Raw genomic sequence first — 72,089 nt, 5'->3', positions numbered from 1 at the left:
TTTTAAATCAAATATATGTGAAGCTATATGGCATGTAGATCAAGAATATCAAGTCAGAATTCAAATGGAGTGAATAGTGCACTCGGGACAAATTAATTAATCAAATTAATTAATAATTACTAATTTTCAAAACACCTCCAATTACTTTCAAATTCAACTATGTTGAAGAGCATGATAAGGCCTAATATAATATGCTAACACATATTAATTTCAAGCTAGTTAAGGCCATGTGAATTAATCTTTCACCTAAGATAAATATTAAATAAAATCTTTAATACTTATTCAAATGTTCCAATTTTAATACACGACAATGAGCATATCAAGGGGCAATATAAAATCATGCTTCATGTTTAAACCAAGTCATGAGCAACTGGGAAAATTAGATCCCGTACAAGAAAAATAAATAATAAAATCTCTAGATTTTATATTTAATCATGCAAACAAGTAGTATAAGCATCACAAGCATGCTATATAACAAGAATTTAAACCTAGAACATCCCCTACCTCAATTTGAGATGAAAATCCCAAAGGCCCACCAAAATAAAAGTGCTCCGAATTCGACGATACCGAGAGGTTTTGTCGGGGACAACACCGTGAACAAGAATCCGCAAGAAGCCCCATGAAAATCATAACTTGACCTCAAAACCAAACTCAAGAAATGGTCAAAACTAAATTCTAATAAGGGGGAAAGGTAGAGCACGGCAAGGGGAATAACAAACGCTAAGGCCGAAGACTTTCCATCAAGGAAAAGTGAACCGAAGGAAGAGAGAGAAGATGGCAGCACCCCTTGGGCTGCCATGGGAGCTCCAGGTCGTGCATGAAGAGGGGAGAAGATGAAAAATTAAATATCTCACCCCTTTTTATAGAAATCTCAAAAAGTGCCCCGAACGGGCCCCGAAAAAGTAAAATTTGAGCAAACGCTCTCAAATGGCAAAACTTTGTGAACGAAAAAGATTTAAAATGATAAAATATGATCAACGGAAGAAACAGCGTTGAAAACCGAGTCCCGAGCAGAAAGTTATTCCCAAAACAAGTTTGGCACAAAATGGGGCCAGAAACCCTGAAACTGGAAAGCATCGACCAGGAGGAAATTCCAAGAGTACACAACTCGATGAAATGTGAAAATGAATCCTGTACGAGGATTCAGGCTCAAAACAAGACATTTTGCAATAACTTTTATTAATTGCATAATGGCCCCTCCAAAAAGTGAAAACTGCACTTATGGCTTAGAATAAAAATATCTTCCAAAAATATTTTCTTAAAAACCCCTGAAATAAAATATCTTCAAAATATATTTACGAAAAACACCCCAAGAAAAGAAAATAATTTCAAAGAACTTTGCATCCATGCCCCTATGGACACCGGGAGCAACCAGAGTACTTTCTTGCAAAAGTAAAGATACTTATTTCGAGGAAACCACTCTAGTTGAAGGCACGTGAAGTCAAAAACCAACTCCGAGCATGAGAAGTGAGGTTGTGCCAACAATGTGACAAATGCGGAAAAGACATAATAGGGAAAAAGACGAAACAAGAAAAAGGACGAAAGGCGCATAGTGTCCAAAAACGAAAAATGCGAAAATGACTCGGTCCTCAAAGGAAGTTGTCAATTCACATGAAAGAGTCTCAGAAACCAATTTTGAGCACTCGAGATGACACTAAGCGACACGAAACAGAGCTCAGAAAAGAAAATTAAACGAAAAAAATTCATTCGTAAAATTTCAGGAAAAATGAAGGAAAGCAAATGACCGGGTCATTACAACCTATCCTCCTTAAAGGAATTTCGTCCCTGAAATTAGGAACATACCAGAGAAAACAGAATAATGACCGAACAAAAGGTCAAATCAAAGGACAGCTCACAATGCACTGAAGGAGAAATCCTGAAGTCTAAAGATCAACAGAAGGAATGCGAAACCATGAACTGAGATAACACCTCATACGAACCGGCACGTTAACTCAACGTCAACCGCCGAGAGAATCCCAAGACAAGGGAACGTTGAATCACGATGAAAGGAGAGAGTGACAAGGCAGTACGAACAGCAACCAGAACCCACCGACACTTACTCGTCAGCAAGGTAGCATGACTGTATAAGGCACTAGTCCGTAACATGCCCCAAAAGGGAACTTTTCGATACCAATGACATCAATGTCGAAAATGATCATTACTAGAAGCACCGCGAGAACCAGACATCTGCGAGAGTTAGGGTAGCTAATCCCAAACTCTGACAACAATGACACTGGCACCATTGTGCTTAAGGCCTTAGATCTAAAAGCCACGATGGAAAAGGAAATAAAACGGTGCCTCCCTGGCCCACGTCTCACTCCACCAGACAAGGAAAAGGAAATGAATCGCAGTCGTCTATGCTCACATGAGCCTCACTCGCATCAACCAACAGAACAGACAAGAAGGTTCCCTACATGGGTCCTCACAGAATGAATTTCTCTTATCCAAGGAAGAAACTCGTGAAACAAGAACGCATCCAAGGGACACGATAGGTCCTAAGAGACAATGCAAAAACCTGACATAAAGTAAACAGCTAGCATGCATCATAGCAATGGACTATCTACTTAAGGTGCCACATAAGCAAACATGTCAAACGAAGATGCTTTTAAACACACAAGCATATAAGTACAGAAAACATGTTATCACACCGAGCATGTTATTCAACAAAGCACGTAAACATGTTATAACACCAAAACATGTTATCATTGGCATATAAATAAATCAAGGTATACCAATAAAAGCATGATATGCACCCAAAACCCGTCGTCCTAAGGTTTTCGAACCCGAACGCTCTGATACCACCTGTGACGACCCTAGTTTTTAAGCCAGCGTGTCCTGTGATGAACCGTAAGGATGATCCAATAACGAATCCGAATGCGGAAGCAAAAACAGAAAACAAGACTCTAAAAAGTCAAAGTGACCTTCCATGAGGTAGTGGAACTCAATAATAACTGATGCGGAAGTAAAAGATTGAAAATATGACAAATAAGCCCCCAGGGGCAAAATAGTCATTTCTAAAAATTGTAGATTCGGGTGCCACCGAGTACACCACTGGAAAGACGATGAAAAATTAGTTAAGTTCAAAAAAAAATTCACTTGAATCGGAGTTCGGACGAAGGAGAAAAGCCCAAAAGAAGAATTGACGTCGCGGCGGCCCGACGAGGGGCCATGACTGCCCCATGCGCACGCCCATGCGCTCGTCCATGCACGCCGCGCAAGTGCTGAGTGTGCCATGGCTGGCAGAAGCAGCCCAAAAGCTGCGATTTGTTTATTTTTCAGAAAAGTTCGGAACAGAGGCTGAATTTAGAGGCCTAGATGAACTTTTTTGCAAAAACACAAAGAAGAAACCCCCCTCAAAATTGAGTTTTTTACATGACTTGCAAGAGAATTAAAAAAAAAAATGCAATGTAGAATGGCCGAAATGCCCCTCCATGAAATCTGGTCATTGAGGTCCAAAAAGCTGCAATTTTGAAAACTGAGAACTGAACTTCGTAAGTGATTTCCGATATCAAGACGACATTTTCTAGAAAAACACGGAAAAGAAACCCCCCCAAAAATCATGTTTTCTATTCAAGGACGTTGAAAGAAGGAAATAAAACCACCGTGAAAAGTTTATAATGCCCCTAAATCAGAATATGCAAAAAAAATGCGAAATGAATTCATAAAAGGCTCAAAACACAAACGATAAGGTTTTGCTTGGAAACGACCATGCACGCAAACGTAACTTACCTATTAGGACGTGCTACAGTGGTCCACGACTTAAAAATAACACAGATGCAAAATCCGACCCCCCAACGGGCAAAAAGGCAAAAATGGAACTTGGAATGAAAACTCAGAATCCAAAAATATAAAACGGGGTCAAATGACAGTTTGGCCCTTGGCCACACTTCAAACATGATTTATAAGACCCTATGAAAGAACGAAAATGGAATTCCCACACCGGATGCAACTATGGTGAACCAATGACTTGCGATTTTTCAAGGTTTTCATAGCTTTTCGAGAAATCAAAAGATACATAAGATACAATATAATGGTTATTGGCCTCAGGCCTCGTCTCATACATATCAAATACATTGAAAGGAGTGTACTTAAGTACACATTACATACATGGAATTAAATATACATATTTTGACATATAAGTCTACAAAATGACATTTCATGATAACATTTGCATAAAATGGAAACTTGAAAGCTACACGACATCCAAGGAATGCTAGGCTTCACGAACCACGTCTTCGTACCTGAAATATGCTCTAGTATCGTAGGTGTGAGTAACATAAAGCTACTCGTAGGAAATGAGCATGCATCGACCTAAAGTTTTACAAGTTGCATGATTTAATTATTGTGGTTCATTCCACTTAACGTCTATGTCAAGAGTGAGACTCAGGGAGCATCCAAGCTACCTAAGATCATTTCTAGCATAAAACACATCCTTTATGCAATTTCAACGACACAAGAGCATGCTACATAGAGCAACAAGATATAACATGCTTACATAAAGCAACTAGTTAGAAACATGCTTACACAAAGCAACCAAATAGAAACATGCTTACACAAAGCAACTAGATGCAGATTCTCAAAGTTATCAACTTGAAATCTAAATGCTAAATCAACTAAATATAGCAATTTAGTATGGATATACTTAACAACATCAAATCGCCAATAGCCAAAACCACAGTCACAATATAAACATGATTTATAACTTGGAATTGAATGCGAAAAATAAATAGTGGAAGACTTCGACATCACGTCTCGGACTAAACCAAGAACAAATTGGTTATTCCGGGCATTAACCCGCTGGGAAGACCACCCTAGTGCGCACTATCTCAATTGGGGAGAACTCATACCTCCCGCACTAAAGCCAAACTTTAGCCATATCACAGTAACAATGTCCCAAGACTCCAAAATAATTAAGTTAACAACTTATATACGTATTAAACAGTACACGAAACTACCTTCATGCACAAGTAGGTTGTAACCACACAACACATGCTCTAAAGCCACAACTACTATAGGATGACAATGTCGAATCTTCAGAGCGCGATTCGTTACGCACTATAATAACATCACATGTCGAATCTTCAGTGTGCGATTCGTTACATGCTATGCATGAATGATGTTAAAAACGAAATGCGCAAATCATTACACAAGGCAACAATATATTCAATAAGGAAAACATATTTTCATGCGTATAAACATAGCAACTATGTTATCCAATTCTCAAAGCATAACCAAATGAATATACAATAAGTCTAAGTCCATGATTTGAATATAGAAACCACTTCTAAAACACAACTAGATCATGGAACAAATTGATAGAATTTAAATAGATAAACACAACTAAATTCTATAGATTCCGATTCAATTCCAATTAACCTCAATTTAACACATGTTAAAGGACATGGCAAGGTCATCACCTATATCCATTCTAAAACTCAATTAGGTTGTTAGAACAACAAAGTAGAACTTTAATTAAATCATGCTACTTTAAATCTCAAGGTTCTAAAACAACTTCAAATAGTCTCAAATTAATATATAGTAGTAAACAAGTCATGGCGAATACAAACATCAAGTTAAAACCTTAATTAAGCTAATGCGACCACAAAATAGATTTTAATTAATTCTTTTAATTAAAATCTCTAGATTTTCAAGCTTCACCAAATACTCTCAATTTAACATATCTTAGAGAACATGCCAAGGACTAATTTAATATCACATTACAAGCTTATTTCATGCAAGTTACATCTATGTAAATTAAACTTTCACTAAAGTTAAATATAAAATGAAGGTTGCAATTCTCATGCAATTAATCCCAATTTAATATATGTGAACAACCACTCCAAAGCTTAATTTTCTAGCATACCACAATTCAATTCCAAGTTGTATATCACCATGAGGATTAAATCTTAAACAAGGAAATTAATTAAATGAAAGGTTTCAAAACCTCTCCGAATATTCTAAATCAAATATATGTGAAGCTATATGGCATGTAGATCAAGAATATCAAGTCAGAATTCAAATGGAGTGAATAGTGCACTCGGGACAAATTAATTAATCAAATTAATTAATAATTACTAATTTTCAAAACACCTCCAATTACTTTCAAATTCAACTATGTTGAAGAGGATGATAAGGCCTAATATAATTTGCTAACACATATTAATTTCAAGCTAGTTAAGGCCATGTGAATTAATCTTTCACCTAAGATAAATATTAAATATCTTTAATACTTATTCAAATGTTCCAATTTTAATACACGACAATGAGCATATGAAGGGGCAATATAAAATCATGCTTCATGTTTAAACCAAGTCATGAGCAACCGGGAAAATTAGATCCCGTACAAGAAAAATAAATAATAAAATCTCTAGATTTTATATTTAATCATGCAAACAAGTAGTATAAACATCACAAGCATGATATATAACAAGAATTTAAACCTAGAACATCCCCTACCTCAATTTGAGATGAAAATCCCAAAGGCCCACCAAAATAAAAGTGCTCCAAATTCGACGATACCGAGAGGTTTTGTCGAGGACAACACCGTGAATAAGAATCCGCAAGAAGCCCCATGAAAATCATAACTTGAGCTCAAAACCAAACTCAAGAAATGGTCAAAACTGAATTCTAATAAGGGGGAAAGGTAGAGCACGGCGATAGAAACAACAAACGTTAAGGCCGAAGACTTTCCATCAAGGAAAAGTGAACCAAAAGAGGAGAGAGAAGATGGCAGCACCCCTTGGGCTGCCATGGGAGCTCCAGGTCGTGCATGAAGAGGGGAGAAGATGCAAAATAAAATATCTCACCCCCCTTTTATAGAAATCTCAAAAAGTGCCCCAAACGGGCCCCGCCGGGTCCCAAAAAGTAAAATTTGAGCAGACGCACTTAAATGGCAAAACTTTGTGAACAAAAAAGATTTAAAATGATAAAATATGAACAACGGAAGAAACAGCATTGAAAACCGAGTCCCGAGCAGAAAGTTATTCCCAAAATAAGTTTGGCGCAAACCGGGGCCAAAAACCTTGAAACTGGAAAACATCGACTAGGAGGAAATTCCAAGAGTACACAACTCAACGAAATATGAAAATGGATCCTGTATGAGGATCCAGGCTCAAAACAAGACATTTTGCAATAACTTTCATTAATTGCACAATGGCCCCTCCAAAAAGTGAAAACTACACTTATGGCCCAAAATGAAAATATCTTCCAAAAATATTTTCTTAAAAACCCACTGAAATAAAATATCTTCAAAATATATTTACGAAAAACACCCCAAGAAAATAAAGAACTTTGCATCCATGCCCCTATGGACACTGGGAGCAACCAGAGTACTTTCTTGCAAAAGTAAAGATACGTATTTCGAGGAAACCACTCAAGATGAAGGCACGTGAAGTCAAAAACCAACTCCAAGCATGAGAAGTGAGGTTGTGCCAACAATGTGACAAATGCGAAAAAGACAGAATAGGGAAAAAGACGAAACAGGGAAAAGGACGAAAGACGCATAGTGTCCAAAAACGAAAAATGCGAAAATGACTCGGTCCTCAAAGGAAGTTGTCAATTCACATGAAAGAGTCTCAGAAACCAATTCTGAGCAATCGAGATGACACAAAGCGATATGAAACAGAGCTCAGAAAAGAAAATTAAACGAAAAAAATTCATTCGTAAAATTTCAGGAAAAAATGAAGGAAGGCAAATGACCGGGTCATTACAACCTATCCTCCTTAAAGGAATTTCGTCCTCGAAATTAGGAACATACCAGAGAGAACAGAATAATGACCGAATAAAAGGTCAAATCAAAGGACAGCTCACAATGCACTGAAGGAGAAATCCTGAAGTCTAAGGATCAACTGAAGGAACACGAAACCATGAACTGAGACAACACCTCATACGAACCGGCACGTTAACTTAACGTCAACTACCGAGAGAATCCCAAGACAAGGGAACGTTGAATCACGATGAAAGGAGAGAGTGACAAGGCAGTACGAACAGTGACCAGAACCCGCCCACACTTACTCGTTAGCAAGGTAGCATGACGGTATAAGGCACTAGTCCGTAACATGCCCCAAAAGGGAACTTTTCGATACCAATGACATCAATGTCGAAAATGATCATTTCCAGAAGCACCACGGGAACCAGGCATCTGCGAGAGTTGGGGTAGCTAATCCCAAACTCTGACAACAATGACACTGGCACCATTATGCTTAAGGCTTTAGATTTAAAAGCCACGATGGAAAAGGAAATGAAACGGTGCCTCCCTGGCCCACGTCTCACTCCACCAGACAAGGAAAGGAAATGAATCGCAGTCGTCTACGCTCACATGAGCCTCACTCGCATCAACCAACAGAACAGACAAGAAGGTTCCCTACATGGGTCCTCACAGAATGAATTTCTCCTATCCAAGGAAGAAACTCGTGAAACAAGAACACATCCAAGGGACACGACAGGTCCTAAGAGACAATGCAAAAACCTGACATAAAGTAAACAGCTAGCATGCATCATAGCAATGGACTATCTACTTAAGGTGCCACATAAGCAAACATGTCAAACAAAGATGCTTTTAAACACACAAGCATATAAGTACAGAAAACATGTCATCACACCAAGCATGTTATCAAACAAAGCACGTAAACATGTTATAACACCAAAACATGTTATCATAGGCATATAAATAAATCAAGGTACACCAACAAAAGCATGATATACACCCAAAACCCGTCGTCCTAAGGTTTTTGAACCCGGACGCTATGATACCACTCGTGATGACCCTGGTTTTTAGGCCAGCATGTCCTGTGATGAACCGTAAGGATGATCCGATAACGGATCCGAATGCGGAAGCAAAAACAGAAAACAAGACTCTAAGAAGTCAAAGTGACCTTCCACGAGGTCGTGGAACTTAACAAGAACTGATGCGGAAGCAAAAGATCGAAAATATGACAAATAAGCCCCCAGGGGCAAAATAGTCATTTCCAAAAATTGTAGATTCGGGTGCCACCGAGTACACCGCTGGAAGGACAATGAAAATTTAGTTAAGTTCAAAAAAAAATTTACTTGAATCAGAGTTCGGACGAAGGAGAAAAGGCCCAAAAGAATAATTGACGTCGCGGTGGCCCGACGAGGGGCCATGGCAGCCCCATGCGCACGCACGCCACGTGCGCGCTGAGTGCGCCATGGCTGGCAGCAGCAGCCTAATAACTACTATGTGTTTATTTTTCAGAAAAGTCCAGAACAGAGGCTGAATTTGGAGGCCTAGATGAACTTTTTTGCAAAAACACAAAGAAGAAACCCTCTCAAAATTGAGTTTTTTACATGACTCGCGAGAGAATTAAAAAAAACAACGCAATGTAGAATGCCCGAAATGCCCCTCCATGAAATCTGGTCATGGAGGTCCAAAAAGCTGGAATTTTGAAAACTGAGAACTGAACTTCGTAAGTGATTTCCGATATCAAGACGACATTTTCTGGAAAAACACGAAAAAGAAACCCCCCCTAAAATCATGTTTTCTATTCAACCATGTTAAAAGAAGGAAATAAAACCACCATAAAAAGTCTATAATGCCCCTAGATCAGAATATGCAAAAAAAAATGTGAAATGAATTCACAAGAGGCTCAAAACACAAACGATATGGTTTTGCCCAGAAACAACCATTCACGCAAACGTAACTTACTTATTAGGACGTGCTACAGTGGTCCACGACTTAAAAATACCACCGATGCAAAATCCGACCCCCCAACGGGCAAAAAGGCAAAAATGGAACTTGGAATCAAAACTCGGAATCCAAAAATATAAAACGGGGTCAAATGACCGTTTGGCCCTTAGCCACACTTCAAACATGATTTATAAGACCCTATGAAAGAACGAAAATGGAATTCCCACACCCGATGCAACTATAGTGAACCAATGACTTGCGATTTTTCAAGGTTTTCATAGCTTTTCGAGAAATCAAAAGATACATAGGATACAATATAATGGTCATTGGCCTCAGGCCTCGTCTCATACATATCAAATACATTGAAAGGAGTGTACTTAAGTACACATTACATACATGGAATCAAATATACATATTTTGACATATAAGTCTACAAAATGACATTTCATGCTAACATTTGCGTGACATGGAAACTTGAAAGCTACACGACATCTAAGGAATGCTAGGCTTCACGAACCAAGTCTTCGTACCTGAAATATGCCCCAGTATCGGTGTGAGTAACATAAAGCTACTCGTAGGAAATAAGCATGCATCGACCTAAAGTTTTACAAGTTGCATGATTTAATTATTGTGGTTCATTCCACTTAACGTCTATGTCAAGAGTGAGACTCAGGGAGCATCCTAGCTACCTAAGATCATTTCTAGCATAAAACACATCCTTTATGCAATTTCAACAACACAAGAGCATGCTACACATAGCAACAAGATATAACATGCTTACACAAAGCAACTAGTTAGAAACATGCTTACACAAAGCAACTAGTTAGAAACATGCTTACACAAAGCAACCAGATAGAAACATGCTTACACAAAGTAACTAGATACAGATTCTCAAAGCTATCAACTTGAAATCTAAATGCTAAATCAACTAAATATAGCAATTTAGTATGGATGTACTTAACAACATCAAATCGCCAATAGCCAAAACCACAGTCATAATATAAACATGATTTATAACTTGGAATTGAATGCGAAAAATAAATAGTGGAAGACTTGGACATCACGTCTCGGACTAAACCAAGAACAAATTGGTTATTCCGGGCATTAACCTGCTGGGAAGACCACCCTAGTGCGCACTATCTCAATTGGGGAGAACTCATACCTCCCGCACTAAAGCCGAACTTTAGCCATATCACAGTAACAATGTCCCAAAACTCCAAAATAATTAAGTTAACAACTTATATACGTATTAAACAGTACACGAAACTACCTTCATGCACAAGTAGGTTATAACCACACAACACATGCTCTAAAGCCACAACTACTATAGGATGACAATGTCGAATCTTCAGAGCGTGATTCGTTACGCACTATAATAACATCACATGTCATATCTTCAGTGTGCGATTCGTTACATGCTATGCATGAATGATGTTAAATACGAAATATGCAAATCATTACACAAGGTAACAATATATTCAATAAGGAAAACATATTCTCATGAGTATAAACATAAGAACTATGTTATCCAATGCTCAAAACATAACCAAATGAATATACAACAAGTTTAAGTCCATGATTTGAATATAGAAACCACTTCAAAAACACAACTAGATCATGGAGCAAATTGATAGAATTTAAATAGATAAACCTCAATTTAACACATGTTAAAGGACATGGGAAGGTCATCACCTATTTCCATTCTAAAACTCAATTAGGTTGTTAGAACAACAAAATAGAACTTTAATTAAATCATGCTAATTTAAATCTCAAGGTTCTAAAACAACTTCAAATAGTCCCAAATTAATATATACTAGTAAACAAGTCATGGCCAATACAAACATCAAGTTAAAACTTTAATTAAGCTAATGGGATCGCAAAATAGATTTTAATTAATTCTTTTAATTAAAATCTCTAAATTTTCAAGCTTAACCAAATGCTCTCAATTTAACATATCTTAGAGAACATGCCAAGGACTAATGTAATATCACATTACAAGCTTATTTCATGCAAGTTACACCTATATAAATTAAACTTTTACTAAAGTTAAATATAAAATGAAGGTTGCAATTCTCATGCAATTAATCCCAATTTAATATATGTGAACAACCATTCCAAAGCTTAATTTTCTAGCATGCCACAATTCAATTCCAAGTTGTATATCACCATGAGGATTAAATCTTAAACAAGGAAATTAATTAAATGAAAGGATTCAAAACCTCTCCGAATATTCTAAATCAAATATATGTAAAGCTATATGGCATGTAGATCAAGAATATCAAGTCAGAATTCAAATGGAGTGAATAGTGCACTCGGGACAAATTAATTAATCAAATTAATTAATAATTACTAATTTTCAAAACACCTCCAATAACTTTCAAATTCAACTATGTTGAAGAGCATGCTAAGGCCTAATATAATATGCTAACACATATTAATTTCACACTAGTTAAGGCCATGTGAATTAATCTTTCACCTACGATAAATATTAAATAAAATCTTTAATACTTATTCAAATGTTTCAATTTTAATACACGACAATGAGCATATCAAGGGGCAATATAAAATCATGCTTCATGTTTAAACCAAGTCATGAGCAACCGGGAAAATTAAATCCCGTACAAGAAAAATAAATAATAAAATCTCTAGATTTTATATTTAATCATGCAAACAAGTAGTATAAGCATCACAAGCATGCTATATAACAAGAATTTAAACCTAGAACATCCCCTACCTCAATTTGAGATGAAAATCCCAAAGACCCACCAAAATAAAAGTGCTCCGAATTCGACGATACCGAGAGGTTTTGTCGGGGACAACACCGTGAACATGAATCCGTAAGAAGCCCCATGAAAATCATAACTTGACCTCAAAACCAAACTCAAGAAATGATCAAAACTGAATTCTAATAAGGAGGAAATGTAGAGCACGGCGAGGGGAACAACAAACGTTAAGGCCGAAGACTTTCCATCAAGGAAAAGTGAACCAAAAGAGGAGAGAGAAGATGGCAGCACCCCTTGGGCTGCCATGGGAGCTCCAGGTCGTGCTTGAAGAAGGGAGAAGATGAAAAATGAAATATCTCACCCCCCTTTTATAGAAATCTCAAAAAGTGCCCCGAACGGGCCCCGCCGGGTCCGAAAAAGTAAAATTTGAGCAAACGCGCTCAAATGTCAAAACTTTGTGAATAAAAAAGATTCAAAATGATAAAATATGAACAACGGAAGAAACAGCGTTGAAAACCGAGTCCCGAGCAGAAAGTTATTCCCAAAACAAGTTTGGCGCAAACCGGGGCCAAAAACCTTGAAACTGGAAAACATCGACCAGGAGGAAATTCCAAGAGTACACAACTCTACGAAATGTGAAAATGAATCCTGTACGAGGATCCAGGCTCAAAACAAGACATTTTGCAATAACTTTCATTAATTGCACAATGGCCCCTCCAAAAAGTGAAAATTGCACTTATGGCCCAGAATGAAAATATCTTCCAAAAATATTTTCTTAAAAACCCCAGAAATAAAATATCTTCAAAATATATTTATGAAAAACACCCCAAGAAAAGAAAATAGTTTCAAAGAACTTTGCATCCATACCCCTATGGACACCAGGAGCAACCAGAGTACTTTCTTGCAAAAGTAAAGATACGTATTTCGAGAAAACCACTCAAGTTGAAGGCACGTGAAGTCAAAAACCAACTCCGAGCATGAGAAGTGAGGTTGTGCCAACAATGTGACAAATGGGGAAAAGACAGAATAGGGAAAAAGACAAAATAGGAAAAAGGACGAAAGGCGCATAGTGTCCAAAAACGAAAAATGCGAAAATGACTCGGTCCTTAAAGGAAGTTGTCAATTCACATGAAAGAGTCTCAGAAACCAATTCTGAGCACTCGAGATGACACTAAGCAACACGAAATAGAGCTCAGAAAAGAAAATTAAACAAAAAAAAATTCATTCGTAAAATTTCAGGAAAAAGGAAAGGAAGGCAAATGACCGGGTTGTTACAGTCAAGACATAGTGCTTAATGGCATGTTCTTGTGGTTTATTTGATAGTTCATACTCATTTCTTGATAGATTGTACCTCTCCCTTAGTTTAATTAGTTTAATTTCATGTCATTAGCTTAGTTGTAGTGTAGTTGTTAAATGGGAGGACAATCCATACTTGTTATTGATGTTCCATACTTATGAAAGCAAGTAACATATATCTCTAACCTTGTGATGTGTTTGGTTGTGAGCTTAAAGAAGGGATTAATGGCTTAATTTGATATGTTGTACTATCCACCATGTTGCTTGGACAATATATGCTTAATTTGTCATCCATGCTTATTGAAACAACTACACATACACTCTTTGTTGCAATACATGTTTTTCCCCTCATTAATCATTCATTAAAGGTGTAGAAAAAGTATGCTTAGTGGTGATCTCTAAACCCCATGATCTCTCTCTCTCTCTTTTATTCTCTTTATTGCATTATTGTTTACTTTAGTTCAATTTGCATCTAGTTTAATTCAACCAACCAACCACTATTTTGATCACTCGACCTACTAACCCTAATCTTGATTCCTCAACCTAGTACGATCCTCAATCCCTTGGGACGATCCCTTCTCACTCATACTACATAGTATAGGTGTTAAGCGGTTCATAAATTTAAAGTATGATGCCCACTTGACACTAATTTCCAACTTCAAAGTGTTGTGCATTATTTTGTGCACACGCTCGGGTCGTCATCAAGGGGGAGGAAGAATCACCTTCCAAGGAGCCCCGGGAAGCGAAAAGTGGGGAGGGAGAGAGAACTCAGGATGATGAGATAATTGAATTTCTCGAAAGGGACAAGCAAACTGAAAAAAATCACAAGCCTGGCAAAGGGGAGAATGAGTCACACTTGAAGGAGTCCAAGGAGGAAGGGAGGATCCATGATTCATCACCAATGGTTGAATGTAAAGAAAGGGAGAACAATATAAAAAGTGGTGAGGGGGAGGAAGAGTCACAATCCGAGGAGCCCCTGGGGGAGGTAAGTTTGTTTGTTTGTTTGTTTTATTTATTTATTTTATTTGTTCTGGTAACGTAAAGGTCCTCTTGAAACCAATTGTGTGCCTTAATCACTTAACAATTTTTTTTTTTTTTTTTTTTTTTTTTTTTTTTTTTTTTTTTTTTTTTTTTTACCATCCCCTATAGGCCTCAAAATTTGACACCTCCAAAATTTAAGGCCCAATGCAGACGTGTCCTAACTTATTATTTTTTTTCCATCCCCTATGGGCCTCTAAATTTTGAGGCCCTCTAAAATTTGAGGCCCAAGGCGCCTTAGTTGCCTTGGGCCAGGGCCGCCCTGTACCACGGTGCTTACCCATGGTAGAATATAATTACTACCACGGTTTTTCATTAGCCGTGATAGAAAGGGTTTTCTACCACTGTTATTTTAAAACCGTGGTAGAAAGTGCATGGTAAAAAAACTGTTTTTCTTGTAGTGGTATTAAGTAGAATAAGTACATACAAATAAATTTCGAGTTAAATGCTTGACCACCCCTCAGGTTTGGATTTATAGCTCTCAGATTAAACCTTTGCAAAAATTGTTCTGATAGTCCATTAGGTTTGGTTTAATTTGTTCTAACTCCCCCTTCTTTAAATTGATAAAATAAAATGCCTAAATTACCCTCCATTGTTTCAAGTATATTTTTACCATTATGCTTCTTTGGGAAGGAAAGAAAAAAAAAAATTGAATGGAATGGAGAGAATAAATGATGGATGAGACATCCCTACATTTTTTAAGTAATTGTCTTTATAGACACCCCATTTTATCCTTTCTCGATTTCGAGGTCAATTGGTAAAAATTTACAACACGAGAAAAATCCTACCTATGGATCAAAGATCCAATTTTACCACGGTGTCCAGAGCATCCCAAAACTTTGAGATACACTTAGAGTCAAGCTCATACAAATGATTCTTGACATCCGATCATCAAGCCCTAGTTAAGCACAAAATCATACTTTTGTACCTTATAACACTGATTCGGTTCTTAAAATGACAAACGGACTTCACCATTATCATCATAAGGTCCAAGAACATTAGGATATGCTACAAGTTGGGATTTAATCCCATTATAAAGTCCAAATTGACTAAACTCTAAGATGAGGGTAAAAAAGTCAACTCACACATGCAGGAGGAAAATTAGACTTCTTCATTACTTCCAAACCACCCAAAAACATTGGGTATGCTTCATGCCTTGTGTATAAGGCATCCACAGACCATTTGATCAAGAGAACGACAAAATAGTCGTTCCACATTTCTAATAAGAATAAAGACAATCGGACGGTCGGGTCGAATCATAAATTTAACGTCACCATTACGACCGAAAGGTCCAAAAACCCTTCAAACATGGTCAAAATTGTAATTTATCACCCTAAAATGCCCCCAATAACTCAATCAAAACACTCTGGGATGTCTTAGTCTTCCTAAACAAGCATTTTGAGCCCAATGAGCGCATCCAATCCACCACTCCTATAGAAAAATCAAATAAAGTGAAAAGTCAACTGTTCCATACATAGCCAAATTTGGGTGCTCAAAAGGGTGACAAGTACAAAAAGTGAATTTGTGAATAATTTTTTCTCGCAAAGGGAGATTTAGCATCATTAATACTTAAAATGATTTTTTAAAGAATTTATTGAAAAAATATAAAAATTTGATTTTCTAATTATTTATATTAAATCCCAGGGGGGCAGAGTGTTCGTGTTAGGAATCTATCCCGTAGAACGATAAAAATAATATAGCGGAATTTTTTTTAGATATTAATAAAAATATTCTCTACGAGCATCCCATGATCATCTCAATCAATTTTAACAAAATAATTTAATCCTTCATTACCGAAATAGTTTAGATCAACATACCTCGTAGACGATTGAATAAATATCTACCACCAATTAATTAATTGATTGCCAGATTGGGAATCCACAATCCTTCGATGTTGTATCAAATGTGGTACCTTCTAGATCTTCACTTCTATCTTTGGTTAGGAAATCTTCATGTAGTTGAAATTGTGGGCTTTAGATCTTCTTCAGAATTTGTAAAAATAATCCGATATATAAAAATGTATCTCTCTGCTTTGAAATTGAAGTAATTTTCTCTCTTCATAATATAAAAATTTTGGCATTTTAGAGCTTAGGAGCAATTATACTACTCCTTTGGAAAAGTCCCAAAGAATTTACATCTTCTTGTTCTACACAAATTTACCTTTTGATCTACTACTTACATTCCATGTTGGACTAGGAGTGGCATCTGATAGGCATCTCTTTATCTAAAACTTTAATTGAATTCTAGTCCACTGCTAATTCTTAGTCAAGGATACAAATAATTATAATTTAGCCCCAACTGTTACTTAATTAGTTTTTTGGATAACTATTATTTATCAATCCAATGTACTAAATGTAATACCCCTACTTTTTAAAGGATTTATTTGGGATTATTTGGATTTAATTATTTATTTTAATTACATTTTAATTGATTATGTAGTTATGTGTTTATATGGGTATATGTTTATGTGTTTAAATGATTTAATTGATTAATGAGTATTGTGTGTTTTATTTGTGTGTTTGTTTGAGGTAATTTGATGGTGTGTTTGTTTGAAATTATGTGTTACTTTAAATGTTTAATTGTTTAATTTAGTTTATTTTTATTTTATTCATGAATTTGGATAATAGTAATGTGTTATGTTGATGGCTTTTTGAGAACTGCTGGAGGTATTTTTGTCATAAAAAAAATTTTAAATACCTTTTTTAAGTCAACAAGAAGTCAAAAGAATATAATATAGTCATTTTTCATGTATAAAGTACATTGACACCACTAAAAAGTGACAGGTGGGATTCACTCTTTCAAAATGTAATTGACAGTTAACCAAATGTCCATCTATTTAAAATTTGACCTAACATCAAGGAGTACAATATAATTTACCCAAAACTGTATCACCAAAATAGGAGCTTTTCTTTTGCTGTTTGGTTGAGTAGGAAGGAAATAAAGAACGAAAGGGACATTATACCTTTTGACCATGATATACTTCCATGATTAGAAAGAAGCATTTTAGAAGAGCAAAAATGAAACTGATAAAAGAAGAACCCTCCTCTTACCAAAGGTATTTTCTCTATCTTCTAAAGTGAAAAGTGAGGATGTTTCCTTTACCTTTCAAAGTGTAAAGTGAAGGTTGAAGTCACCGTAGAGACAAATTGGTGTGAGTTTCTTCCCAATAAAAAATTAAAAAAAAAAAAAAAAAATCCCTCCTTTTTCCCAAGACCAAGGAACATTGAGAGGAAGGTTTATGATGAGTCCAAATAAAATGATTTATTTCCTCCCTTCCTAAACCCTTCCTTTTCTCCTAGATGGACGTTCCATCCATCACAGTCACTTGTTCCTCAACGCTTTCCTCATATCAAACGGACTCTTAAGTATCAATAAACTAAACACCAATTATAGTACATTACTAGAGAAACAAACCATTCAAAACAACACAACGAAAAAATTAAAATTAAAAAACCGACAAACAAACTAAAAATAAAAAACAAACAAACAAGATTATCCTGAAACTGTAAACTAAATCACATTTACTGAAACTTGGTGCTGTCCTGGCAAGCCATCCATCACAAGCAGCTCCAAATAAGAATCTTTTAGCTGAGTCGAGTTGTAATGATACAATAAATCAACAGTGTTAACTGCAATCATGTTTCACTAGAACAGCTCATTAGCTCAGAAAAGGCATGGGGCTTTCCTTTATTGCATAGGCATCTTCTTTACATAGCACCTGTATGAGATAAAGCATCAAATAGGAGCACATCTCATGTCAACATCATCAATGCCTAATTAATTTACAGACCTTCTAGGTTATAGAGGTTCATTTGGTCAATGGGAGGAGATTCAAGCTTCTCGGTTGGTTTACCTTGGTCATGCAGAGGAGGTTCAAGTTGCTCGTATGGTTCCTCCTCCTGGTCACTCTTAGAAGGCTCAAGCTTTGGCTCTGTTTGGATTTGGTTAAGAGGCGGCTGCTCAAGGCGCTGGTATTGGGGCTTGTTTTTCTCGAGGAGAAGATAAGTGGTGCAGTACAAAAACAACAGTATTCTACTTTGAGCCATAACTGTATCTCTAATGCGACTGCCTCCAAAGGAAAGGCGGTCAAGTGCCTGCAGAAATCAAAAGGAAAAAAAGAAAATCAAAATAGCTCAGTTCTTTCATCAGTCAACTTGGAAGCTTTTGTCCCACCACATTTATATAAACAGACAATAAACCATAGTTGAGGCATGTGTAGTGAGGCATCTATAATTTTGGTATAGCAGCCGTGTTCAAGATCTGCAATTTAAATTAATGCCCCGACATGGACTCAACTCAATCTTATGAGAAACCATTTCAATGAAATGTAAACCACCCCTCACCCCCACCCCCCTACACACGCGCACACACAAAAGTACATATACACATTTATAATGGTGGTATAATTAGAAGGGCAAGAAAGAACAAGGCTCCACAAGGACCTCTCAAAAGTATAAAGCTACAAGGTCAGCAACAAGCAGTTATCGCATCTCTACAGGAGGTCAGTCCATCACGATGACTCATGAAGTTATAAATTTTGGCGCAAGACATTCATCATGCATATGAAGCTTGAGATTCTTGACACGAGAGCTTTATCATTTTTGATAACCAGACGGTGGGGATGACAAAAACTACTTTTTGCTTATCTTGCAGCTGCCTTAAGCAAGATCTCCTCATGAAGGCTCATCTTTCTTTTCTTTACATAATGACAGATTAGGCTTAGTAGAAGCAGAAGCATAATCTTGAAACAAAAAGTTCAAAGCATATCAAATAATATAATTTTTTTATCAGTACGATAGAAACTTCCAAAATCCTAAGATCTCATGCTCAACAAGCCTGAAGCTCCACATATACCAGCCCTATGGCCTGAACCATAATCCAGTAATTACGATAAAAAATTAGTTTTGTCCACTCAGATTCTGGTCTGATCCCATTAGAGCCATCCCTTTTGAGATCTTCATATTAAATAATCAAATAGTGTTTAAATTTATTCCCTTACCTGTTCTCCAGATTGTATATCAAATGAATGCTGATGATCAAAATGAAGACCAGTAAATTCATTGATGCAAAGCCCTTGAAATGCCCTGAAAGTACCCCAAGAAATATTAGCGATATCAATGGTCGGGAAAGAAAGAAAATATCCACCAGTCAGTTTGTATCAATTCGATGAGATTTCTCTCACTGGTAAGTAAGAATAAATTTACCATCTTATAAGTGAAGCACGAGGAATCCATCGAAAGATTATAGGTGTATTATCTGCATTAACATAATAGCCTCCAAATACAATGAAAACTGTCATAAGAGACGGCCCTAAGGCCATTGCTGCTTCGGTGGTTGGAACCATCGCCCCAACAGTTAGGCCCATTGCAGATGCAGCAAAGGACTCCACTGTCACAATTCCACAGAACTTTCCAAATCTAAAAAGTCAAAGTTCAGAATCAGTTCCATCAAATGTTGCAATTGATAAACTATCCCATGCCTAAAAGGTTAAATTGCTTATATGTATTAGCTTAAACATTTACTAGCAAACATACACACAGCAAAAAATATTGAAAGCTCAAGAAAATATATCATTCGGAGTTGAGGATGATATAAAGTAGCATTCACAGCTGCATTTAGTATCACAATATGAACCTCATAATGTTAAAATTAGCAGAAAAATCACCTGGACAAAGTAGGATGGAGACGAGCCATGGGGTACAAAACAGTGCCAAATAATAATGGAAATGCTGCTCCAACAGGGATCTCAGCTATCAGCTTGGACAGCAGATACGGTCCTAATGTATAAGACCCTTTAGCACGCTCTCTATCTACAATTGCACGTTCCTTGGGAAACACACCCACTGTCTTTGTGAGTGCAGCCATTGCTGTGTTTATAGCAGCAACCTGAGAGAGGAAAATGAAAAGAAGGAAAAAGAAACCCAGATAAACAACCAAATATTGTTTTACTTGAATATGTAAACTCAATCAAATTGGAACTTGAATATCATAGCTTCCAATTTATTGACAGAAATATTTTTCTTAATTTTGACAAGACAAGGATAAAAGTTCAGCAAGGGACATTTCACAGACTAGCCACAGCAGAAGAGTGGAAAACTGCATATGAGGACTTCAGAAGGGGATGAAAATTCCTTAGTAATTCCATAAACGAACTTAAAAAAACAATATCCAGCGACATGAATGTCATCAACTAGATTTGAAGTGGAAGTTCTAGTAAACTACTTGAATGAACCATATCAATTAAAAATTCAGTGTATCCACCAAATTCTAGTAAAATACTTGTATTAACTGGCTGAATTGCACTTATTTTTGGTACATAAGATAGAGAAAAAGCTCGGCCCACAAGAAAATAAATAATTAAATAAACGAAAAAAATGAAATAAATAATAATAAATAAGAAAATGCCAAACATGCGTGCACATTAAGAGAAAAGGCCAATATAAACCATGCGCAAGACATATGAAACTGATGGTTGAATGGCACGAGAGTGCTTAAGACCAGGTACTTGTTATGAAATGGATTTTCTCACTGTTACCATGCAAAATTATTATTAAAATGGATACATTTTGAACAATTAAGGAGCATATGAAATATAAAATAGGGAAAATTACACTTACCCCTTCATGAAAGCTTAAATTACACATGGCACCCTCGTATTTTCAAAAATTGCGCATGGTACCCTTAATGTTTATGTTTAGGTAACATTGAGAACCCAGCCATGGTGGTCAAATGGGTTGACCGTTACAAAAGGATTATCTAAACAATTTGAAATGCCGATTTTTTCCTTTAAACAAGTAAAAGGACAAAATACTCCTTAAACATCTCATTATATGGACAATTTTGCCTTCAGATTAAAGACCATTCTACCCTTGTTTCTCTGACTAGTCCACAGAAGTTTGGGTTATTAATGGATCGATTAATTCAAGATTTAGTCTGTATATACACAAATTGCGTGTATACATATATTTACATCTAACATATTTTAAGAATATATATCTAATATACCAACATGCCAATGGCCTAACGGTACCCAGCTCCTACTTCCCAAAGGGAGGTTAGGGGTTCGAGCCTCGGTGGAGGCATGTGTGTGTGAGTACCAAATAAGAAAAAAAAAAAAAAAAAAAAAAAAAAAAAATCTAATTTACTAATTAAATATCTAATACATATTTTAGTATATAATAAATAAAGTTATAGAAAGAAAAAAGAGAGTATATTCTAGTTTAGATTCAACTTAGTAAAATTATCTTCCCCACTTTCTACGTTCTTGCTCTTCAACCCATAAGAAGCAACTTGAAAGAAAAAGATTCCCTAATTCTAGCTTCTGACTCCATTTTTTGCTTTGTCGTACTTGAAATCGAGCCTACCACGAAAAAGGGTTCAAGATGTGCCCAATACCAAGCTCCTTTGCCTTTGATGGCTTTGGTTCGAACCTTGACCAACCCTTCGTATCGTTTGTTTATGGCATTTACCGCAACATCTGTGGTGGATATTAAAGGGACCAAAGACATGTCAATTGGGGTTGAATCAATGTCAGCCACAGGAAAGGAGAGTTCGAAAATGCGTGGCGAGTTTGGTATGTATCTAAAAGAATCAGAAGCAGACCTAAAGCTTGTTGGTCTGTGGTTTGGGTTTTATACATACAATATACGTAGATATATTTATATATTTGAAACGTGGTGAATGAGCTGATGGGTTGAAGAATGAGATTAAATAAGAAGTGTGATTTAGTTGGAATTAGTATTAATTCTAGTTGAAGCAGTGTATTTAAATAAATATGTGCGGATTAGAATACTTTATTATAGTTGTATTTGTGTATATATAGGTGTATATGTATATGCATCTTTATATGTGTGTGTGTGTGTGTGTGTGTGCATCTTTAGGGTTTTAAAATGGTACTACAAAGAAAATATGGACTTCATTCATGGGCTTTTAAGTCTTTTCACAATTCATTAACTTGTCAATGCTATTTAAGAAGTAACATTAGGAGAATAAGGGTATAACCGTAACTTCAAAGTTTCCGTTAACAATGTTAGCCGACAGCTTCTATATAGGTGTATATGTATATGCATCTTTATATATGTGTCTGTGTGCATCTTTAGGGAAATGGTACTCCAAAGAAAATATGGACTTCATTAATTGGCTTTTAAGTCTTTTCACGTTTCATTGACTTGTCAATGCTATTTAAGAAAGTAACATTAGGAGAATGAGGGTATAACCGTAACTTCAAAGTTTCTGTTAACAGCGTTAGCCGACAGCTTCTATTAGTGGTTGCAGTGTAATTTTTTAAAACACAAACGTACCAATCTCAAGAAGTACAGAATTTGTGGTCAATACTTGAGCTAGATGTTGATAACAGAAGTAGGATGCCAGGCATAAAATGGTATTGAAGTCTTCTGTACATGAAGTCTTCTCTACAGAAATTCACAAGTGCAGTTACACAATCACCATGGCAAAAAATAGTAATGGTTTCATTGACAACCTCGGAGATTCATCCCTCAACGAGGACAAATAAAGATGCAAAAAAAAAAAAAATCCCACAATTACTATGATGTTTCACCACTTAGAACATCATCATTCCCATAATTTTCTCATTAAAGGGGCAAAAAAAAGTGAAAGAAGAGCTATTCATAAAGAGGGTGTTCCAGGCTTAGGTCCTCTTCAATTTCAATTCTGTCCACTTATTTTATAGCAATTATTAACTATAAATTCATGTGGAGCCAACCTATGCTAAAGGAGGCAATTAAAATAAACAGTGCGTGATGGAAATGGACAGAATCAAAATTGAAGAGAAGCCTATTGTTCCTCCTTAGGGTTATCACAGCTTAAAACAACTAGAGTTGTATACTGCAATGAATATTTTGCAAATCAATCATAACTATATGAAAGAATTTCGAGTTAATCATCAATATTTTGTACCTGGAGCAATCCCATTCTGTCCTGTATTGCAGTCTGAGATCTTCCCATTCTCCAAAAAACTGAACCAAATATTATTGCTGATGCAATTGACATTCTTCCCCGAACTTTGTTTGTTGGCCCATCGCGAGAAGCCTAGTCATTCCATCCATTCACAGGTCCTCAATTAAAGAGGACAAGACATTGAAATACTGACAATGTAAATACAATTTCTACACAATAAAATTACAGAAGTAGATTGAAAACGAGAGCTTCTCTACAGCATGTCACATAACAACCTACTGTATTATATGAATCCACTGTACTAGCTATATGCATCTTTCTGGTTGTTTCCTCATTGTCAAGTGACTTAAGTCATAACAAACATAAAAAACTGATGGTGAATAATATTGTTAAAGTCTGTCTGAACACCAGGAAAATTACTTAGGAAAATGAACCGCAATTATAGATGGAGCAAAGTGAAGGACTAAAATTATGTCTTTGCTGGATATGTATATATATATATACATAAACAGTATAGTAACCCTAAGAATTGAATGACTTTAGAAAGAACTACCTGCATCCACGCACGTTTAAGAAGTAACCAGAACTGCCTCCACCATCCTCCTTTCCATTTGAAAGTAGTTTTCTGTTTCAAGTTCATGCTCTTCTTAAAGGACTCCCTTCTAGTAAGAGAAGTTGCATATAGAATTGATGATGTTTGTTGTGAGAACGACTCAACAAGACCATCTATCCTTTTCTGGGAAGAGTAGACACTTTCGGCAGAATTATAGTCTATGGATATTAGGTCAGCCAAAAATTCAGCAGGATTCACATGATCTGGGCAACGATACCTGTTGAGCAAGCATTAATCTGTTAAGTCTTTCTGAAATAGCAGTTAGAAATTACTCCTACATCATGAATAATTAAAAACTAAACATAGCACTCAGTTATACACATAGTGCAGCCATAGACCATAAATTTTAAAAGCGAACAACTTGTATCATTATTTTGTGTGCTAACAACATAATAATGGAAAGCATTCAACACAGATGGTTAAATATATGCTAAGCCGCTAATAGGGAAGAAATGGAAAGGGAAAAAAAATAGTTTCCGATTTGATTTGGACATAAATACATAATAATACAAGCAGCATTATGAATGTTACCGTCTTATGGACTTGACAGTCCATTTGCTATAATGTGACAACTTGTGTACGTTTTTTTATACTTCCTGTGTACATTGTTCTAGTTAAAAGAAATTATGAAACAGCTGTTGATTTATCAAAGGCTCATGTAAATTTTTACATATATTCAGGTTCGAAACTTCAAATCACATGTTCAATTTGTACAGTGTGCTTCATGTTGTTAAGGATCTTGTTAGGATTAGAACTTAGTGTTGCCAAATTCATGACAAAAGCTGGAGTTTGTATTTTTGTTTTTAGCTTTTAATCAGATTTTCAAAAGTTAGCTTATTTAGTAAGTTTGTGGTGGTTCCTTTGTCCAGGAGCAGTCAGAATCTGAATATACATCAAACGGCAAAAAGCTAAAATCACCTTTTGGATAACTAACTAACCAATTAGGATTTCATGATCATGCATTCTCATTTTAATGCATAATTCACACACATCTTGATTCATGAAAAAGATGTTTTAACTGCATAAAGTTGTTTTTGGAATAAATATATTTAAACAAGAATTTTTCAACAAAAATATATATATATATAGGGAGCCTCGTTGATCAACTGACAATTTTCAGAAAAATTAATAGACTATATCGAAGTCAAGAGTAGCTCGATCAAAGTGTCGATCGATAAAAATCTGCATACACACTGAATTCGAGCCACAAAACCCAACACTTACATTGCCATCAACACCCAAGTGTTTTTATACAACAAACACACACAACCTAGACGACTAGTGGTTGAGACCAATTCACTAGTGGAGAAGTTCATGCATGAGGAAGAACTCTGGTAACGAGCGAACGGGCAGCCTTGATTTTCAGGAGAAAGTTTGGCGTCCTTAATGTCAATGAGGTAAGTAGGGGTTTCTAAGGTTTTGAGAATTGTTAACCAAGGTTGTAACCTTCCTCTCTCAGAGTGGATTTGGTCTGCCTGGACTAGGTCCCGTAGTTTTTCTCGATAAGATATTCCACATAAAAAAAACGTGTATTCTTGTGTGATTGCATAATTTATATCTTTCTGCTCTCTATACTTAACTACTTCATATTGCTGTGTTTCAATAATAATTATTAGAACTTAGAATCAGTTATTTTCAATCTATTCACCAATGTAAATTAGTTTTTGGCCTTATGCTAAGTGGTGTTAAAACCTCGGATTCCGGTCCTTAGAACTATCATATATATTATTCATGGTTCACCGCATCTTGTGAAAATTTATAATTTATATAGGAAAAAGGAGTCATTCGCCACTAATTATTTGCCAAAAAACAGTTCATTTACGGTGTTTGGCTATTTGTAAAAAAAATTATGCATGTTTTTTGAGGGAAAAAAAAAAAATTTATATAAATAAATAACAGCTTATAGAAACTGAAATAATTTGTGAGTTATGACTTCCTCCTCAACATGCCATTTTCATATCGGCAGATAGACTCCTGAGCTCATACCATATGCATATATATGTGTGTGTGTGTGTGCGTGTGTGTGTGTAATAATTATATAATGCACATACACGAAGACCTATATGAACACGTAAGGGTGCTTAGTTCACATACGCATGTGCATTATATATATTTATATATGAGTTTATACTAGTACACACCTGTCACGTGCATGTCAATGTATAGTGGATCTAAATATCTATATATCCATATATCCATTCTATATACACACGTATCAATGGCACTAAATACAAGATATGCATGTTTATATGTAACATGGAGTTTTTAGAATTGAAGATTATTATGTACAACTTCAATCTGACGCTAAAAAGGAAAAGGAAGTTCAAGTTTTCCAAGGAAAAGGAAGTCATTGTTTTCTATGGGAAAATAATTATGTTAAAACACTTTTTGGAGTAATATTTTTACATCAAAACAACTGGAAGACTATAGTTTCAGCAGAAGTTTATTTAAAAACAAAATTTAGTTCTAGGAAACAAACCAGACAACTCAATCGTCCAACAATCCCTTTGAGCCACCTCTATGCCAAACAAACAAAGAAAGTACAGCCAAATGGTTAAAAGATAGTTCCTATTGACAACTCGAAACTGACTTCAAGGTTACCAATAGTTGCAGTAAATATAGATTGGATACCGCGTCTGCTTGGTGGCATTTCTGGAGAGTAATTTTTGTTTCTTTTGAAAACTAAAATTTTGCATGTAGCATGCTAGCTTATTTTTAGCAAGATAAACATGTCCAAAACAAAATGATAAAACAATCATTTCTAAGAAAGAGGCAGTTGTACACACACAGAAATATTAGATGAGCCAAGTTTAAATAACTACCCAAAATTTGAGAAGTAGGTCAGTGGCTCATCATGTGCAGGACCAGCATAAACAAGTGCGCCTTCCGTTAGCAACACAATGTCGTCGAATTTACTATACACTGAACCTCTAGGCTGGTGTATGGAGCAAATTACAGTATGTCCATCCTGTGCAAGTTGTCGGAGTGTTTCCATTACCTTCTCTGCCTGGAAGGCATCAAGTCCTGAAAGCATGTAATAAGTTATCTAATTACTAAATCAACAAAGAATTGGGAAAAGAAAAAAAGACGAAAATTTCTGCAGATATAGTCATAAATTTGAAAGTTCCAATACAAAACTAGGTTTTGGTAGAACAAAATGTCCATTAGTATGTCTATATGTGTATCACTGAAGAGAATGAAGATGAAGTGACATCAAAGAAAATGGAGAAATTCATCAAGCTCAATCACATAATTAGGTAAAGGTGATATAAGACCTTAACGAACATAGGGATCTAGGTCAGATTTTTTTATTTTATATTATTTTATTTTTCCTAGTTGGTACTCACACACACGTCTCTTCTGAGACTTGAACCCCTGGCCTCCCTTTGGGAGGTAAGAGACTGATACCGTTAGGCCACTGGCCCGTTGGTAGGTCAGATTATTTATGAGATAGATGGACCACCATGACCTAGACTTGGGCCTAAAAAAGATTTAAATTACTATAATCAAAATATTTTTGAAGCAGGGACTCTGATTGATTGAACCCTAATGTGGATTAATCGAACTATTGGAAAATTTTAAAAAATTAAAGAAGGAATGATTAAGAGCCCGACCGACCCTTGAAATCAAAGCAGATTGAATCGAACGATTGATAACAGTCGATAAAATCTATCAAGTGAAGGCTACTAGAGTAGCTCGAACAATCAAACCTGAAGCCCAATCAATCCAGGCAAAAGTTTTTGACTATTCCGAATTTCATAAAACTGACTGATACAACTTTCCTATTTTATTTAGGATTCCTGTATTGACTAAAGATACATGGTTATAATGTTCTTGTGAGATTGAGAGGCACAAAGAGAGAGAATAGAGCTTTGATATGCAATTCTGGGTTTTACATAGCACACCAAGAAATTCCATATGTGATTAAGTAAATCAAAGCATGAAGTCAAATGAAGATTATCAACCATCAAACAACCAGATTTACAGAAGATCAAGGAGCAAATGAACAACCAAGGAGAGCAAACATTTTTAAAAAACAAGTTTGTTGATTGACAACATACATGATTGATGGAGAACGATGTATGTGAGTCTTAACTCTCAATCAAAGCTAAATAGGCTAACTTTAGAGGATAGAGTTTGATACCTAGGGCTTTAAACATTTTTTTCTCTATAGAAGGTTGTTTTTGCCCGGACTGAAGGTCCTATTTGTTCCCCCTTTCTAGGGTTTTCCATGTAAAATTTAGTCTCTCTTTTAATTTTTTTCAGTGAATCTCTCTTTTACTTTGTGATAATGCCTTATGTGTTTTCGAATGCTTACATATTTTTAATTGGTTTGATCATTGAGACATGAGTTAAATTTAATTAGGAATTAAAAAATTATAATTGAAGATTAAAACTTAGAATATTAAAATCCCTATGACTTATACTCCCCTCTAGGTCTGAATAGAACTGTGCATACTATGACGTAACAGTCTAGGCTGTTGGTCCTCCCCTCACAGTTTTCTCTCCTTATATTTACTGCTTCAGTTATACCAAGCCCAAATGGTACAATTATCACGAACTAGTACAGAAGTTATGAATAATTCAATGATGAGTGAGCATAACGACATGAAATCACTGGAAATAGCTGAAGCTAATAAATCATTTTGATAACTAGAAAGAGGAAATATTTCAAATTTTAAAGGATAACATACGAAAAATAAAAATAAAATATAATGCTTCAAAGAAACATTGAAATTTCATGATCTTATTTCATCCTATAAAGACCAAGATGATGTTTCAAAATTAACTCATGAAGCCTCTCGATTAAAAGCTCAGAAAATGACATATAATCCTTCAGTGGAAGGTTGGGGCAAGAAAGCTCTCAACACTTGGCAACACTTTAATTTGATTTACATGGTCGGAGACTAGACATCTAAGTCACGATGACACTTCTACAAAGGAGCCATATATGTGTCAAACACGTCAGCCATCAGCATGTCATGGACACGAATAATTACATGTATGACACTTCTTGGTTGTGCTCATAATGTAAATATATTATATAGTTTCATATACTTGACAACACTTTTGCAGACATTAATCAATACTTGAACGGAGCTATGTTCCATACTCTCGTAAATAGGAAAAAAACGCTCCAAAATATGCACCTTGCTCTAACAAAAAATTGGAAAAGAAGAAAGAAAATAGGATGGTATATGTATCATAAGAGAGGATTAGTAGTATATATACATAATTATGGAAAAATATTTCTCAAGTTGCATTTTCCACATTATGCAATGATTAACATAAAAGCCATGAAAATGAATCAAAATTATATGTTTGTCTTATATGCTATATATTCATTTAATAAAAAACTATATGTTATAGAATTAGGTCAATTTATTCCTTCCACACCCTCCGTCACAAGTAGCCTAATGTTGGACATTGAAAAGTAGTTGCGAAAATTAAGCCGAGTCAAGCTGAGAGTTTTAATCTTATCTTTTCAAGACTCGTGCTTAATCAAGGTAAAATGGCATATTCAAGTTTGGCAAGTTTTGGCTTTCCCAAGCTTGTTTTTGTTAGTAAGACTAAGCAATTAATAGTTTACTGACTGAACAAGTATGCAGAACATAACAATGGAGCATAAATTATTTCATTTGGACCATATATATAAGATTCTAAATCTACTGAAACAACAAATTATATGAGCCAGATTGACTGGAAGATAAAATCTATTACTGTATATTAAGCAGACCAAGTTTATTCTCCGGTGTGGTCTCTTTCATTGTAAGACTTTATTATGATTATGGAGTGTATTGAAAAAACATAATGGGATAAACAATTAACAAGTATTAATCTATTTTTTCTGCAGTTCAACCTCTACACTGTTACTACTCCAAAACATTCTCTTTATACTCAAACGCTCACCAAATATAACCACCCCATATGATTCTCTCATCAGTGCCTAAGAATTATCTTTAAACTCAAAATCCTATGAGTCTCTCGATTGTACCTAATTAAATATATCCCAGCTAATGTTAACCAGTCATGATTACCAAGATGCTCAAGAGTTGTTATCGGCAATTTGAAAATAAAAATAAAATGTGCATATGCGGAGTGTTTCATCACCTTTCCTTACAGAAAACAAAGAGACATTTAGGCAGACCATAGAAATAGAAAGCATTCATACCAGTAGTAGGCTCATCAGCAAATATGGCGGATGGGCTAGCAATAAGCTCACATGCCATCGATAGACGCTTCTTTTCACCACCACTGATTCCGCGGACTTTTGCATCCCCAACCAAGGAATCAGCACAACTGACCTTTTGAAGAAAGACCATAAAGCAGCCACCACAAGGAAAAAGAAATCATAAAGCTTTAAAGTTTCAAAGTTGTTTCCAATCAAAGTTAAATTTTTCATCTAATAACAGATAAGATTGATATTACTTATAACTGCAAGAATTCTGAAAGGAAAATAGGAAGTACTCAATAGGATCACACCTCCGAATTCTTGGGCAACAATCACTCTATTTTGAAAAACTAATAATGACTCACCATCACATAAAAGAAGTAAATGTCAATATCAAGGAATTTTGAAAGGAAACCTCAGTCAAGATCAGCTACTTAAAATACTACTTCTCAATTGGAGACATGATCTTTTGATACAATTAAGCTATGCAAATCAACTTTGGAAAAATGTAAAGCCAGCCTTACCAAGCCTAATTTGAACAAGAGATTGTTCACATATTCATCTCTCTCTTCCACGGAAGGAATGTCTGGTAACTGGAGTTCAGCGGCTAGAGACAGTGTTTCTCGAACTGTCAACTGTGAGAAAAAAAGATCATCTTGTCTCACATAAGCAAATCTGCAATAGCAATTACAAAAAATACAATAAATCAACCTATATTTCAAAGGAATGCTTTAAGAGTTTCACTTTCAGCCAAGTCTAACATACTTGTAGCTTTTGTTTGACATTTTTCGTCCATTGACCTCCAAAAGGCCAGACAAATGTAACCGAGGGGACGCCATTGTTTGACCTGCCAGAACATTGAGAAGGGTTGTCTTCCCTGACCCTGATGGGCCCATTATCGCAAGCAGTCTTCCCGGTTTCACCTCTCCACTCACATCTTTAAGCAAGAATCTCACCTAGCAAATGAAACAACACATAAATTTTAGCTGATTATCTTAAAATTAAATAATTGATGCTGTCAGTAGTAAAAAAAAAAATATATCTCAATATCTCTTGGTCTCATTTCTGAATTCCCAATTACTGAAGATTACTACAAGTCTTTACCTTAAACACATCAGCACACACGTACATAGAGACTGAAGAATGTCAAATTCATTAACAAAACCTGCTAAAGTTTCTAAAGTTCATAGCTATACGGCTATAAAATGAGCACAGAAACGTCACAAATAAAATATGCTCCGTTTGGTTGCTAAGAAAATCACGAAAATATAAAACTGTGAAAATTAAATTCTGAGTCCTATGATTTATATTCTTGTTTTCCCAAGGTATACATGTGCGTGTACGAAAAATATTTCCATGAGTTGATTCATACAGATAGTGAAATTAATCTTAGTTGAGTACACGTTTCTCGTTCCCCTTGCATTGAAAATTCTTCAAAGCAATACTTCAATACGTTCTATTACATTTTCTCAGCCGTCCAAACACAATTTGGACAAAACCCTAGCTATTGGTCATTGATTAACTATAGATTAAGAATAACTCACTGATTTGGAGGACTTATCAGAGAGGGAGCACGTGATGTTGCTCCACCGGATGGTAACTGGAGGAACTTTACCGGATTCCGTATCTTCGCCGCCGTCGAATTCTCCACCGGCACCGTCTTCATCGTCCTCCTCCTCATTTTCCGGCAACAATGCCGGACCAGGGCCGGAGAACAGACGGAGCAAGAGAGCTGCCGCGACGGCGGCCAGAATCTGACCCACACCTCCTTTACCGCCAAATCCCACCATCTGACCCACACCTTTCCCGCCAACAATCAACACCGTTATCTTCTTTTTCTACTTCGTCCTCTGTTGAAGCAGAGGTCTCAAAAACAGGTAAATGCTCCTAATGCGTCTAAAAACCATATCGTACTCCGTATTACACATATTAATATAGTCCCTGTATTAACTTCCCCACATACTAACGGCGTCGTTTCGTCCATGGATGTTGGTTACACGACACCGTTTTATGAATGTCAAGAACAATTTTCTCTGGAAATTGGCAGTCAAAATATAACGGAACTGCTACGGGAGACGAACACGTGTCCCTGTGAGGATAAGATGGGTTTGAATTGAAGGAAAATTGGACTGCTCAGAAGATTTGACTGTTGGGTCAGCGGGTTGGGTTGGGCCCAAAAGTCACCGTACCAAACCAGTAGCTGGCAGGGGAGCTAAAGTAAATCACACTTTTTTTTTTTTTTAATAAAAATCCCAAAAAAATTGTAAAAAACCCCCCAAAATCCCCCCCCACCCCAAAATATACATATATAAAAAATTCAAAAAAATTATCAATATTTTGGAAATCAGTGCTTTTTATTTTTATTTTGTCTTAAAAGGACATTTTATCTATTTCAAATTTTAAAGGGTAAAGTGCATTAAACCCCTTTCAACTATACCTTAATGAGGCAAAAACCCCCCTGAATTTATAAAGTAGCATAAAACCCTCCTAAAGTATGTTGTTTGGTTGCACTTTACCCCAATCCGGCAACCGGCCGATGGATTTCTACCATGTGATAGCCCATATTTCTCTAAATGACCATAGAGCCCTTATGGAATGTAAAAAGACCATAATAACCTTTAAAAACATTTGGACCCAACTAGTATCCAAACAAGCCCTAACGTTTTGTCCGTCTCCCTCATCGATCTGTGCAGTATATATCTACCTATATATGTATACATCTATATATATATATATGTTGTATGTTTTACAGATGCTCGTGACCGGTCCTTTGGCATTAGAATTGAAACGATCCAAGGCATAGAAGCTTGGATTCATCCCATTTACAGAACAAGAAAATTTCAAAATTACAAAAAAAATAAAAAATCAAAACCCATTTACAGAACAAGAAGCTTGGATTCATCCTTGCCGGTTGGTCCACTCCACTGCCGCATTTCTTCCTCACGGCCGAGCCCTCGCCGGTCCATCACCGCCGCTACACCACCCGCCGTCCATCACAGCCGACATCATCCAAAGCCGAAATTGCCGAGGCCGCCTTCATCCTTTCCACCGTCCGAAGCCTTCAACCCATAACCACCGGTCCACCACCACCTTCAACCAATTAAAACCATCACCGCTCTCCACCCAAAACCTCCATAGTCACCATTCTGCCCAACCAATCCACCTTAGCCGAAAAAATGAAATTGATGATGGTTTTGCCAAATTTCCCCAAATAAAATTCAACCAAAAATAAAATAAAAAATAAAAAAAATCCCCAAATCATGAACTCTACAACTGGTATGGTTTTTTGTTGCCGTCGAACCCAAAAAACGACGCCGACTTTGACAGAGGACAGCGGCACAAGGAGTTACTGGTGAGGCGGTGATGACGCGCTGGGTGTGGCACAAGGAGTTACGGGAGTCCATCACCGTCTGTGCCGTCGACAACACTGGGATGTCAGATCTGCTTTCGTTGTTTGCCGCCGTGAAGAGGTTGGCTATGAAAAGGTCGTCCGGTGAGGACTCGGCCGTGATGGTCCATCTCCGCCGCCCGGGTCTCTGCCGCCTTTACTCGTTCTTCGCGGGACACATAGGACATGTTGGTGATCTGGAACGCCGACGAGGATGACGGTTGCTTGCCGTCGGTGTCGCCGGTCAACGACGACATGAACGAGGTGGCGCTATAACTGGCCGGCGAGATCGATGTGCTCCCTCTCCTCTCTGTGTCTATATATATATGTATATATATATATATATACATATATTTATAATATATACACACATAGAGAAATAGAGAGAGGGAGATAGAAATGATGTAGTTTTGAATAAGGGTAAAATTGTCTTTTATCTTTTCCGGTGGCCTAAGTGGGCAAATTGCAAAAAAGTGAAAGTTCAGGGGGTTTTTTTGTAGTTCAGGGGGGTTAGTTGCAAAACCCCCATAGTTCAGGGGGGTTTAATGCACTTTACCCAATTTTAAATTAAAGAATTTGTCCATATTTGCTCAATTTGAAAAATGTAGAGATTTTTTTAATACGAGGAGATATTTGCACATTCGGTACATAGCATGCTGGTGTTTTGTACTTTTCCTAATTTAGAAAATTTCTTTTTCTATTAGACCCCCAAAATGAATAAATAAATTACATTTCCCAATTTTTTTTGTATTTTTAGTGCTGAAGAGGATATTGTACTCCATAAAGAGTGGGTGGCAATTGTTACTCTATGTTTTTTTCCCTAAATGGTGGCATTGTTACTCTCATCATCTCTAGTGCATGAGAGTTCCAAATACTGATTTAAAATCAAAAGCTTTCAACCCAACTAGAACTTATATCCAAACTCTCAAACTAAAGCCCAATGTACCTTTGTTCAAATTTCAACTCAAGTTGAATTTGAGTTATAAAAATTGGACTAAAAATTGAGGAGATTTTAAGGGGTGAAAATCACCTCCAGTGAAATAGTGTGTCATTTACTCCATTTTGAAATGAGTGATCCAGAAATGGCCACGTCACCCATATTTGGGATGCATAGTAGGAAGATATTTGGATGCATAGTAGGAAAAAGTTGGAATACTCCTTACGAAAATTTACTTACAAAACCAACATGCCAGTGGTTTAACGGTACCAAGCCCCTACTTCTCAAAGAGAGGTCAGGGGTTCGAGCCTCTGTAGAGGCATGTGTGTGTGACTACCCAACTAAGAAAAAAAAAAATTACTTACAAAAAAAAAAAAAAAAAAAATGAATTACTGTGTAACTAGAGGTGATCCTTATTCGATTTTAAGTTGGATTACTATTACAAATTTGAGTCATAGAAAACATGACTCTGCTTGACATGGTCAGAGTTACTTATGATTATAAATTTATGTAAGATGTCTAAATTACAAATATATAAAAGGTCAATTACAAATTCGAATTCAGAATGGATTCACATTGTCAACACCTCAACCCAAACCTAGCTTCTAGGAAAACGCTATAGATTTTTTTTTTCGAAATCGCTATAGATTGTTCCAACAAAACCTTTAGATTCAATGGTGAGGTTCGCTCATGGATTTGACAAGCCAAGGTGTGAATTGGCCATTTTACCCTTGTCACAGGGATTGGTCAATTGGACACTCAAAAGGGATTACAATCCCAATTTGAAGGTTTCCTAGAATTTTGGACACTCGAATACTATCTGTTTGTCGATTTGATAATGGAATTGATGTGTTTAGTAGAGAATTGACCATTTTGCCCCTTTCTTGTTGATGATCAGGTATCCAGAGTTGTGTTATAAACTAGCCTTTAGGTGTATCCTATTGTTTTAAGATAATATGAACGCAATGGTGAAGTTCAATTTTCGATTTGACAATCAAATTTTCAGTTCTTCTTGTTTGGCCACATACGAAAACCTGTCGATAACTGGATTTGAGAGGCGGAATTACAATTCCTTTCTTCTCATTTGGGGGAATTAGAATAATGAATGGATGACAAAAACAGAGTGTCTACAGCTACTATAATACAATAAAAAATCATTGACATTACATCTAAAAAATAATACTATTTTCATCCCACTTTTAATATCGCTTTCGGGAACCGTGACTCACAAACATGTGAGTCACGGTTCCCGAAGGCGACATTTAAAGTGGGACAGAGGGAGTAGGTGAAAAGAAAAGACGAGAGTTGGAAATAGTAAACTTAGAAAAATAATGGTGTCTCTACATCAAAATTTGTATGTATGAAATACTGTGCAAATATTATTAGAAAGAATTCGACATATATATATTTCTTGTGATAGACTAATTTTAAGTGCCATAAAATTACTTAAGGTGCTGTTTGAAAACTTAATTCAGTGCGCAGGGGTTGTCAAGCTAGATTGACAAATTAAGCTCTTAATTAATTAAGTGTGTTTGATAATACAGTTTGAATATCACTAAAAAACCGTACACGGTACCTAAAAAGGGGTAAGATTTTAAGTGAGAGGTATATCACTTTTTTTTTTTTTTTTTAATGAGAGGTATATCACTTATTAATGAATACTGGGCACTAAAATTTTTATAAGATATTAAAAAATATTTATTTATTATTGCCATTTAAAAACTTCACCACTCTTAATATTTAATTTTTTATTTTATAAAAATAGCATTTATTTTCTTTTTCGCTTCTGTATTTCATCAATCAAAGTCATACAACACTTCCAATTGGGCGTGAATCCTTTGCAGTTACTTGCCATCCCGTCCTAGTCAGTCCACTTCTAAGTCCTTGTTTGGTTTGGCTAATTATAACTGTGTGGCACACAGATAGCCACGTCTATTTACATTTAGAAGTGTTGTGGGGGCCATTGTAACAATGATATGAAGGTAAAGAAAATCAATTTTTTCTATTAGCACTTGCTTCCGTTAACTTTTATAGTATTACTTTTATTAAAAATAATAATAATGTAATAAAAAAAAAGGTGCCATAGTTAAAACAACTGGTCATGTCACATCATATCTCCCTCCAAAAACAAAGAGCCAAGGGTTTCAAGGGTTTTCAAACAAAGCATAACAGAGAGGGGAAAAAAACACTAGGGTTTAAGCATGTTGTGAGATTTATATGTACTACTCGCAAGTGCACGAATCTTTGCAGATAGGGTTCACTTGTAAGGGTGTCGTACCCAAGGGACTTGTGTAAATTAAGTTTGTCAACAAATTTCTTAAATTTCAAAATTAACTTGAAAGTAGGATAATCGAATTGTGATGATTAATTCTAAATTAACTAAGTAGAAAAATAAAATAAACTAAAGAACAATCATTATATATGATGTAGAAAATAGAGAGAGAGGACTAGGGGTATGACTTCACCACTAACGTCGCACCACCAGTTAATTGCATCAATTTATTGGAGATATATCATATAATATGCATAGAGAATCAATCATGGCTACAAGCACATATTAATTCAGCTAGAGAATAATATAATTTAAAGCTAAGTATAGACTATCTTCGTTTGGTATAAACCATCTACCTATCTACTTTACTCTAGAGTGTAGCATGGTCTATCTTTTCTAGGCATAATCCATCAAATCTCTAACATTATATTCAGAGAAAAACTATTGTGTAATCATCTCAATCACAACTACAAGAAGCGAACGAGTTGTGTTCAATCACAAGATCAAAATATCTAAGACAAGATACAAAAATATTTGTAATTGAATTAAAACTCTAAAATCGATTCTTATTGAAAATTCAATTAAAAACCCTATAGATTACACAATCATGCATGATATAAATTATTCTCCAATAATTAAATACAATCAAACCAGGGTGCTAAGCTAGGGCTACATCACAACCCTAGCAAAGTGTTTAGCTAAGCATGACTGGGGTGGAATTCTTCATAGTTGAGGAAGACATCTTCACTGCCATGGATCAAAATCTTCTTTCTTCTGACTGCTCTTCTCTGATCTCAGCCTCAAGCTCCTCTTTGATCTCCCCTCCAATGCTGTAGAGGACCCCCTTTAAATAATAAAATATCAGCCCTATAGTTCCCTTTTTCATATAGGAGACATACATAGAAATTTTGTCGAAGAAGGACTCCCAAAATTCGTGCAGACTTCTAGGCCAATTTTGACAAGGTAAACAACTGTTTTAGGGAAAGCTCGTGAAACACAAAATTGTAGCTCTTCGAATTTCCTATTAACTTTTGAAAGAATTTAGCCGTTTTGACACTCGAGGAGAGAGATACAGCCAGATTACCAAAACGGGTTTAAGTTACCAACTTTGGCGACAAATCCTTTTTGGAGAATGATTTTTCCTTTTCTTCTTCTTTCCATTCTCATCAACTTGTAACTTCTTTTAGACTATTTTCTAAGTATAATTAGACTTGGATCTTCAACATTGCTCGGTCCCACGAAAAGTCATCTTGTAAAGCTCAGAATTACTGGTCTTGACTGATTTTACAATTAAAGCCCTGAAATAAATAAAAACAATAAAACAATATAAAATCACAAATAAACTATTATTAAGAAAATAAAACATACGAATAAAGGGGCTAGAATGTATAATACTCAGCGCCTAACACACCCCCAAACTTACATATTGCTAGTCCCATAGCAATAAAACTAAAGAAAATATAAATGCCGCTTTCGTGGGAATCACGATTGCATTTAGCATATGCAACAAGCCTTTTAAACCCCTAGGTTACCCCTAGTGGACGAGTGAAGTCTCGTGAGGGTTTCCAGAGATGATACCCACAAACATACAACACAATTCAATCCCTTGGCAATCAACTCTTTCTCATATCATTATTATAATCAAGGGGAAGACTACACAAAAGTACTTTAAAAATTATCGTCTGACTTTACTCTTTTGTCCCTATTTTCATATTTCATCATAATGTTTCCCACACACTTATACAACAAGAAAAATAGCAAAATCAATCCCCAATGTTGTGAAATTTGTGAACTAGCAAATCACCTATGTAGTAATGTATTTTCAATTGAACCCAACTTCTATAGCTTCAATTCCTCAGATTTTTTCTTAAGTTATTTTCTATGGCAAAATATTATTTATTTATTTTTTCCTTCTCTTTTTTTTTTTTTTTTCCTTTATCCTTACCCCCATTTCTTCATGCGAACACTCTATGTATATAAGACATGAGCCCCGATTACTCCATGAAAGGGTTACGAAATATATATATATTTTTCTTCTGCTTTTTTTCTTTTCTTTTTTTTTTTTTTCTTTTTCTTTTTTTTTTTCAATATCTCTACCATAGTAATAACCTTCAAAGTTCACCAATTCATATCCATCCATAGTCATCAGAATATAATCAAAAATACAAATACCCATAGATAAAATTCTAGTGTGCGTGTGAAATCCATCAGGGACCGACAATACTAAAATTCCTATTACACTAGATAATGGAATCCACATAAAATAAAGTACGAAAATTAGGGATTCAAGACGATCTCAGAAAAGAATTTTGAAAAGTACTCAAGTGTCTTAATCCCCCCAACAATTCTCAAATACTTGAATTAAAGTCAATATGCCAAAGAATTTTTTTTTTTTTAATTTAATTTAAGTACTAGAGTATTTTAATACAACTAAAGTAAACGCTATGCCCCCAAACTGGAATTGGACAGTATCCTCACTGGGCAAAAATCAAAAGTAAGAAAAATAAGAACTAAAAAGAAAATAAAAACAAAGAACAAAAGCACTTAACAGGATAGCTAAAATGGAGGCGGTAGAGCATCGGGATTAAGCCCGTTATGAATCATAAGCGCACGCATCATATCCATCATTGTTCTTTGATCTTGATGAATCATCCTTTGTTCCTCAAGAATCGTCCTTTGCCCCTGATGGATTTCTTGAACTTCAGATCGGAGTTGGGTCACCTCACCAACCAAATAGTCATAGGGATGCTTATCAGTGTCATCCTCGACATCATTGGCGGCCTCTTCCATAGGCTCATCATGGGGTTCATCAGCAGACTCATCATCGATGACCTATCTAGTAGCCAATTGACTTGGATGAATAGGCAAAACTTGGTCACCCTGCACAATTGGGCGAGCCGGTTCTCCAGGTCCTGCAACCACCTTTAATGTCATGTGAGATCAGCTGCAATTCCAATCAACCTCACCGTAGCGATCATTGTGCACAGAAGAAAACTCATCGGTAGCAATAGTGTAGCCTTGGGAAGTGAGCAGTCGAATAATAAAGAATGGCAAAGGAAACTTCCAATCTTTTTCTTTTTCCGGAGTTTGCTTGATCACCAAATCATAAAATTTTTTAAGCTGCCCATAGATGAATTCTGGAAAAGATACCCAATGGCCAAAATGGATGGCATATAAAGCACGCAGAAAATCTTGACGATGCTCAGATTGATGAGTAAGAGGACACACATTGTGCAAAAGTATGGCATTGACAAACCATAGGTGTAATGGCAAAGACGATTTGGCAGTAGAATTATATTTGGAGCCAGAGAAATAATATACAGCAAGGCGACTAATCATTAGTCTAGTGGGGATGTCTGACATCAGAGTGAACATTGACTCCAAATCAGTCGGGCATTGATGTGGACATCCCAAAGCTATGGCAATTGTTGAAGGAGTAATGCGAATTATTGTACCATCAACGAATGACACTAGTGCTCCCCGTTCATTTGGATTGGAATGAAGATTTTGGTAAAACACCTTGACTAATCTGGGGTACATGAGTTTACTAGCCGGCTCAAAAAGGCATTCAGCTTGCCGGCGTCGTAAATCTGCAATGGGCCACTGAGTTTCTGGAATGCATGCATTAAGAAATTCGATGTCAAAACCCACTTCATAATTAAGTTTGCGACCATGCCACCTCTCATCTATGGTATCTCGAAGAGTTGGCCCCCTCATGGAAGATTGAATGGAGCGGCTTGTTGAAGCACCGCCTTGTGTGGCTTTCTTTTTTCTGGAAGCCATGTAAAAAGAAAAAGAATTCTTTGAGGCCTTTTGTCAAACACTTAGCGCACAGTCCCAAATTCTTACCTTGAAAACTTTGATTTCTTCTCCAAATTGGTGCAAACAATATGGGATGGTGAAGAATACAGTTGTGGAATAAGGTATAAATAGATGGTGAGGAAGAAGGAAGAAAGAAAATTAAGATGGTGACAGTATTTCTAATGTGGGTAAGAAAGAAATTGAGGAGATTTTTTTTATTTTTTTATATGGAAGTATGGAATCTGGTGTAGGGAATGATGGAAGGTGAATGAGGGGTGATGGAATGTAAGTATGGGTTGATGATTGTAATGGGGTAAAGAAAATATAGGATTGGGAGATGGAGTGTGGTAATGATAGCTGTGGGGTAGAGAAATTTGGTTAGTTTAGGAAAAGGAAAGAGAATGTGGGTTGGAGAAAGAAAGAATGGATCTGGCCAAAACACATACTACCGCAGCCTTTGTAAACACCAAGTCGGGCGACCGTCGCCCATGGGTCGGGCGAACGATCGCCTGACACTGCTACCTGGTTGTGTATTTTTTTCACCAGGCGATCGATCGCCCGGACCTGCTTCTAGTTTGAAAATGCTTCTTACTTGGGCGATGGTCGCCCCAAAGCCGGGCGATGGTTCGCCTTCTCTTGCTGCAGATCCGAAGTTTTTTTTTTTTTTTTTTAGAAAGCAAACTTCAAACGGCCATAACTTTGTCATCAGGAGTCCGTTTTGGACGAATTTTTTTTTTTTCATTTTGGGTATTTTTTCGAGATCTACACCATGCAAACGCCGTAGGCGGTTTGGTCGATGATTGGACCCAAAAAATGCTCCATTCTGCTCTAATCATCCCTTTTTTTTTTTTTTTTTCTGAATGCCATGGAATTTTTTTTTTTTCAACTACTGAGCCATCTCCAGAACAAAGGCATGTTGTTGTGCCATTCCCTTAGAGACTACAAGAAACATCAAAGGTAGCAAAGCAAGCAAGTAAACTTCAGGACATAAAGGAGATGTTAAAACAGGTGAAGATTAATCTCCCATTGCTTGATGCAATTCAGTAAATTCCAGCTTACGCCAAATTTTTGAAAGATATGTGTACTCAGAAGAGGCGTTCAAGTAACCATATTCCTAAGAAGGTGCTATTAACTGAGCAAGTCAGTTCCATAATCCAGCACTGCACTACTCCAAAATTCAAAGATCCAGGCGCTCCAACAATTTCATGCACAATAGGGAATCATCAAATAGAGCGAGCTCTCTTAGATTTGGGTCCTAGTGTAAACCTTCTTCCTTATTCGGTTTACTTGCAACTCAAATTAGGAGAATTAAAGTCTACCTCCATTATTCTCCAATTGGTAGATAGGTCAACTAAACAGCCTCGTGGTGTTGTCGAAGATGTAATTATCAAAGTAGATAAATTCTACTTCCCAGTTGACTTTATTGTGCTAGATACCGAGCCCGTTCCGGAACCAAGGAGGCACATTCCTGTGATCCTTGGTCATCCTTTCCTTGCAACAGCAAATGCGAGCATAAATTGTAGGACAGGCGTCATGGACGTATCTTTTGGTAATATGAAGGTACGCTTAAATATTTTCAATGCCAGTCAATGCCCTTCAGATAATAATGATTGTTTTCTAGTCGATGCCATCGATGAATGTGTTGAAGAGATGACCCTATTTGCATTGATAAAAGATCCACTGGAAGCATGTCTATTTTACTTTGATGCCGAGTCATTTGATGTTGAGAAAAGTATTGAAGAGGTGAATGCCCTGCTTGATGTAGCGAGTATGCACAACACTCCACCATGGAAGATTCCTATTGAGCCACTTCCACAATTGTCAAGTAAACCACCTATACCATCTTTGGAGTGTCCGCCAGAGCTAGAGCTGAAGCAGTTACCCTCTCATATGAAATATGCATTTCTTGGGCCAGATTGTACTCTTCCAGTAATTATTTCAGCAAAGCTATCAAACGTACAAGAAGAGAAATTATTAGAAGTACTAGCCAACCATCGAGAAGCTATTGGCTGGAGTGTGGCTGATCTCAAAGGGATTGATCCCTTAGTATGTATGCATCGGATTTTCTTAGAAGAAGATTCTAAACCTTCGCGAGAAGCACAAAGGAGGTTAAATCCAAATATGAAAGAGGTGTGAAAAAGGAAGTAGTTAAGTTACTTGATGCAGGCATTATTTACCCAATTTCATACAGTCAATGGGTGAGCCCGATTCAAGTGGTTCCAAAGAAATCTGGGATCACTGTGGTTGAAAATTCTGAAGGTACTTTACTTCCCCAACGCACTACTACAGGTTGGTGAGTGTGCATAGATTACCGCAAATTGAATTCCAAGACACGGAATGATCACTTTCCTCTTCCCTTTATTGATTAAATATTGGAGAAACTGGCAGGGAAGAAATTTTATTGCTTCTTGGACAGGTATTCTGGATACAATCAAGTTGCCATTCATCCTGACGATCAGGAGAAGATAACTTTCACTTGTCCATATGGTACTTTTGCCTATCGCCGCATGCCTTTCGGACTCTGTAATGCACCAGCCACTTTTCATAGATGCATGATGGCTATTTTCTCTGATATGATTGAAAATTTTCTAGAAGTCTTCATGGATGACTTCTCAGTGTTTGGGTCTTCATTTGATAATTGCCTGGAGAATTTAGTGCTTGTTCTTCAATGATGTAAAGAGAAGAATTTAATCTTAAGTTGGGAGAAAAGTCACTTTATTGTGCAAGAAGGAATTGTCCTTGGCCATATAATATCCAAGAGAGGAATTGAAGTAAACAAAGCTAAGGTCGATCTTATCTGTAATCTTCCTCCCCCATCATCGGTGAGACAAGTGCGATCATTCCTAGGCCATGCAGGATTTTACGGACGTTTTATCAAAGACTTCAGTAAACTCGCAAGGCCATTATGCAATTTATTGGGAAAGGATGTTCCTTTTCACTTTGATAAAAAATGTCTAAAGGTATTTGAGCAACTTCGCTCTTTATTGTCTTTTGCACCCATATGCAGGCTCCAGATTGGTCTCTTTCTTCATTTTGAGATTATGTGTGATGCATCAGACTATACAGTTGGCGCCGTTTTGGGTCAGAGAATGGAGAAATTGCTAAGAGTAATTTATTATGCAAGCAAGATCTTAACAGAGGCACAATTGAACTATGCCACTACTAAAAAGGAATTATTAGCAGTGGTCTTTGCTTTGGACAAGTTTCGCTCTTATTTGTTGGGTTCCAAAGTTATTGTGTTTTCTGATCATGTAGCTCTTCAACATTTACTCAACAAAAAAGACACCAAGCCAAGGTTGATTAGGTAGATTCTGTTGCTACAAGAATTCGACCTAGAAATCAAAGACAAGAAGGGTTCAAAAAATGTGGTGGCAGACCACTTATCCAGAATTTTGGTAGATTCATCGTGTACTCTTCCATTGCATGATTCATTCCCAGATGAATAGTTATTTCAACTTCAGAAGGAAAATCCACTATGGTATGTTGATATTGTAAACTGGAAGGCATCCAGAAGAATTCCATCTAATTGGACCAAACATGAGAAAGACAAGTTCTTCTCTCAAGTGAAATATTACCATTGGGAGGATCCACAGTTATATAAGTACTGCTCGGATCAAATTATTTGTCGTTGTGTACCAGATAATAAAATTCCCAGTGTTCTGAAATTTTGTCACACACTTACTTGTGGTGGCCATTTCAGTGGGAAGAAGACAGCAGCAAAGATTCTTCAGAGTGGTCTAACTTGGCCTTCCTTGTTCAAAGATGCTCACAAATTTGTTAAGGCCTGTGATCGATGTCAACGGTTGGGTACCATTACAAAAAGAGACATGACGCCTCTCTCCTCAATTCTGGTTATTGAAATTTTCGATGTCTGGGGCATTAATTTCATGGGGCCATTCCCTAAGTCGCATGGCAAGGAGTATATTTTGGTAGGGGTGGATTTCCTCTCCAAGTGGGTAGAAGCAGTGGCAACAACGACTAATGACCACAAGGTGGTGGTTGAATTTCTTCAAAGCAATATTTTTAGTCGGTTCGGAATGCCAAGGGCAGTAATCAGCGATGGTGGAAAGCATTTTTGTAATCGCTTTCTTCGAATCTTATTTCAGAAATATTCCATCTCTCACAAGGTAGGTACTTCTTACCACCCTCAGACAAGCGGTCAAGTAGAGATTTCAAATCACGAGATCAAACATATCCTTGAGAAGACGGTTCGACCGGATCGAAAGGATTGGTCATTGCATCTCAATGATGCTTTATGGGTGTATTGTACAACATTCAAGACACGAATTGGGATGTCGCCATATCGCTTGGTCTTCGGGAAAACATGTCATTTACCTGTGGAATTGGAACATAAAGCTTTTTGGGCCGTGAAAAAATTAAACTTTGACATGAGTCAAGCTGGGGCCAAAAGGAGGTTATAGTTAAGTGAGTTAGAAGAACTTCGCAATGATGCTTACGAAAGTGCAAGAATTTACAAAGCTAGAACTAAGGCGTTTCATGATAAGCACATTATGAGAAAGTCTTTCGAGCCAGGTAACAAAGTCTGGTTGTTCAACTCCAAGCTGAAGCTATTTCCAAGGAAATTGCGCTCAAGATGGGATGGTCCATATCAAGTTCAAACGGTAACCCCTCACGGGGCTATCACTATTTTTGACCCAAAGAAAGCCAAGACACTATAAGTAAATGGTCAGAGATTGAAGTTGTACATTGAAGATTCTGTGCCTACAGAAGGAGTTGAATCCATCACTTTGACAGATCCCATTTACTCCACTTAATTATCCAGGTATCATGTCGCCTACCGACGTTAAATGTAGGAAGTGTAGATAAGATTTTTATTTTTATTTTTGTTTTTATTTTTTTCTCTTTTTACTTTCTCTCCTTAATTTTATTTTTTGTTTTAGTAGATTAGGAGGATTTAATTTATTTTGTAGTGCTTTTAGTTACTTGTGCAGGTTTATAAGTCATGCTTGTTTCGAAAACAAAAACTTGTTGTGAGATTTATATGTACCACTCGCAAGTGCACGAATCTTTGCAGATAGGGTTTACTTGTAAGGGTGTCGTACCCAAGGGACTTGTGTAAATTAAGTTTGTCAACAGATTTCTTAAATTCCAAAATTAACTTAAAAGTAGGATAATCGAATTGTGATGATTAATTCTAAATTAACTAAGTAGAAAAATAAAATATACTAAAGAACGATGATCAAATATGATGTAGAAAATAGAGAGAGAGAACTACGGGTATGATTTCACCACTAACGTCGCACCACCAGTTAATTACATCAATTTATTGGAGATATATATCATATAACATGCACAGGGAATTAATCATGGCTACAAGCACATATTAATGCAACTAGAAAATAATACAATTTAAAGCTAATTATGGACTATCTTTGATTGGTATAAACCATCTACCTATCTACTTTACTTTAGGGTGTAACATGGTCTATCTTTTCTAGGCATAATCCATCAAATCTCTAACATTATATTCAGATAAATACCATTGTGTAATCATCTCATTCACAACTACAAGAAGAGAATGAGTTGTGTTCAATCACAAGATCAAAATATCTAAGACAAGATAGAAAAATATTTGTAATTGAATTAAAACTCTAAAACCGATTCTTATTGAAAATTCAATTAAAAACCCTATAGATTACACAATCATGCATGATAAAAATTGTTCTCCAATAATTAAATACAATCAAACCAGGGTGCTAAGTTAGGGCTACATCACAACCCTAACAAAGCATTTAGCCAAGCATGACTGGGGTGGAATTCTTCATAGTTGAGGAAGACATCTTCACCGCCATGGATCGATCTCTTCTTTCTTCTGACTGCTCCTCTCTGATCTCAGCCTCAAGCTCCTCTCTGATCTTCCCTCCAATGTTGTAGAAGACCCCCTTTAAATAATAAAATATCAGCCTCATAGTTCACTTTTTCATATAGGAGACATACATAGAAATTCTGTCGAAGAAGGACTCCCAAAATTCGTGCAGACTTCTAGGCCAATTTTGACAAGGTAAACAGCTGTTTTAGGGAAAGCTCGTGAAACACAAAATTGTAGCTCTTCAGATTTCCTATCAACTTACGTGAGAATTTAGCCGTTTTGACACTCGAGGAGAGAGATACAGCCAGATTACCAAAACGGGTTTAAGTTACCAACTTTGGTGACAAATCCTTTTTGGAGAAGGATTTTTTCTTTTCTTCTTCTTTCCATTCTCATCAACTTGTAACTTCTTTTGGACTATTTTCTAAGTATAATTAGACTTGGATCTTCAACATTGCTCGGTCCCACGAAAAGTCATCTTGTAAAGCTCAGAATTACTGGTCTTAATTGATTTTACAATTAAAGCCCTAAAATAAATAAAAACAATAAAACAATATAAAATCACAAATAAACTATTATTAAGAGAATAAAACATACGAATAAAGGGGCTAAAATGTATAACATTCAGCGCCTAACAAAGCATGTGGCCAAGCGCGATGAAGAGAAGAAGAACGATGCAGCCAAAGCCAAAAGCGGTGAAAAAATGAAGAAAGATGTGCCCAAATGCGGTGAAAAGAGGGGGAAAAAAAAATTTGTGTCCAAATATGATGAAAAAAGAATCGCTTTGGATAGTGTAAGCGATTCTGATGATGCGTCATACTCTTCTTCTGTTATTTCTTCATTTTAATCATCCAGCAGCACCAATGAGATTGAAGGTAAAGGCCCTTTGAAGCACAGCTTAAACAACACCGTTGGTAGATTAAAACAGAGTTAGAGTTTGAACAACAAGGTAGGAAGTTCAGAACCAAAGCGAAAGGGAGGAAGTGGAAGTCGTTCTGGACATTTCTTCTTTAAATATAGGTATAAATTCAAAACCCTTAATGACAATGAGATCAAATTATTACAAATATGATGTTTTCAATTTTTTTGTTAATGATAAATAATGTTAGTGATAATACTTTTTTCCCTGAATGTTTTTATTTTATTGATACAAAAATTTAATACAAAGAAGTATAATAAGAAAAGGTTGAAATGAACAACCATCCATTAAGTTTTAGGGCATACCTCAAAACTTCAACAATAAATAAGATAAGCTATTTAAAAAAAGACAAAAAAGAAAAGCAAATCTAAATCAGTTAAGGACACCCCTGAAGATGAGAGCCCTTCCCACTTGCAAATCTGGAAGAACCAGCACGAGCATAATTCCAAAAAATAGATTATCATTTGAATCTTCTCTAGAAAAACAATTATGATAAACATAATGTATGTTAAATAAGTTTTATCCTTACCTACATGAACCTCTATCCAGCTTAGCATAAATCATTATCTTAATTACATATGATGGAAGAATTTTAGCATGGCGTGATACTTATAAAATCTAAAACCTTAATGAAATAACCTAAATTAGGGCAAAAAATCACAATCTCTGAAATACCATAAATTAAAATATCCAAATTTGAAATGAAAAATACCAAGTCAAAACATGATATCTCAGCTCTAAAACCCAAAGTGACCAGTTCATACTCCAATTACATGAGGCCAATTTAGAGTTTAAAAATTCACAACCATCTTCCACACTAAACAACTAAATCTTCTAATTCGCTTGTGAGAGAAAAATAGCTTCATAACATTTCATCACTTGGAATAAAAATAAAAATAAAAATAAAAATCCACAAAATTAAGAGAGAAAGAAACCTACTCAAGTAAATTGATATAATTCTTCAATTTGGCCACAAGACATTCTCCATTCAATTAATAGAGATTGGGAACTATAACATACCTAATAGCTATGAACAATACAACCCAAAATACAAATTCAACATAATGGATATATATATATCAAGTCCTAGAAATAATCCTAGGAGTTAATATCTAGAAACATAAAATATTATCAAATTATAGCAAATACATGCAACTGAAATTTTCATAATAGAACAAGCTATATGATACTTTTCTAAAATTTTAGACCAGGAGGATTCTGAGTACAACAAACTGTAAAACTTTTCGAAATTATAGAACAATATGATACCTAATTTCAAGGCAATTTCCAACAATTTAAGTAACGTTTTTAAGGATAAAATCCACTAAAAGCAACTAGAGTTATAGAAACATAAAATATTCTCAAATTATGGAAAATACATGCAACTATAATTTTCATAATAGAACAAGCTATATGGTACTTTTCCAAAATTTTAGACCAGGAGGATTCTAAGTACAACAAGCTGTAAAACTTTTCCAAATTATAGAACAATATGATACCTAATTTCAAAGAAATTTCCAACAATTTAAATAACGTTTTTAAGGATAAAATCCACTAAAAGCAACTAGAGTTAGAGAAACCCTAGCAATTGATTTATGAATTAATGAGAAGATGGTGGTGATAAGATCTGTTCATTCCCTCTCTTTATCTCTCCGGACTCTCGAACAACTCTCTTTTGACCCCTTTTCACTGCTCTATATTTTCTCCTTTTTTTATTTTTTATTTTTTTAGAACACATGGATAAGTAAATGTTTGGAACAGTCCAAACCCAGCTTCTAAAGGAAACTTAGTCAATTTATATAATATGTATCTGTATACTATTTATGTGTTGTGCTGACACGTGTCACCTATGTTACTTGGACTTGGGTACGGATATTGGACACGGGTATGTGTTTAGAGGTCGGATCCATCTAACTATTAAATTATAGGACATGGGGATACGGAATAAAAGTGTCCTAAAATCGGACATGGGTATTTGGATACGGCATACAAAATATTGAAAAATCAAAATCAAAATATTACTGATAATTTGATAAATTTAATCATACAGGCAACTAAGCATAACATAAGACAGGAGGCAACAACTATCAAGATAAGTAAGAGATAATGTTAATTCATTATTGTTAAATAACTAAAGAACTTAAATTACTAAATAAGTACTTTATTGAGTTATTGATTATTAGCCAATTTGTGAATTGACTGACACTTGCACTACATAGATTCAGATTTCAGTCTTCACTCTTCAGTCACACATCATACAGCACTACAGTCTGCAGACTGCACTTCGAAAGTTTGCACCTGAAATATTATTTGAAATTTATGTCATATTGTTATGAACTATTGAACTTATGAAACAAATAAATAAATAAACAAATGCAAAATTGTTGAGTATAACTATATAAAGACAGAGATGTTAGGAGTCTTAGGACAAAATTTCATAGTGAACTCAAGCCTTTAAATTTTAAACCATAATTATATAATTCATATCATAAAGTCATAGACTAACATATTACCAATACCAACTACCAAGTACCAACAAGGTAACATTCCAAAAATTTAAAACAAAAGCCAAAAGGTATATTATATAAAGAGATGAACATAAGAAAAACAAAAGCCAAAATGTATAGTTCATCTTTTGCTTCATTTATTCAATCCATCATTCCTTGATGGAATCCTTCAGTTGGTTCAGTCCATAAGGTAGTCTATTGACTCTCTTTAAACTCTTCATCTGTGACAGCCCAAGTTTTGTAAACCCGGTGTGTCAGTGATGACCAAAAGATGACCCGATAACGGATCCGAAATATGGAAGAGAACGGTGAAACAACGGTCTCTAGAGATACAATGCATCTCTAAGACACCAATGTGACTCTCAATGAGGTCATGGAACCCAAAGGAAAACAAATGCGGAAGTGTCGTTTCAAACACGGACAAAAAGGAACCTAGGGGCAAAATGGTCATTTTGCAAAAAAAAAAAATGGATTCAAGTGCTATTGAGTACACCACTGGGAAGATAATGAAAAACTAGTGATGATGGACTCAAGAATTTCATTATCCAGATTCCGGACGAAGGAGAAACGACAAAACAAAGAAAAACGAGCAATAAAGCTAAAAGGGTAAACTGGTAATTATCCAAAAATATCTGGGTGCAACTGAGCACACCATTGAATAGAAAATGAAAAAATTAATCAATTTAAAAAAAAAACTCACTTGATTTGGAGTCCGGATGAGGGAGAAAGGTCAAAAACAAAATCGACGTCGCCGCGGCCCGACGAAGGCCGTGACAGCTATAGTGCCGTCAACCCACTACTGCTGCAACTGAGAGTAAAAATGGGCATCTAAACGGACTTTTCTGGAAAAACTCAAAGAAGAAACCCCCCCTAAAATCAAGTTTTCTACCCGACTCACGATCAGAAACAAAAAAAATGCATTGTAAAAGGTCCAAAATACCCTCAAGAAAATTAGGTCTAGAGGTCAAAAATCGTTCCAAGCTACTGCCCAAAGAAAGGAAATGGGGTTTCGGAAGGTTTTTAAATTGCCTAAATTGTAAATTCAATCTTAAAATACACCCACAAGACCCCCGGAAGTTTTGGATCGGTCGTCACGCTCTTCAAAAAAAAGTCGATGAATAGTACCAAGTATATTTGCACTAAAGTCGGCAAAAACCTGGCAGCAATGATTTTTCGGAAAAAAATAGATTTTTGAGGGCCAAGATGGCATTTTCTGAAAAACACAAAGAAGAAAGCCCCCTCAAAATTGAGTTTTCTATGTGACTTTTGAGGAAAAATGAAAAAAACGCATTTTGAAATACCCGAAATGCCTCTAGAACAGAATAGGGTAAAACTTCCTAAAAATGCTACTTAGAGTCTTTTTTTCATCAAGGATGGTGTTGTTTGCCAAAGTGAGCATGCAAGCATATGTAATGTGATAAAATAGATGTGTTGCAATGGCCTATGGCCTCATGGCATGTCATATGCAAAATAGAACCCTTCAATGCATTAATCCGCATATCTTCCATAGGCAACAATGAAGTTCATAGTTAGCATACATTTCACATAAGTGTCTTTGGCCCTTGGCCTCATTACAACCACATTTTAAAAGTGTCAAAAGGTGCACTTAAGTGCACATTACATAACTTAGACAATAAGTACAAGTTTTATCAAAGTAAGCAAAAGTAGGACAAGATATGCTAACATATGCATATTCTATGTCATCAAAAAATACTTCAAGAACTCTAGTGAGTCTAAGAATGCTGTGCATCCCACACTAAGGCTTCTTTACCTGCAAAACACCCATTAACTTAGGGGTGAGTAAACAAGTTTACTCGTAGGGAATGCATGGGTTTATCTTTGTACTAAATTACAATCCAATACCATTTAATTCATGCTATCAAGTGACAATAGAACTTTCAACATAACACAATGAGATGTAATTTTACAAAGTTAACAACTTGGAATTTAAATGCAAAATCAAACCAAAGTGGATACTTGGACGTCACGCCGGATCAAACCGACAATGTGGTTACTTTAGGGTTACTAGCCCATGGGTAACCTCCCTATGTGCGCACTAGACTTGTAGAGGGACTTTCCCCTGTACTAGAACCATGCCCTAGCCATAGTCATAACAACGACATCCCCAAGTTTCCAAAATCAACATTTTGTGTACATTACATATATGTATCAACATAACATATATATATACAATGTAAAGCCATCAACATGCACAAATCAATTTTGGAAACACAACACATGCCCTAAGTTCTCAACTAAAATGGCATGAAGAATATTGAATGATTATTATGCAATTTGCCACTAATTACAACAATATCATTCAACAACAAGAACATAGCCTCACAAGTATGATATAAGTTTAAAATCATAATTTAAACAATTAAATAAAACAACTAAATTCCCTAGATTTCATTTCTCATCCAAACATGCTTAATTTAATATATGTTGTAGTACATGTCATGGTTATTATATAAATCACTTCAAAACTTGATTTAAGTCATGGGAGCATATAAATAAAAATTAATTCATTAATCCCTCTAGATTTTAAAACAACTCTAAATGACCTCAAATTAACATAAGTTATGAATCAAGCCATGGTCATGTTATTTATCAAGTCTAAAGTGAATTACATACAAGTCACAATTAATCATTTATTTCTCATTTTAATACAAGACAAATATATAACTTAGATATCACTATAGGAACAAATAAAATCACTTGGAAGATAAATGATAACACCCCCTACCTCAATAGAAAATTGAATCTCTATAATCCAAGCAACCAAACTCAAAATGGAAAACAAGTTTAGGGTTAATGAAGAGGGGAGTGAGAGGAAGCTTTTGTCTTCCAAGGTTTTATGTCTAAGGTGAGTGGAAGGAGGCCAAAATGAAGAAGAAAGCTATTAACCAAGCTTTTCTTCAATGGTGGCTAGGTTATGGTTCTTGAAGATAAGTGAAAATGAAAATGATAAAGTGTAAAATGGTGAGTGGATGGGCTAGAAATCCTCCACTCACTATGTGCTCTTACACTACCTCTCTCACACACACAATGCAAGACTAAATGGTGAACTTACACTTGTCATGAATCCATGGTTCATTCCTAGGCTTAATCTCAAGCCTACACTTGTCACCATCCTATGTAAACTTCCAAGACTTAATATTGAACCTATATTTGTCAACCATCCATGCCAACAAGTGTACCAATCCTAGGCCAACAAGTGGGTGAATCTCCACCCTCCACATGTCATCATCCAAGGCATCAAAGTGTTTCCACACAAATGTCAACAAGTGGACCAATGAGAGTGTGACACTTGTCACACTTTCCGAAAATTGCAAGCAAGTCCTTTTTAAAAATATCTTCGAAATTAAATTACAAAATGGTCCTTAAGAGGAAAAATAATTACTTTACTTAATTACCCCAAAACCCCTCAAGTTATGGATAATTACAAAAAGTCTTACTTTCATGGCTTTTACAAAGAAAGTAAGCATTTAATATGCATTTCTACAAAAGTAAAAATGTAGATGTCATGGAATTTAAATATCATGGACGTATGCAAAACCGGAATCAAATCCGAGCACAAAAAATGAGGTTATGCATGGAAAGACGAAAGAAACGGGAAAAAGAAGAAATAGGAAAAAGACAAAATAGGAAAAAGACGAAAAAAAAAATCACCAAAAATGGAAAAGGAGGAAAAAGGCCGGGTCATTGCAACCTACCCTTCTTAAAAGGATTTCGTCCCCGAAATCGAGTCGTACCTGAAAAGGAGAACAAATGGGGATACCATGAGCGAACCTCCTGTTCGAGCTCCCAGGTAGCCTCCTCAACACCGTGATGTCTCCACAAGACCTTAACCAATGGAATGGTCTTGGTCTGTAAGACCTACTCCCGTGAATCAAGAATTTGGACCGGACCTTCCTCGTAGGTCACGTCCTCATTAACAACCACATCAGTCCACCGCAGAACTTGTGATGGGTCCGGCTCATACTTCCTCAACATAGAGACATGAAAGACGTCGTGAACCCTATCTAGGTCTGGCGGCAATGCCAAACGATAAGCAACTTCACCGACGCGCTCCAAAATCTCAAATGGTCCGATGAACCTAGGCGACAACTTGCCAGTCTGCCGAAATCTCAAGAGCCCCTTACGCGGAGAAATCTTAAGAAAGACATGATCCCCTACCTCAAAAGACAATGATCGCCTCCTCCTATCAGTGTAACTCTTCTATCTACTCTGTGCGGTAGCCAACCGCTGCCGAATCGACTTGATTTTCTCTGTAGTCTAAATAACAATGTCGGGACCTAAGGTAACAGTATCACTGACCTCGGTCCAACAAACTGGAGATCTGCAAGGTCTGCCATATAACGCCTCAAAAGGTGCCATGCCAATACTGGCCTGGTAACTGTTGTTGTAGGGAAACTCAACCAAAAGCAAGTAGTCCTCCTAACTACCCCCAAAATCTAAGATACAAGCCCGCAACATATCCTTCAATACCTGAATGGTGCGTTCTGACTGTCCATCAGTCTGAGGTTGGAATGCCGTGCTAAAATGAAGCCCCGTGTCAAGAGCCTCCTGAAAACTCTACCAAAAGTGAGAGGTGAACCGCGGATCCCTATCCGAAACAATGGATACAGGAACCCCATGAAGCTTGACAATCTGTCTCACATACAGTCCACTCAGTCTCTCTGCACTATCTGTCATTGCCATCGGTAAGAAGTGAGCCGTCTTAGTCAACCTGTCAACTATGACCCAAACGGCATCATTCCCTGCCTGAGACCTTGGAAGTCCCGTCACGAAATCCATAGTGATATGCTCCTATTTCCACTCAGCTACTGGTAATTGTTGCAACAATCCTGCCGGTCGCTGATGCTCTGCCTTCACTTGTTAACAAGTAAGGCATCGAGCCACGAATTGTTAAACATCTCGTTTCATGCCCTGCCACCAAAACTGTCGTCGTAGATTGTGATACATCTTTGTACCACCAGGATGAACTGCGAGCCTAGAGTGGTGGAAATCCTGAAGAACGTCCTCATGATAAGACAATGGAACAAACATCGTCCCCTTGTACCTGAGACCACCGTCTGAATGTAAGGTCCAACCCTCTACATTCTCGCCGCATGAAATCCGAACATGGATGGCCTTCATCTCCCCATCCTCCAACTGTGCCTCAATAACTCTGCTAACAAGTGCCGGTTGAGCCACAAGGCTAAACAAAATAGCCGGTGAAACATCCTCATAACACTGTAAACCAAGATCTGCAAGCTCTTCTAGCATCTTCCATCTATGAAGGGAATGCTAGCAAGAGTTCCCCGTGACTTCCTACTGAATGCATCGGCTGCCACATTGGCCTTACCCGGGTGATACTGTAATTCAAAATCGTAATCCTCCATAAACTCAACCCATTTACGCTGTCTCAAGTTCAAATCTTTCTGAGAGAAGAGATACTTGAGACTCTTGTGGTCGGAGAGAACTTCAAACTTCTCCTCGTACAAATAGTGTCTCCACCCTTTCAGGGCAAAGATAACTACTGCTAACTCCAAATTATGTGTTGGATAGTTCAACTCATGAGTCTTCAACTGTTGAAACCCATAAGCAACCACCCGCTCTGTCTGCATCAAGACACAACCCAAACCTTCTCGTGAAACATCACAAAAGATCACATAACCTAAACCACGTTCAGGAATGATCAAAACTGGAGCCGATGTCAACCTGACCTTTAACTCCTGAAAAGCAAACTCACATGCCTCGTTCCATACGAACTTGACCCCCTTGTGGGTAAGTCGAGTCATTGATGCTGCTAAACGAGAGAAATCCCAAACAAATCTCTGGTAATAGCCGGCTAGGCCAAGAAAACTCCGAATCTCAAACACTGTTTTCGGACGCTCCCAATCCATCACTGACTCAATTTTCGTTGGATCCACTGTAACACCGCCCCTTGACACAACATGTCCAAGGCACTTCACTTCTGGTAGCCAAAATTCACATTTCTCGAATTTGGCGTATAACCGATTATCCCTAAGGATCTGCAACACTGTCCTTAAATGATACTCATGCTCCTCCACCGAAGCTGAGTATACAAGAATGTCGTCAACAAAGACTACAATGAACTGATTAAGATGGTCACTAAATACACGGTTCATCAAGTCCATAAAAGCTGCTGGAGCATTTGTCAAACCGAATGGCATCACTAGAAACTCATAATGGCCATACCGTGTGCGGAAAGCCGTCTTGGATACATCCTCATCCTTAACCCTCAACTGATAGTAACTCGATCTCAGATTAATCTTTGAAAAGCATGTTGCTCCCTTCAACTGATCAAACAAGTCATCAATCCTAGGCAAAGGATACATGTTCTTGATTGTGACATGGTTCAACTTGCGATAATCGATGCAAAGTCTCAAAGACCCATCCTTCTTCTTCGCAAAAAGAACCGGTGCTCCCCTGGGTGAAGCACTAGGACGAATAAAGCCCTTAGCTTTCAAATCATCCAATTGAGCTTTCAGCTCATCAAGCTCTGCCGGTGCCACACGGTACGGTGCCATAGAAATAGGTGCAATATGGGGAATGACATCGATGGCAAAGACAACCTCCCGAAGAGTAGGGAGTTCTGTCAACTCCTCCGGGAAGAGATCCAGAAACTCGTCTACAACTGTTGGAAAAACGTGACCTAGACTGTTACCCTCGTCAACTAACAGGCTAGCCAAGTAGGACCTGTGGTGACTCCAATCACTAATACTGAAAATCATCATCGGGTGGGAATCGCTCCGATCTCCCACGAAGTGAAAATAATCCCCCGCGGGAGTGCAAACAGACACTCGCCCATGGAAGCAATCAATCGTGGCACGAAAGAAAGACAACCAGTCCATCCCAAGAATGACGTCAAAACCCGTCATGTTGAAAACAACAAAATCAAACTCCAACGTCCATCCAGCTATCTCGATAGCACAACCCCGACAAACACGGTCCAAAAACACTGGACCACCAACTGGTGTGTCAATACAAAGGAAACCATCCCGCTGCATGACCTCCAGACCCAAAGAATATGCAAATGATGCAGATATGAATGAATGTGTTGCACCTGTGTCAACAAGAACTCTAGCCCAAGAACTGAAAACTGGAAAGATACCTCTAACTGTAGAAGTCCCTGCGGAGGTATCAGCCTGTGGCAGTGCGTAAGCTCGTCCCTGAGCCCCTGACTGCTGTGAACTGCCCTACTGAGCTGACTGATGTTCGGAAGCAGTAGGTTGAGGGTTCCTACCCAGATACGAACTGACTGGTGTAACTGGCTGTGGTGTTTGAGGCACCCTGAAACCTGACTGTGCAACTATCGACTGTGCCGGTGTGGCCTGTGGGCCTGCGCCACTCTGTGCCCTGTTCTGTAGGTGCAGACACTCCTTCTTGAAATGTCCAGGCTGCTTGTAGTAATTACAAACCCCCTGAAGTCCCTGCGTCGAAGCTGAAGACTTACTAGTCTGAGAACGATTACCCTATGACTGCAACTGTGGGCAACGAGGCTTGATGTGCCCCAGCTGCTGACAGTGGTGATAAATGACTCCCCGGGCTGACCCCGAAGATACTGGACCTGCAAATGCAGACCGAGCCTGCTGTGACTGTCCTTGAGTGCGTGAACTGTCCCCGGCCTTAGCCTTCTTCCACTGACCCCCAACGGATACTGATGAAGCCTCTCCACGTGGCTGCTTATATGAACCCTTGATCCTAAGCTGATCTCGGTCCTCTGCCTCAACTAGCATAGCCTTTTGTACTACCTACCCATAAGTCCTTAGATCCAACACTGAAATTCGTGGCCTAATATCAAGATGTAACCCATCCTGAAACTTTTTCGCCCTGAGCTCATCGGTGGCTACCATCCCTGGTGCATAGCGGGAAAAAGAAGTGAAGCGTGTCTCATACTCAATGACACTCATCCTGCCCTGATAGAGACCTGTAAACTACATTCTCATATCATACCTCATAGCCCTTGGAAAGAAGCGGTCAAAGAACAATGTCCTGAACTCCTCCCAAGTCATCACCTCCACATCGTGGATATTAGTTATAGACCTCCACTAGATATCGGCATCTCCCATGAACATAGAGGCTGTCAAGGAGATCCTCAATCGGTCTGTAGGTACTGTCACGCTATCGAGCTTGCGTACCATGAGATCAAACCATGCCTCTGAGGCAAGCGGATCCATACTCCCTGCAAACTGGTCGATTTTAACCCTCTGTAACTTCATGAAGTAGTCCAATGCCTCATTAGCAACTGGTGCCGGTGTTGGTGCCGGTACCAGAATCTGTATCCCCACCATTTGCTGGTGAAACATCTCCTGAATGGACTCTGACATCCCCAGAGCCACTCCCTGTGCAATCTGCTCCTCGTAAGTCGGAGGTCGTGGTGGATTTGGACCCGTGCCACGAACTGGAATCCTAGGCCTCCTTGGACCCCTCGTAAACTCGATGTCATCCACCTGCTCCTCAACACCCTGATGTGAAGACTCCCCACGTGTGACAACCATGATGCTAAGCATATGCAATAAAAGAGGTCAACAATAACACAAGTTATTATGACCAAATGCAACTCGTACTATGAAAGTAAGAGATACGAAGCAAGATGAGGTATGTAACATATGGTCATGATAAGGCAATCAAGGAAGGCTGTTTAAACAGTTAAGCACTTAAGCAATATGTTAAACAAGGATGTTTCTTAAACATATAAGCATACAAACATAAAGACATATCATAATAACAAGTATGTCACCAAGAAACATGTAATCATGTTATAATGCCAAAAACATGTTATCAAATGTATGCTAATAAATCAAAGCACACTAACAAAAGCATGTTATGCATCCAAAACCCGTCGTCCTAAGGTTTTTGAACCTAGGAGCTCTGATACCACTTGTGACGGCCCAAGTTTTGTAAACCCGGTGCGTTAAAGAAAGGTAAAACTGTTGGGAAACGTGCTAGTTTTAAAAACTTTTCGAGGGATTTAAATTCATAGATCTTGATTCATTACATAGAGACAAGTTTCATGCAAAAATAAAACATGATGTATCATTCAATTAAAAGATTGAATACTTACATCAAGGTTTGAGTAAACCTTAGATCTCTCCTCTAAAGTGAATGTTCTCACTTATTGTAGATCCCTTAGCAAGATGCATTTTCTTTGGATCTCCATCTTCTTGGTAATTGTTTTGCCTTTAGGAATCACTCATATGCCTCCATGAATGACCTTGGAAAACTAGGTTTGTGGGAGCCTCCATTAGATGAGAACATAAACCCTAATTTTCTAGAGAGAGAAAATTTATTCCTTTTTTCTTCTCATCAAAATCACACCTAAAATATACATAGACAATGTATCTTTATAGGCAACATAAAGGTAAAGAAAAGGAAACAACTAATCCTTCTCAATCTCTAATTCACATGTCTCAAATCTAATATGATTCCAATATCAAGTTGGGCTATGAGTGAGAATCCATTGGGCCTATTATTATATTGGCTACAATGAATTAATGATTGGCCCGATCCATGGACCCAATTAAATTAATTCATAAATTAATTTCTACTCCACTAAAAGAAATTAATTGAACTCCAATTAAATAATAAATAACCTCTAAGTCAATGTTGCACTTTGACTCCTCTATGCATAATTAGTTATCGGATAAATAATGCCATCAATCCGACTACTTAATTAATATATTTATTTTGGTACCTTTGATTATTTCTGGCTCGATCACAATAAAACATTTGTTCGACAAAAATAATAATTTAATAAATAAATATATAATAAATTATTTTGTCTAAAATCATACGAAGGCCTTCGAATTTACTTTGTGATCAACCATAATCAATACAAAATAAATACAAGTAGCAATGATGCAAATATTGAAAATATAACCCTCTAACTATTAATTACATAACTACCCGAAGTGTCGGTCTAAGGATCCCGAAGAATCCGCTGAACAAATCAAAGTAATTGTTAATTAATAAAAGAGTCTATACTTTTCTCATGCTTAAGAGTCAAATGCCATGACGGTGATAGGAAGTAATTGCATACGACGGCTCTCGCAATATATCTTAACCTAACGTGGATCCAGTTCAAGTCTTAATTAATTATGAGTCCATCCATAATTACCGACTATGAACAATTTATAATTACTATTGATATATCATGCATTGATTGCCATCACATACATATATATAAATATTTCTTGTAATTACATGGACACTATCAATTTCATAGTGAATCGAAATATAATACATTGAATTCACCAATTGTATAAAACATAAATATTTCAGAAACGTCAGGAACATATGTCAATTAATCCAAATAGGAATTTGCTATGCCAGGGCATATAAATCCCAACAGCTCCCACTTGCCCTCATAGCCAATTCAAATTGCACCTAACTCCAATGTTATCCAGATGATGATCAAAATTATTGATCAATGACACCTTTGATAATGGATCAACAAAGTTGTGTTCCAATGCAATGTTCTAGCTACAAGTACATTTTCTTGCCGGATAATATCATGTAGAACATGATACTTCCTATCAGTGTATTTTGTTCATCTATGGAACCTTGGGTCATTGGTTTGGACTACTTCTGCACTATTGTCGCAATATAGCTCGATAGGCAGGCTAGTATGCTCCACAACCTCTAAATCAGTGAGATCAAACCAATAGGCTTATATTGCCACCTTTAAGGCTGCAATATATTCCACCTGCAGGTTTGAGTCAATAGTTGAAATCTGCTTGACAATCTACCAACTGATTTCCCTTCCATTAAGTGAACATACACTAAGTCATGAACCTCATAATATCTACTTCTGATTGAAAATCAGAACTAGCATACCTGACTAGGACCATATCATCACATCCATAAATGAGTATGATATCATTGATTCTCCTTAGGTACTTAATGATATTTTTCACAATAGACCAGTTGTCAAGTCCAGTATTGGACTGATCTCTACTGACTATTCCTACTATGTAGCGGATGTCCTGTTTGGTATAGACCATGGCATATATGAGACTCTCATATGCCGAAACATATTGTTCCAGTCTCATTTGCTCAATCTCCTTTGATAGTCTTGAAAAACTACTTACTAGAGAGAGCCATCCATATCAATAAAGCAAGAACTCATTCTTTGAGTTATGCATACCAAACCTGGTCAAAACTTTATCAATGTAGGATTATTAAGATAAGCCTATTTTCCTTTTAACCTGATCTTGCAAAAGCTTGATCCTAGGAATCTAGCTTATATCTTGAAAATCCTTCATTTAAAAGTAATTAAACAACTACCTCTTTATTGATGACAAAACTTCCACATCATTCTAAATGAGTAGGATGTCATCAATATATATAGAATTAGAAAAATAATGACATTCCCTTATACACTCATGATTTATTCACTAAGAAATCTTCTGGTATCTTTTTGTAGATTAACTTGCCTTCCATAGGAATCACCCTATTAGAAAGTTCTACAAGATCCCAGAATTTATTAGAATACATAGATTCCAACTCTGATTTCATAGTAACTCACCAAAACGATCTGTATCCACATCGGTTCACGCTTCCGTGTAGCTTACTGGGTCCAACTCATGTTTAACAGGGATGTCCATAATGGTCTCACCTAAAAACATGATTCTGTCGAATTGGATGATAATCCTCCCACTACATCAATGTACCGATGCAGAAATCGATGATGCTAACGCATTAATAGGGAATTCATATATTATTCTCATTTTCTATAATAAGTGTGTTCACATTTGGTACATCTGGTACTCATACCATATTCTCTAACATTATGCTACTAGGTATATAATTCATAATATGATCCTCCTATAGATAAAAAGTGAGTGTAAACAATCAACTTTTATCATTGAGATCATAAAATAATCCATTCTAGTGACTTTTAGAGTAGCTATCAAATCTATCATGCGTACGATCTGTTTCCAACTTACTTGTCCATATCAAGCGCACATGTACAAGACTACCCCATATGTGCATGTGATTCAAACTAAGATTTAGTAAAAAACACAGCTCAACGGTATCCTTGAGACAGACTAAGATGGAATACAGTTCATAATGCGCATCGATGTCATTGACGCTAAACTCTTAAATGAAAGAGATAATGTGGCATAACTGATCATAGATCTAACCATGTTAAGTGGAATTCTGTTATTCCTATTTGACACCTAAATTAATTTAGCGTCAATTGCGGAAAACTGGTACACAACACCCTCATTGACCATATAGTCTTTGCACTATCCCAAGAAATACTCAAATACTCGATCAGATCGAAGTGTCTTGATAAGTTTACCTAATCTGTGCTCCACATCAGTCTTGACCCTCTCGGAATATACCAAAAGTATAAGACTTATGTCGCAACAGGTAAATTTATCCAAAACGTGAGTAATCTTGATTGGATGTTCATAAGACTACACGTGTACGTGTGTACCGACTCCAATTGTTCTTTATGTCTATTTCATTTGGCTGATTAAGCCCTTAGAGTTATCTATCCTTCAAAACAAGATTCACAAGTTTGGTTTAGGCTCCTCTGCCTCACTAGGTAATAAACCTTCTTTAACCAATCTTTAAATCTCATTTTGATTGATTACAACCCAAAAATAGACACCAAAAAATACAATGAGTCAGGAATAACAAATTTTCTCTTAACATTCAATCTAGAAGATGCAACATTAGTTTCTACATCCTGCAAATCTTAAGAGCTTGTGATTATAGTTTATTAACCATCTTTCAATGCACCAGAAGCAATCGCATATCTATTCAATTTTATAAAACCAGTTTTACAAAATAACGAACTAGTTTTTATAAGCCACAAGTGAAACAAAAATTAGATAGCGTCTAACCTCTGTGCATAAAGATAATTCTCTAATACTAATATCCTCATACTCTCTAATTTCAGATGTAATACTCCCACTGACTTAGTTACAACCTTGACATTAGGTCAAGTACAAATATATTCCATATCATCGAGACTTCTGGATTCCTGAAATCCGTGCAATGAATTGCAAACATGTTTAGTGGCTCCAGAATCTATTCATCAGAAATTAATAGATACAACCACAGAACCTGGCTCAATGATTAAATATATATTTTCCTATGCCACGTCATTGCTTAGACAGTTTGTCCTTTAGTGTCTTAGTTAGCGACAAAAGAAACAGTTTTCTTTGCCCTCAACATACACTGCCTTATTCCCTTTAACCTTTTGGATACCCATGTTTTGTGCTAGCCTAATCCTATTATCATCCTTTGCCTGTCCACTTGGGCCTAGAAGAAGATGGTATAGACTAGATTAGATTGATAGGAACGCCCATACTTTTAATTATCCCTTCTTCTGTTACCAATTCTATAAGAATATCAGCGAGTGTGAACTCAAACTGATTCCTTATTTAGTTCACTCTGAAAAAACCGAACCAGTTTGGTAACAGGGCAATAATCATGTCAATTTGAAACTTACCACCCAAGTCAGCCCTATTGATCTCCAGCTAATTTTTAAATAATAAACAATCATTTTTCAAAATTCGATTCCATACTGGAGTTCCTTAGGCTATCTTGATGCTATTCAAGTCTGACATAGTACTTTGGCATACTCTCTATCTAATCTCACCAAAACATCTTATTAAATTTTAACATGATGCTTGAAGAAAATAAAATAATGTAAATGTTAGCTTTGGAGCGTATTCGAGGTAAACTCTAGAATATTGCACCAAGTCATCTCATTTGCCTTATTTCACTTATTCAAAGTATTAATGTTCTCTTGGGTATCTTAAAGTAAAAAGATTAGGTTTAGGAGTAGTAAATACATTTGTACCCTTACGTTGTGAATAAAATATCTAACTTCCTTTCCCAGTCAATATTAATGAAGTCCAGTTACATTGAATATGTAAGCAAGCAGATAAACTGGATTAGACATAATTAATCTGAATATAAATGCATTCATACAATATGCAAGGTGAATTATTAATACTGTCATGAATATTTAAAATTAAAATGAGTTTGTTAACCACATAATATAATAAATCTCAATTGAACAAGAGATCATTATCATTATTGGTGAACAATCCCTTTTAATTAATGCGGGTCCCTCAACTCTGTAGCAAAATAAATCAACCAATCAATATGTCAATAACTTATCCTGTTGGAGGAGTTCATTATTACTATTGTTGAGATTCATCTACTATTAGGTGAGCACTTCCATTAAAATAGTATGTGGGTCCCTTAACCACTGCATGAAAAATCGGATAACCAATACACCAATAACTTATTCGGTAGGCGAAGTTCATTATTGCTATTGGCGGACAAATCCCATCATCTCCATATCTCTGAAGACAATGCCTTGTCTATCTATATGAAATGATTCCCGATTATGTTTAGCCTTTCTAAAATCACCTAGTGTAGACCACTCCGTTGGGGAGCTAACACTATTGATTTTAGATTGAGTGTATAACATTATTAATGCTCTAATGAAAAATAAAACATTAAAGATCTTGTCATTATAATCTAGACTCTTTAAATCATGCGTAGGGCCTTATTTTTAAAGATCTAATTACAATGAAAATTTAATATTATTATTTTCATGAGATAACCATTCTTGTAATATTAAGACTCTTCAAATCATGCGTGGGGCCTTATTTTTGAAGATCTAATTACAATGGTTTTAATAATGAAGGCCATGGAGTAATGTATAAAAATCCCCGCTCCCACTCAATTTTTAATCATTCATAATTAGGGTTTTCAATTTATTCAAATACATGATGTGATGCATGCAAAACGTCTTGATTTTAATCCAATTAAATTTAGAAAATATTTGGACTCTAAACAATTCACTAATATTTAATTTGAGATACACTTTAAAAATAATTTACAAAAATAATTTTTCGTTTCCCAATAAGTGCACTCAAATTAATTAGTAATCAAATCCAATTAATTTTCATAATTTAATTAATATAAATCAAGTCATTTAATTAAGTATCATGGATCCAATGCATGAATAATAATTAATTTACAATTATATATTCCATACATTTCATACATCGCATAAATAAATAAATGACAGATAAACCAAATAAAATGGCCAATGGAATCAGCTTTTAACATTTAACTACTCTAAGTATTACGGGAAGATCATCCATCGGCTTGCAAACACCCACATAAGGCTGGTACGCACCAGGAGAAGCGAAACGGCGGTCCGAATGCGCTTGAAAGGTCTTACACGCACCAACACGCGCTTACCACGCGCCTTCCAACCTCTTCACGCGCCTGGACGCGTCTCTAGAGGTCTCCAGCGCGTGCCACGCGCTCCCACGCGCCTGCACGCACTGGGAGAATGCTGAAGCGCGTGCCACGTGCTCTCACGCGCGGGCACGCGCGTGTGCGAATTGCCAGCGCGTTCCACGCGCTGGCACGCGCCATGCGCGCTGCTGTGGTACCGGCGCGTGTCATGCACGCGCCTTGCTACTGCTGGTGCATGGGGCAACTTCCAGCCGCACTCTACTGGATCTTTGCCTCACTGAACTTTGATCCGACGGTTGCTGATGTGCGCTCATGTATACCGCACCACACCGGATCATCCGTCCACCTTCCGGAGCTGTCCCTCGTCGCCGGCCAAACTCCGGTCGCCGGAAAATCGCCGAAAAATTCCCAGAAAATTAAATTAAGCCTCAAAAAATTCCAGAAAAATTCCAAAAAATTCGGAAAAATTCCAGAAAATTACTGAAGCATAATTTAACCCTTTTGGACCTTCTTGAAGCTTCATAGTATCCTTTGATGAATATTACATGGCTTTAAAAATATTTACAACTTGAAATACAATGGGAAAAATAAATTACATCATTGAACTTTCAAACGGCTAAATCAAAGCCTTAATTACATTCATTCAAAGATAAAATTACATTCAATATTCCTATAAGCTTCATCCATGGCCCAACCATACATCATCATTCATTCACAATTATTCATACATCATCATGTATCAATATATATCAACATATTAAATCATACATCAACGTACATCAATAAAAATATATATGAATATAATTTTGGATCCATGAATGATGATTTTCATAAAATCATGATCTCTAGTAATGAATCAAACCATGTTCTGATACCACTGTTGGGAAACGTGCTAGTTTTAAAAACTTTTCGAGGGATTTAAATTCATAGATCTTGATTCATTACATAGAGACAAGTTTCATGCAAAAATAAAACATGATGTATCATTCAATTAAAAGATTGAATACTTACATCAAGGTTTGAGTAAACCTTAGATCTCTCCTCTAAAGTGAATGTTCTCACTTATTGTAGATCCCTTAGCGAGATGCATTTTCTTTGGATCTCCATCTTCTTGGTAATTGTTTTGCCTTTAGGAATCACTCATATGCCTCCATGAATGACCTTGGAAAACTAGGCTTGTGGGAGCCTCCATTAGATGAGAACATAAACCCTAATTTTCTAGAGAGAGAAAATTTATTCCTTTTTCTTCTCATCAAAATCACACCTAAAATATACATAGACCATGTATATTTATAGGCAACATAAAGGTAAAGAAAAGGAAACAACTAATCCTTCTCAATCTCTAATTCACATGTCTCAAATCTAATATGATTCCAATATCAAGTTGGGCTATGAGTGAGAATCCATTGGGCCTATTATTTTATTGGCTACAATGAATTAATGATTGGCCCGGTCCATGGACCCAATTAAATTAATTCATAAATTAATTTCTACTCCACTAAAAGAAATTAATTGAACTCCAATTAAATAATAAATAACCTCTAAGTCAATGTTGCACTTTGACCCCTCTATGCATAATTAGTTATCGGATAAATAATGCCATCAATCCGACTACTTAATTAATATATTTATTTTGGTACCTTTGATTATTTCTGGCTCGATCACAATAAAACATTTGTTCGACAAAAATAATAATTTAATAAATAAATATATAATAAATCATTTTGTCTAAAATCATACGAAGGCCTTCGAATTTACTTTGTGATCAACTATAATCAATACAAAATAAATACAAGTAGCAATGATGCAAATATTGAAAATATAACCCTCTAACTATTAATTACATAACTACCCGAAGTGTCGGTCTAAGGATCCCGAAGAATCCGCCGAACAAATCAAAGTAATTATTAATTAATAAAAGAGTCTATACTTTTCTCATGCTTAAGAGTCAAATGCCATGACGGTGATATGAAGTAATTGCATACGACGGCTCTCGCAATATATCTCAACCTAACGCGGATCCAGTTCAAGTCTTAATTAATTATGAGTCCATCCATAATTACCGACTATGAACAATTTATAATTACTATTTATATATCATGCATTGATTGCCATCACATACATATATATAAATATTTCTTGTAATTATATGGACACTATCAATTTCATAGTGAATCGAAATATAATACATTGAATTTACCAATTGTATAAAACATAAATATTTCAGAAACGTCAGGAACATATGTCAATTAATCCAAACAGGAATTTGCTATGCCAGGGCATATAAATCCCAACAAAAACAACGGTCTCTAGAGATACAATGCATCTCTAAGACACCAATGTGACCCTCAATGAGGTTATAGAACCCAAATGAAAACAAATGCGAAAGTGTCATTTCAAACACGGACAAAAAGGAACCTAGGGGCAAAATGGTCATTTTGCAGAAAAAAATGGATTCAAGTGCTATCGAGCACACCACTGGGAAGACAATGAAAAACTAGTGATGATGGACTCAAGAATTTCATTATCCGGATTCTGGACGGAGGAGAAACGACAAAATAAAGAAAAATGAGCAATAAAGCTAAAAGGGTAAATTGGAAATTATCTAAAAATATCTAGGTGCAATCGAGCACACCGTTGGATAATAATGAAAAATTAATCAGTTTTAAAAAAAAACTCACTTGATTGGAATCCGGATGAGGGAGAAAGGTCAAAAACAAAATCGACGTCGCGGCGGCCCGACGAAGGCCGTGACAGCTACAGTGCCGTCAACCCACTACTGCTGCAATTGAGAGTAAAAACGGGCATCTAAACGGACTTTTCTGGAAAAACTCAAAGAAGAAACCCCCCCTAAAATCAACTTTTCTACCCGATTTGCGAACGGAAACCAAAAAAATGCATTGTAAAAGGTCCAAAATACCCTCAAGAAAATCGGGTCTAGAGGTCAAAAATCGTTCCAAGCTACTGCCCAAAGAAAGGAAATGGGGCTTTGGAAGTTTTTTAAATTGCCTAAATTGTAAATGCAATCTTAAAATACACCCACAAGACCCCCGGAAGTTTTGGATAGGTCGTCACACTTTTCAAAAAAAAGTCGATGAATAGTACCAAGCATATTTGCACTAAAGTCGGCAAAAACCTGGCAGCAATGATTTTTCGGAAAAAAAAAGATTTTTGAGGGCTAAGATGATATTTTCTGGAAAAACACAAAGAAGAAACCCCCCTCAAAATTGAGTTTTCTATGTAAATTAGAAGGAAAAATGAAAAAAATGCATTTTAAAATACCTGAAATGCCCCTAGAACAGAATAGGGTAAAACTCCCTAAAAATGCTACTTAGAGTCTTTGTTTCATCAAGGATGGTGTTGTTTGCCAAAGTGAGCATGCAAGCATATGTAATGTGATAAAATAGATGTGTTGCAATGGCCTATGGCCTCATGGCATGTCATATGCAAAATAGAACCCTTCAAGAGTGTCAAAAGGTGCACTTAAGTGCACATTACATAACTTAGACAATAAGTACAAGTTTTATCAAAGTAAGCAAAAGTAGGACAAGATATGCTAACATATGCATATTCTATGTCATCAAAAAATACTTCAAGAACTCTAGTGAGTCTAAGAATGCTGTGCATCCCACACTAAGGCTTCTTTACCTGCAAAACACCCATTAGCTTAGGGGTGAGTAAACAAGTTTACTCATAGGGAATGCATGGGTTTATCTTTGTACCAAGTTACAATCCAATACCATTTAATTCATGCTATCAAGTGACAATAGAACTTTTAACATAACACAATGAGATGTAATTTTACAAAGTTAACAACTTGGAATTTAAATGCAAAATCAAACTAAAGTGGATACTTGGACGTCACGCCGGATCAAACCGACAATGTGGTTACTTTAGGGTTACCAGCCCATGGGTAACCTCCCTATGTGCACACTAGACTTGTAGAGGGACTTTCCCCCGTACTAGAACCATGCCCTAGCCATAGTCATAACAACGACATCCCCAAGTTTCCAAAATCAACATTTTGTGCACATTACATATATGTATCAACATAACATATATATATACAATGTAAAGCCATCAACATGCACAAATCAATTTTGGAAACACAATACATGCCCTAAGTTCTCAACTAAAATGGCATGAAGAATATTGAATGATCATTATGCAATTTGCCACTAATTACAACAATATCATTCAACAATAAGAACATAGCCTCACAAGTATGATATAAGTTTAAAATCATAATTTAAACAATTAAATAAAACAACTAAATTCCCTAGATTTCACTTCTCATCCAAACATGCTCAATTTAATATATGTTGTAGTACATGTCATGGTTATTATATAAATCACTTCAAAACTTTATTTAAGTCATGGGAGCATATAAATAAAAATTAATTAAATTAATTCATTAATCCCTCTAGATTTTAAAACAACTCTAAATGACCACAAATTAACATAAGTTATGAATCAAGCCATGGTCATGTTATTTATCAAGTCTAAAGTGAATTACATACAAGTCACAATTAATCATTTATTTCTCATTTTAATACAAGACAAACATATAACTTAGATATCACTATAGGAACAAATAAAATCACTTGGAAGATAAATGATAACACCCCCTACCTCAATAGAGAATTGAATCTCTATAATCCAAGCAACCAAACTCAAAATGGAAAACAAGTTTAGGGTTAATGAAGAGGGGAGTGAGAGGAAGCTTTTGTCTTCCAAGGTTTTATGTCTAAGGTGAGTGGAAGGAGGCCAAAATGAAGAAGAAAGCTATTAACCAAGCTTTTCTTCAATGGTGGCTAGGTTATGGTTCTTGAAGATAAGTGAAAATGAAAATGATAAAGTGTAAAATGGTGAGTGGATGGGCTAGAAATCCTCCACTCACTATGTGCTCTTACACTACCTCTCTCACACACACAATGCAAGACTAAATGGTGAACCTACACTTGTCATGAATCTATGGTTCATTCCTAGGCTTAATCTCAAACCTACACTTGTCACCATCCTATGTAAACTTCCAAGACTTAATATTGAACCTATATTTGTCAACCATCCATGCCAACAAGTGTACCAATCCTAGGCCAACAAGTGGGTGAATCTCCACCCTCCACATGTCATCATCCATGGCATCAAAGTGTTTCCACACAAATGTCAACAAGTGGACCAATGAGAGTGTGACACTTGTCACACTTTTCGAAAATTGCAAACAAGTCCTTTTTGAAATTATCTTCGAAATTAAATTGCAAAATGGTCCCTAAGAGGAAAAATAATTACTTTACTTAATTACCCAAAAACCCCTCAAGTTATGGATAATTACAAAAAGTCTTGTTTTCATGACTTTTACAAAGAAAGTAAGCATTAAATATGCATTTCTACAAAAGTAAAAATGTAGATGTCATGGAATTTAAATATCATTGACGTATGCAAAACCGGAATCAAATCCGAGCACAAAAAATGAGGTTATGCATGGAAAAACGAAAGAAACGGGAAAAAGACGAAATAGGGAAAAGACAAAATAGGAAAAAGACGAAAAAAGAAAATCGCCAAAAATGGAAAAGGAGGAAAAAGGCCGGGTCATTACATCATCAATTGTCATAAGCTCTGACTCAGGCTCATTGATGGAAAGCTCCCCCCAAGAGTATTACCATCAATATCAAACTTATCACCACTAGGGGTGGCCACGGATCGGATCCCATCAGCAGATTGAATTTTTCAAAATAGTCTATTTTCACCAATTTCAGATCCACTTACAAAGCTGTATAACAGAACATAGATAAAACCAATTTAAATGTATAATAGGTAAGGCGACCGCTTTTCTCTATGCTCTTCTTTAATACTTTGAGTTCTTTCATCTTTGGCTAGGTTTAGGTTTTGATTAATTGAAAAGTCTATGGTCCACTGCCATTGATTGAGTAATAAATATTACAAAACTAATTGTATAATACTTACTAAAAAAAGAAAGCAAAAAATGTGACGACTCTGGATTTTTCAACCCAGTGTGTCCTGTGATGACCCGAACCGGATCCGAGATGCGGAAGGAAAAAATAAAACAATGGTCTTAAGAGACACAACACATCCCTAAGACACCAATGTGACACTCAATGAGGTCACAGAACCCCAAAGGAAACAAATGCGGAAGCAACATTTCAAAAACGGACAAGAATGGACCTAGGGTAAAATGGTCATTTCTAACATAAAAGTGGGTACTATCGAGCACACCATTGGTAAGACAATGAAAATTAATGAATTTAGACTCAAGAATTGCTTTATTCGGAGTCCGGATGAAGAAGCTAACGGAAGAAATAGGGGCAAAACGGTCAAAATAGTCAACCCAAGACCATCTAACCGGTTACCAAGCCTTCCTAACCGGTTACAAGACCAAAAACCTCGACCAAAACACTGCCCACACTCATCTAACCGGTTACGAAACCCCTTCTAACCGTTTAGATGTGAAGGAGGCAGAATGGGCAGCAAGAAACCCTAGCAGCAGGGGTTTTTCCTGAAAAATTGGGATTTTGAGGGCTAAGATGACATTTTCTGGAAAAACACAAAGAAGAAATCCCCCTCAAAATTGAGTTTTCTACATGACTTGCGAGAGAATTCGAAAAAAACCCACTGTAAAATGCCCAAAATACCCCTCTATGAAATCTGGTCATAAAGGTCCAAAAAGCTGCTAAATTGAAAAATAGAAGCTGAACTTTGCGATCGATTTCCAATACCAAGATGGCATTTTCTGGAAAAATACAAAGAAGAAACCCCCC

General features: G+C 36.5%; 2 protein-coding genes across 3 annotated transcripts; one reads left to right on the top strand and one right to left on the bottom strand.

Annotated features, from left to right (window-relative positions):
- Positions 1-18,071: 18,071 nt before the first annotated feature.
- Positions 18,072-32,309, bottom strand: LOC132295372 (ABC transporter G family member 7). 2 transcript variants are annotated; one of them, XM_059793604.1, is made up of 12 exons: positions 31,949-32,309; positions 31,170-31,360; positions 30,929-31,079; positions 30,405-30,537; positions 27,055-27,256; positions 24,173-24,449; positions 23,620-23,751; positions 20,369-20,589; positions 19,908-20,120; positions 19,703-19,787; positions 18,494-18,797; positions 18,072-18,421 (listed from the first exon to the last, which is right to left on the bottom strand). In XM_059793604.1, the coding sequence occupies exons 1-12, from the start codon at positions 32,192-32,194 to the stop codon at positions 18,411-18,413; spliced, it is 2,166 nt and encodes a 721-aa protein (XP_059649587.1). In that variant the 5' UTR covers positions 32,195-32,309; the 3' UTR covers positions 18,072-18,410. The 2 variants fall into 2 exon arrangements, with proteins under 2 accessions (XP_059649587.1, XP_059649588.1); XM_059793605.1 differs by having other exon boundaries at positions 18,557-18,797.
- A 9,570-nt stretch (positions 32,310-41,879) lies between these two features.
- Positions 41,880-45,223, top strand: LOC132296454 (uncharacterized). The gene is made up of 5 exons (XM_059794658.1): positions 41,880-42,910; positions 42,994-43,091; positions 43,191-43,419; positions 43,810-44,097; positions 44,503-45,223. Exons 1-5 carry the CDS (start codon positions 41,880-41,882, stop codon positions 45,221-45,223), a joined length of 2,367 nt encoding a protein of 788 aa, XP_059650641.1.
- The last annotated feature ends 26,866 nt before the right edge of the window (positions 45,224-72,089 follow it).

This window comes from Cornus florida, unplaced genomic scaffold, assembly GCF_030987335.1.
Source record: "Cornus florida cultivar Cherokee Brave unplaced genomic scaffold, ASM3098733v1 CherokeeBrave_3.0.0_Hap2_Chr02, whole genome shotgun sequence".
Classification (NCBI taxonomy): Eukaryota; Viridiplantae; Streptophyta; class Magnoliopsida; order Cornales; family Cornaceae; genus Cornus; species Cornus florida.
The sequence above is the reverse complement of the archived record's forward strand: the minus strand, read 5'-3'. Positions and strand labels throughout refer to the sequence as shown.

What these genes read in the sequence shown, in the direction of transcription:
- LOC132295372 (XM_059793604.1), bottom strand. Translation starts at nt 32,194, where the DNA reads ATGGTGGGATTTGGCGGTAAAGGAGGTGTGGGTCAGATTCTGGCCGCC. An exon ending in TGCTGATGAGCCTACTACTG is followed by an intron (nt 27,257 to 30,404) that starts GTATGAATGCTT and finishes ACATGCTTTCAG; the next exon opens with GACTTGATGCCTTCCAGGCA. An exon ending in CGTGCTTCACTTATAAGATG is followed by an intron (nt 19,788 to 19,907) that starts GTAAATTTATTC and finishes GGGTACTTTCAG; the next exon opens with GGCATTTCAAGGGCTTTGCA.
- LOC132296454 (XM_059794658.1), top strand. Translation starts at nt 41,880, where the DNA reads ATGTGTACTCAGAAGAGGCGTTCAAGTAACCATATTCCTAAGAAGGTG. An exon ending in TCGCGAGAAGCACAAAGGAG is followed by an intron (nt 42,911 to 42,993) that starts GTTAAATCCAAA and finishes AATTTCATACAG; the next exon opens with TCAATGGGTGAGCCCGATTC. An exon ending in TTCATGGATGACTTCTCAGT is followed by an intron (nt 43,420 to 43,809) that starts GTTTGGGTCTTC and finishes ACCCATATGCAG; the next exon opens with GCTCCAGATTGGTCTCTTTC.